General features: G+C 30.8%; 1 protein-coding gene and 2 long non-coding RNA genes across 3 annotated transcripts; all 3 read right to left on the bottom strand.

Moving 5' to 3' along the window:
- Positions 1-21,847: 21,847 nt before the first annotated feature.
- Positions 21,848-23,580, bottom strand: LOC141698488 (uncharacterized). The gene is made up of 3 exons (XR_012565134.1): positions 23,256-23,580; positions 22,885-23,050; positions 21,848-22,292 (listed from the first exon to the last, which is right to left on the bottom strand). It is a non-coding gene; the product is annotated as an uncharacterized LOC141698488 (long non-coding RNA).
- A 15,860-nt stretch (positions 23,581-39,440) lies between these two features.
- On the bottom strand, positions 39,441-46,145 carry LOC141696326 (zinc finger BED domain-containing protein RICESLEEPER 2-like). The gene is made up of 5 exons (XM_074500481.1): positions 46,090-46,145; positions 45,921-45,978; positions 45,683-45,819; positions 39,572-41,687; positions 39,441-39,473 (listed from the first exon to the last, which is right to left on the bottom strand). The coding sequence occupies exons 1-5, from the start codon at positions 46,143-46,145 to the stop codon at positions 39,441-39,443; spliced, it is 2,400 nt and encodes a 799-aa protein (XP_074356582.1).
- Positions 46,146-52,935: 6,790 nt separating this feature from the next.
- On the bottom strand, positions 52,936-54,367 carry LOC141695104 (uncharacterized). The gene is made up of 3 exons (XR_012564283.1): positions 54,047-54,367; positions 53,676-53,841; positions 52,936-53,083 (listed from the first exon to the last, which is right to left on the bottom strand). It is a non-coding gene; the product is annotated as an uncharacterized LOC141695104 (long non-coding RNA).
- Positions 54,368-72,089: the final 17,722 nt, after the last annotated feature.

Genomic DNA, 72,089 nt, shown 5'->3' with positions numbered 1-72,089 from the left:
GCAAAACAATATATTTTTGGAACTCCCAACTGCCGATACGATCAAGTTGTAAAACAAATAACATACTAAAAATAAATAGATGATTTGTTTACTGATCATTTAACACACATAATTTAAAAAATATTGAAGTTAAAAATGATATTAAAGACATTCTATGCGATTCAAACTACACAAATATCTCTGAAACAACAACATCACAATTGACCAAATTTCATAAAAACTATTTTTAGCCCAGTGTTCAGAAACACTAATCGCATGCTATGAAACTTCAATATTCTCTATGAAAGTTGAATTTTTCGTGTAATATAACTTTGATATTCTTATTATCGATATACCATTTCGTTAAAATAATTTTTGATTATTTATATTTTAATAAATTATGTAATTTATTCGTCTGTAACGATTTAGTCAAATACATAAAATCTAAATTATTGTGGTCCTATAAAATGAATGAAATAATATTATTCAAAATATTTTAATTTATCAGCCACATAATTCTTATATAACAATTTAACTGAAACTTACAAATATTATTAATTATGTTATTTTAGACAAATCGTAAGTTGTAATGACAATTCTGTCTAAATAAGAACATATTTATTGACTTGTTAGTTAGGACGTTCATCCATGTCTCTCGTACATGCTCTCAAATCCGTTAACTCAAATCTATGCTCTAATTCGTGCTAATACTCTCAAATCAATGCTCATACTCTCAAGTCCTCAAATCTCAGTCACATAAAGAATTCAAGACATCAAGAATTGAAAAAACTCAGGTTTTAAATTTCTTTTCATACTTGAACATGTTATTACAGTCTTTTAAGAATTAGGGTTATATTTGTACTCTGTTTTGAATTCATTTTGATGAATTCATTTTTTTATGATTCCGAACTTCAGTTAGGGTTCATATTGATTTGGGGGAAATATAAAGACTTCACAATTCATTTTTAAGAAGCTATAAGGAGTGAAATTGAATATTATACTTGGACAGGTAAGTACAGTCTTTTAAGAATTCGGGTTATATATGTCCTATGTTTTGAATTCATTTTGACGATTTTATGATTTTTAACTTCAATTAGGGTTCATTTATAAAGATTTGAGGGAAATATAAATATTTCATAATTTAGCTATAAATAGTGGAATTTGAGGTTTTATTCTGACTTTTAAAAGATGGATATATCATGGTTAAAAGCGAATAGAAGAACAAAAGAGTTCAAACATGGAGTGGAAGATTTGTTAATGTTTGCATTTGAGAATGGGTTTAATGCAGAAAAAATCAGTTGTCCATGTGTAAACTGCGCACATAGTAAATCATAGAGAGCGCATATAGTTAAAAACCATTTTTTTCAAAATGGTATTGATAAAACTTATACATATTTGATATGGAAAGGGGAGAATAATTCCGTAGAAAGTTCTGATGAAATCGACACTTCGGAATCTATCAATTAAGTCGCCTCAAGAATGGGTGAACGTGATGATGACGATAATGATGATATGTCTTCGCATTCTTCTGATTTCATCAACCATGTTAAAGGTGAACATCAACCTCTTTATCCTAGATGTGAGAGGTACACTAAGATGAAAGCTTTGGTTCAGTTATATAACCTGAAAGTGAAGCATGCTACATCTGATTCATGCATCAGTATTATTCTATAATTACTTGGGTCTTTACTTCCGGAAGGCAACAACAGCCCTTCTTCCTTCAATGAAGCAAAGAAAACCTTATGTGCATTAGGAATGGGGTATGAAAAGATACACACGTATTTGAATAATTATCTCTTATACCATGGTGATTTAGATGAAGATGAGACTACTTAAGGTGTATGTAAGACCTCTAGATGGAAATTGAATAACAAAGGAGATGAACTTGAAGGGGTCCCTACTAAGGTTCTATGGTATTTCACGCTGATACCAAGATTACAAAATTTGTTCAATACACCTTAAATTGCAAAGGATATGATATGGCATGACACCGAGCGACAAAAGAATGGTAAAATGAGGCATCTGGTTGATTAAAAAACATGGAAGAATGTCGACCAAAAATGGCCTAATTTTATATCAGAGACTAGGAACCTTCGATTAGCTTTATCATCCGACGGTTTCAATCATTTTCATGGAAACCATACTGATTACTCAAGTTGGCCAGTTTTGCTATCAATTTACAACCTTCCTCCATGGCTTTGTATGAAGAGAAATTATATTATCCTCTGCTTGTTAATATCAGGACCGACAGAGCCTGGAAATGATATCGACGTGTTCTTTCTACCACTAATAGAAGATCTGTAAGAGTTATGGCATTGGAAACAAATGTATGATGCTTATAAGAAAGATTCTTTCATGCTTACGGGCATTTTATTATGGATAATAAGTGATTATCCTGCCTTAAGGAACTTGTCAAGAAATGTAATTAAATGGTATAATGCTTGTACTATTTGTATTGATGAAATAAAAGCTACTAGGCTGGTTAATTACCGTCAAACGGTGATTATGAGGCATCGAAGATGGTTGCCTCGTCATCATCCTTATAGAAGGTAGAAATATATGTGAAGCTCTGCTTGGAACTTTACTAAATATTTCGGGGAAGATAAAAGATAGAGTCGGTCCGTCTTGATATGGCTGAAATGGGAATATGAACGGAGCTGAGACCAAAGACTCCCGGAAAGAAAGAAAAGGTGCCATTTGGCGGCATGGAACTTAATGCATGGAGAAAATAAATAGTTTGCTCATGATTTCATAAAATGAAGTTGTAGATGCATTTTGTTCAAATATCAAGAATCTGGTAAACATGGGAAATCTTCACCTTGTTGGAATGAAATCTCATGATTGTCACATGATATTGCATTATTTGCTTCAAATCTCCATTAGGTCAGTAGTACAAAAACGAGTCATATGCACAATTATTAGGTTTTGCCTTTTCTTCAAAGCAGTTTGTAGTAAAGTGATCGATGTAGACAAGTTGGAAAATGCAGAGTGAGTTAGTGGAAACATTGTTCTAGCTTGAAAAGCACTTTCCCCTTTCGTTCTTTGATGTGATGATCCATCTCTCAGTTCATCTCATGAGAGAGGTTAAACTTTGTGGGCCAATATTCCTTCGCTGGATGTAACCCTTCGAGAGATATATGAAGGCGTTTAAAGGATATGTACAAAACCCGGCTCATCCCGAATGTTGTATTGCTGAGGCATACGTCGCCGAAGAGGCGGTTGAGTGTTTGGTAAATTTTGAAAAAGCTATCGTAGGAGTGTCTGAAATGCAAAGCATGTATAGAATGCAAGACTTCTATCTGGTATGACATTGATAAAGTCGAGCGGCGAGGACTTTCATCTAGAACATTTGTATTTTCTCCAAAATACAAATGTCATTAGGCCATATTTTGAGTAAGTTACTGACATTTAAGTGTGTGTTATTTCATTATTTTCTGCACTTTGATTAATATACTAAAGAAATTGATTTTTCTCGCAGTGTGCATATGGCATCTTTGATGATAAGATACCAACAACATGAAAATGACGAAGTCTAGCTTAAAAACAAGCAAAATGCAGAATTTCACAAATGGTTCTGGAAAAATGTATGATTGTTATCTGATTAAAAATGTTATAAATAGGCCTAGTTTATATTTCACGGTATATGTATTTGTTATTTGTTTATTCAAGAAAACAAAGTTTTTTATATAGAAAATGACATTTTTTTTAAATTTGATTATGATGGTTAAAAAATGAAACAGAGGAACTTGAAAATATCTGGGAATACATTTAGTCTCAAAATTAATTTTAATATGAAAATATAATTATTTTAATCAATTTGTTTTAAATAGATTGAATCAGAATTGTTGGATGACCATAATAACGTACCTGAGGAGATAAGGTGGATTGCGAAAGGGCCCAACAAGAATGTCCCTGCATTTAGCATATATAAAATCAATGGTGTTACGTATAGCACCAAGGAGCGTGATGACACTCGACAAGTTCAGTGTAGTGGCGTCTGTCTCGTTGCAGATACTATGCTTGTGCAGGGAAGGAGAAGAATATTGAGCATACTTTACATACCTACTATGGAGTTATAAAAAGTATATGGAAGTTAGACTATTACAAATTTAAACTCCCAATATTTTGTTGTAATTGGGTAGATATGAGCCAGGTTAAGGTAGATGATTTGGGATATACAATTGTTAATTTGAACAATTAGGTTTCGTAAATGATCCTTTCGTGCTAGGGAAACATGTTAAGCAAGTTTTTTTACATTGATGATCCTCTTGAAAAATATTGGTATGTCATGTTGAAATTACCAGAAGAGAACTATTATGAACAATGTGATGATGAAAATGATGGATCAGTAGAAATAGAAATTGAGAATGAGCTGCACATGCCAACGTTTCCCATTGTTGACGAACTTGATCAGGAAAAAGCTAGTTATATGCGGGACGAAGATGAATGGATTCAACTCCCATGATGGTAATAATTACCTTCTTTTAAGTTAAATTATTTAGAAAATTTCCCCAACATGAGTGCACCTCTCTGCCTTTTATCAGTTATTTATTCGTAATATTTTTTTATTTCTCGAATTATTTTGTTTGTCAAAATTTGACATTTTAATTAATTCGTGTCAGTTACGATTTCTGTTTTAATATATATGAATTTAGCAGTTTTTTATAATTTTTATAAATGATTTATCACACCGGAATATGTCATTTTCTAATTTATCACTTAACATTTTCTTGATTGTTTGGACTGTTTGGCATTCATATGTTGGATTCAGTGTCATGTAATTATAGGATAGTAGTATTTATGGGCCATAAACCCTATTAATCTTAAATATTGGTATCCATGTTTAGTTTTTTTTTATTTTTCTTTCAGTGACCAATGTGATTATTTCGCCGGATTGCATTGTTGCTCATTTTTGCCCATCTACGTGGAAAAGCCTATTTGATTGCATTGTTAATTGTATGTACATGCTTAATTACAACAGTTGGTAGCTTGTCAAGGATTTGGAGGGAATTCTGGATGGGATAAGGTGTTCAATATATGATACACTACTTCTTCTCTGCCAATAGATCGTTACATTTGGTCACTTAGTTATGGAAGCTTTATATGGTATCATGAAAGCTCAATCAAATTTTATGTTTTTCGATTAATTATCTTGTCAAATTATAATAGAATTTGGTTTGTGAATTATCCAATTGTAATTAGTTGTTGACTTGAGGAAATATTCTAATTTGCCAACATAATTGAGGTTATTTTGCTGTTCTATATTGGTTGGATGATTTTTTGTTAGCTAGTCATTGGTTTGATTCTTTTGGATTAATTTTTCGGGGATTTGACATATACAAGTGAATTTTTCTTTTTAAAATTACTCAAAGACAACAATTACTATCATAATCTATAAAATTGTCTTCTACCTTGAGTTTAGACAACAGGCCAGGAGAACCAAACCATTGTGTATTTGAGTTTCCAACAAGTTTTTTTCATCTGAAAACGTTGTCTATTATTTGAGAGATGAAAAAACTAAACTTATGAGTTGTTAATATTTTGGGGAAGATAAAATTAAAATAGGAGGGAAAATGAAAAAAAAATCATTTCAAATCACAACCTCTAAAAGTATCTTTTTAACTGTGGTGTTTAGACAAAGCGTTACAAATCCGTTGTGTGAATCTTATAAATAATGCTCTGAAAGAGCATTGTCTGTGGCCTTTCCTTTTAACAATGGTATATATACATAGTTGTTTGTTATTTAACAATGATTTTAGGGTGTTGTCTTAGCAAGTCAATAGTGTAGTTTATAAACTGTTGTCTGATTCCGCCGGAGGACAAAATGAAGATAACAATTTTTTAAACTGTTAGGTAACTATTGTTTGTTCTGAAGCTCACACAACAGTTTTTCTTGCAAAACCAATTCACCGTTGTTTTTAGGACAACAAGTAGTTTTTTAACCATTTCTGTCAACCGTTGTGTGATTGAAAATATGTTTTAGTAATAGTAACAAGAAAATAAGGACCAAATCCATATATGTACTAATTATATTTGAAAAAACAAAAACATTAAAGAAAGAAAGGTTTTTCTTGCACATTAAATACTAACTTTCATACCTTTTATGAATTTGGAGTGTTTCCATTGGTGAAATTGATGTAAATGTAGGGGGATCCATCAACATTAATGATTGAAAGACCGATCAAAATTTGACACATAACTTGCCCATCGCACACCACAGAAAATCAGAAAAAAGAATATATGAAGATGATTTCTCGTTACAAATATATAGTATAAATTATATAAAATTATAATAATTCAAAAGTACATAAATATAATGACGTCCTTACAATAATTATCTTCTATGTATACATCATTTGAAAACATTTATTTTATGGATAATGTAAAATAACTCATAAAAAAGAGTAGATAAATTTACAAATTAGTTGTGCTATAATGTAGTTATACATAATCTCAAAATGTAACCATTACAACCATTCTCATACATGGAAAACAATATACGTTACATTATATTTATATTTTTTTAATGATGTCTATACGAGAGAATAAGCATCATTATATAGTAGAAAAGATAATATGTGTAATCCAAAAATAATATTTAATTTATGTAAAATATGCAACATTCCTTTAAAATAAAACCTTGGAAGACTCCAAGATTGTTATATAAACCCCTCTTTACACAACTATATCAAGTTTGTTACATGATAATCTATAATCTAGGCCGAAATGTTGATGAATCTATCCATGTCGTGGCCTTTCTTATTTGGCTAGAAAAAAATTAGGTATAGCCGCCCTGCTGTCTTCAAGGTGATTTCTTGGCCACTGCATCTGGTTTTCATATTGCTGATGAAGTTGCTGTCCTTTTTATGTGCTTAAACAACAATCTTTAGTCCCCATTCTTATGATAGAAGCATATTACTTTTTGGTGCAGGTTTAAGCTTCATGTTTCGTTATTATTGAGCATTTTTATGCGCACATCTGACATCTCTTGTACATATAGATTTTATTTTTCAGTCACCCACCACAAGAAATTTGCATTCAGACAACGGTTGACCGACAACGGTTAAAAAAAACCGTCGTCCTAAAAAATCATACAACGGTGAATTGATTTTGCAGAAAAAATAGTTGTGTGAGCTCCAGAACAAACAACGGATATCCATCTTTTTTAAACTGTTATACAAGTTGTATCCTCTCATCGAGTCGGACAACGGTTTTTTAAATATAGTGTTGTAGTAGATCTTTCACACAACGATTACAAACCGTTGTTACTATGTTAACGTATAGGGATATAAGACAACGGTTTTGACATTAAATTGTGTAATTCAGACAATGGTTTTTCAGAAAGGTTGTCCTCTACACCATCAAACAACAGAATGAAAACAGTTGTCTAAGTAATTTCAATGGGTACCACTACCAACAACGAGACTCGTTCCCGATTTACCAGATTAATTTTAAAATGATTTTTTCGACAATCCAACCAAACGGATGTTAAGATATATAAATTTTAGTCATATGAAAAAATATTAACAAATTTGAAATTCATCTTGCATGTCAGCATTAGAAAAATTCAGTAAAAGTACCACTCCCGGCAACGAGACGCGTTTCTGATTTAGCAGATTAATTTTTAAAAAGATTTTTTCGATCATCCAAACATACGGATGTTAAGATATATCAATTTTAGTCATATGAAAAAATTATTAAAAAATTTGAAATTCATCTTGCATGTCAAGATTAGAAAAATCCAGTAAAAGTACCTCTCCCGACAATTAGACTCGTTCCCGATTTAGAAGATTAATTTTTAAAATGATTTTTTCGATGATCGAACCCTACGGATGTTAAGATATATCAATTTTAGTCATATGAAAAAATTATTAAAAATTTGAAATTCATCTTGCATGTCAGGATTAGAAAAATCCAATAAAAGTACCACTACCGACAACGAGACTCGTACCCGATTTACAAGATTAATTTTGAAATGATTTTTTCTACGATCCAACCGTACGGATGTTAAGATATATCAATTTTAGTGATATGAAAAAAATATTAATAAATTTGAAATTCATCTTGCATGTTAGGATTAGAAAAATACAATAAAAGTACCACTACTGACAACGAGACTCGTTCCCGATTTACAAGATTAATTTTAAAATAATTTTTTGACGATTCAACCATACGGATGTTAAGATATATCAATTTTAGTCATATAAAAAAATATTAATAAATTTGAAATTCATCTTGCATGCCAGGATTAGAAAAATCCAGTAAAAGTATTACTCCCGATAATTAGACTCGTTCCCGATTTACAAGATTAATTTTTAAAATGATTTTATGGACGATCCAACCGTACGGATGTTAAGATATATCAATTTTAGTGATATGAAAAAAATATTAATAAATTTGAAATTCATCTTGCATATCAGGATTAGAAAAATCCAGTAAAAGTTTTACTCCCGACAATTAGACTCGTTCCCGATTTACAAGATTAATTTTTAAAATAATTTTTTGGACGATCCAACCATATGGATGTTAAGATATATCAATTTTAGTCATATGGAAAAATTATTAAAAATTTGAAATCTACCTTGCATGTCAGGATTAGAAAAATCCAGTAAAAGTACCAGTTTTGACAACGAAACGCGTTCCTCATTTAGAAGATTAATTTTTAAACTTTTTTTTCGACGATCCAACCGTACGGATGGTAAGATATATCAATTTTAGTCATATGAAAAAAATATTAACAAATTTGAAATTCATCTTGCATGTGAGGATTAGAAAAATCCAGTAAAAGTACCCCTCCCGACAACGAGACGCGTTCCTGATTTAGAAGATTAATTTTGAAAATTATTTTTTCAACGATCCAACCGTACGGATGTTCAAATATATCAATTTTAGTCATATGAAAAAATTATTAAAAAATTTGAAATTTATCTTGCACGTCAGGATTAGAAAAATCTAGTAAAAGTACCACTCCCGATAACGAGACTCGTTCCCGATTTACAAGATTAATTTTTAAAATGATTTTTTTGACGAGCCAACTGTACGGATGTTAAGATATATCAATTTTAGTCATATGAAAAAAATATTAATAAATTTGAAATTCATCTTGCATGTCAGGATTAGAAAAATTAAGTAAAAGTACCACTACCGACAACGAGACTCGTTCCCGATTTACAAGATTAATTTTAAAATGATTTTTTCTACGATCCAACCTTACGGATGTTAAGATATATCAATTTTAGCCATATGAAAATATATTAACAAATTTCAAATTCATCTTGCATGTGAGGATTAGAAAAATTCAGTAAAAGTATCACTTCCAACAACGAGACGCGTTTCTGATTTAGAAGATAAATTTTTAAAATGATATTTTCGATCATCCAACCATACGGATGTTAAGATATATCAATTTTAGTCATATAAAAAAATTATTAAAAAATTTGAAATTCATCTTGCATGTCAGGATTAGAAAAATCCAATAAAAGTACCCCTCCCGACAACGAGACTTGTTCCCGATTTACAAGATTAAGTTTTAAAATGATTTTTTCGACGATCCAACCATACGGATGTTAAGATATATCAATTTTAGTTATATGAAAAAATTATTAAAAATTTGAAATTTATCTTGCATGTCAGGATTAGAAAAATCCAGTAAAAGTACCACTTTCGACAACGAGACGCGTTCCTGATTTAGAAGATTAATTTTTTAAATAATTTTTTCGACGATCCAACCGTACGGATGGTAAGATATATCAATTTTAGTCATATGAAAAAAATATTAACAAATTTGAAATTCATCTTGTATGTCAGGATTAGAAAAATCCAGTAAAAGTACCACTACCGGCAACGAGACTCGTTCCCGATTTACAAGATTAATTTTAAAATGATTTTTTCGATGATCTAATCCTACGGATATTAAGATATATCAGTTTTAGTCATATGAAAAAAATATTAATAAATTTGAAATTTATCTTGCATGTTAGGATTAGAAAAATCTAGTAAAAGTACCACTACCGACAACGAGACTCGTTCCCGATTTACAAGATTTATTTTAAAATGATTTTTTCGACGATCTAACCGTACAGATGTTAAGATATATCAATTTTAGTCATATGAAAAAATATTAAAAAATTTTAAATTCATCTTGCATTTCAGGATTAGAAAAATTTAGTAAAAATATAACTCCCGACAACGAGACTCGTTTCTAATTTAGAAGATTAATTTTTAAAATGATTTTTTCGATCATCCGACCATACGAATGTTAAGATATATCAATTTTAGTAATATTAAAAAATTATTAAAAAAATTTGAAATTAATCTTACATGTTAGGATTAGAAAAATCCAGTAAAAGTACCTCATTCCCGATTTAAAAGATTAATTTTTAAAATAATTTTTTCGACGATCCGACCATACGGATGTTAAGATATATCAATTTTAGTCATATGAAAAAATTATTAAAAATTTGAAATTTATCTTGCATGTGAGGATTAGAAAAAACGAGTAAAAGTACCACTTTCGACAACGAGACGCGTTCATGATTTAGAAGATTAAATTTTAAAATTATTTTTTCGACGATCCAACCGTACGGATGTTAAGATATATCAATTTTAGGCATATGAAAAAATTATTAAAAAATTTGAAATTCATCTTGCACGTCAGGATTAGAAAAATCTAGTAAAAGTACCACTCCCGATAACGAGAATCGTTCCCGATTTACAAGATTAATTTTAAAATAATTTTTTTGACGATCCAACCGAACGGATGTTAAGATATATCAATTTTAGTCATATGAAAAAAATATTGATAAATTTGAAATTCATCTTGCATCTCAGGATTAGAAAAATTCAGTAAAAGTACCACTACCGACAACGAGACTCCTTCACGATTTACAAGATTAATTTTAAAATGATTTTTTCGATGATCCAACCATACGGATGTTAAGATATATGAATTTTAGCCATATGAAAAAATATTAACAAATTTCAAATTCATCTTCCATGTCATGATTAGAAAAATTCAGTAAAAGTACAACTTCCAACAACGAGACGCGTTTCTGATTTAGAAGATTAATTTTTAAAATGATTTTTTCGATCATCCAACCATACGGATGTTAAGATATATCAATTTTAGTTATATGAAAAAATTATTAAAAAATTTGAAATCCATCTTGCACATCAGGATTAGAAAAATCCAGTAAAAGTACCACTCCCAACAATGAGACTCGTTCCTGATTTACAAGATTAATTTTAAAATGATTTTTTAGACGATCCAACCGTACGGATGTTAAGATATATCAATTTTAGTCATATGAAAAAATTATTAAAAATTTGAAATCTACCTTGCATGTCAGGATTAGAAAAATCCAGTAAAAGTACCACTTTCGACAATGTAACGCGTTCCTGATTTAGAAGATTAATTTTTAAACTATTTTTTTCGACGATCCAACCATAAGGATGGTAAGATATATCAATTTTAGTCATATGAAAAAAATATTAACAAATTTGAAATTCATCTTGCATGTGAGGATTAGAAAAATCCAGTAAAAGTACCCCTCCCGACAACGAGACGCGTTCCTGATTTAGAAGATTAATTTTGAAAATTATTTTTTTGACGATCCAACCGTACTGATGTTAAGATATATCAATTTTAGTCATATGAAAAAATTATTAAAAAAATTGAAATTCATCTTGCACGCCAGGATTAGAAAAATCTAGTAAAAGTACCACTCCCGATAACGAGACTCGTTCCCGATTTACAGGATTAATTTTTAAAATGATTTTTTTAACGATCCAACTGTACGGATGTTAAGATATATCAATTTTAGTCATATAAAAAAATATTAATAAATTTGAAATTCATCTTGCATGTCAGGATTAGAAAAATTAAGTAAAAGTACCACTACCGACAACGAGACTCGTTCCCGATTTACAAGATTAATTTTAAAATGATTTTTTCTATGATCCAACCTTACGTATGTTAAGATTTATCAATTTTAGTCATATGAAAATATATTAACAAATTTCAAATTCATCTTGCATGTGAGGATTAGAAAAATTCAGTAAAAGTATCACTTCTAACAACGAGACGCGTTTCTGATTTAGAAGATAAATTTTTAAAATGATATTTTTGATCATCCAACCATACAGATGTTAAGATATATCAATTTTAGTCATATAAAAAAATTATTAAAAAATTTGAAATTCATCTTGCATGTCAGGATTAGAAAAATCCAGTAAAAGTACCCCTCCCGACAACGAGACTTGTTCCCGATTTACAAGATTAAGTTTTAAAATGATTTTTTCGACGATCCAACCATACGGATGTTAAGATATATCAATTTTAGTTATATGAAAAAAATATTAAAAATTTGAAATTTATCTTGCATGTCAGGATTAGAAAAATCCAGTAAAAGTACCACTTTCGACAACGTGACGCGTTCCTGATTTAGAAGATTAATTTTTTAAATAATTTTTTCGACGATCCAACCGTACGGATGGTAAGATATATCAATTTTAGTCATATGAAAAAAATATTAACAAATTTGAAATTCATCTTGCATGTCAGGATTAGAAAAATCCAGTAAAAGTACCACTACCGACAACGAGACTCGTTCCCGATTTACAAGATTAATTTTAAAATGATTTTTTCGACGATCTAATCTTACGGATATTAAGATATATCAGTTTTAGTCATATGAAAAAATATTAATAAATTTGAAATTTATCTTGCATGTTAGGATTAGAAAAATCTAGTAAAAGTACCACTACCGACAACGAGACTCGTTCCCGATTTACAAGATTTATTTTAAAATGATTTTTTCGACGATCTAACCGTACAGATGTTAAGATATATTAATTTTAGTCATATGAAAAAATATTAAAAAATTTGAAATTCATCTTGCATTTCAGGATTAGAAAAATTTAGTAAAAATACAACTCCCGACAACGAGACTCGTTTCTAATTTAGAAGATTAATTTTTAAAATGATTTTTTCGATCATCCGACCATACGAATGTTAAGATATATCAATTTTAGTAATATGAAAAACTTATTAAAAAAATTTGAAATTAATCTTACATGTTAGGATTAGAAAAATCCAGTAAAAGTACCTCATTCCCGATTTAAAAGATTAATTTTTAAAATAATTTTTTCGACAATCCGACCATACGGATGTTAAGATATATCAATTTTAGTCATATGAAAAAATTATTAAAAATTTGAAATTTATCTTGCATGTCAGGATTAGAAAAAACGAGTAAAAGTACCACTTTCGACAACGAGACGCGTTCATGATTTAGAAGATTAAATTTTAAAATTATTTTTTTGACGATCCAACCGTACGGATGTTAAGATATATCAATTTTAGGCATATGAAAAAATTATTAAAAAATTTGAAATTCATCTTGCACGTCAGGATTAGAAAAATCTAGTAAAAGTACCACTCCCGATAACGAGAATCGTTCCCGATTTACAAGATTAATTTTAAAATAATTTTTTTGACGATCCAACCGTACGGATGTTAAGATATATCAATTTTAGTCATATGAAAAAAATATTGATAAATTTGAAATTCATCTTGCATCTCAGGATTAGAAAAATTCAGTAAAAGTACCACTACCGACAACGAGACTCCTTCACGATTTACAAGATTAATTTTAAAATGATTTTTTCGATGATCCAACCTTACGGATGTTAAGATATATGTATTTTAGCCATATGAAAAAATATTAACAAATTTCAAATTCATCTTCCATGTCATGATTAGAAAAATTCAGTAAAAGTATAACTTCCAACAACGAGACGCGTTTCTGATTTAGAAGATTAATTTTTAAAATGATTTTTTCGATCATCCAACCATACGGATGTTAAGATATATCAATTTTAGTTATATGAAAAAATTATTAAAAAATTTGAAATCCATCTTGCACATCAGGATTAGAAAAATCCAGTAAAAGTACCTGTCCCAACAATGAGACTCGTTCCTGATTTACAAGATTAATTTTAAAATTATTTTTTAGACGATCCAACCGTACGGATGTTAAGATATATCAATTTTAGTCATATGAAAAAATTATTAAAAATTTGAAATCTACCTTGCATGTCAGGATTAGAAAAATCCAGTAAAAGTACCACTTTCGACAATGTAACGCGTTCCTGATTTAGAAGATTAATTTTTAAACTATTTTTTTCGACGATCCAACCGTACGGATGGTAAGATATATCAATTTTAGTCATATGAAAAAAATATTAACAAATTTGAAATTCATCTTGCATGTGAGGATTAGAAAAATCCAGTAAAAGTACCCCTCCCGACAACGAGACGTGTTCCTGATTTAGAAAATTAATTTTGAAAATTATTTTTTTGACGATCCAACCGTACGGATGTTAAGATATATCAATTTTAGTCATATGAAAAAATTATTAAAAAAATTGAAATTCATCTTGCACGCCAGGATTAGAAAAATCTAGTAAAAGTACCACTCCCGATAACGAGACTCGTTCCCGATTTACAGGATTAATTTTTAAAATGATTTTTTTGACGATCCAACTGTACGGATGTTAAGATATATCAATTTTAGTCATATAAAAAAAATATTAATAAATTTGAAATTCATCTTGCATGTCAGGATTAGAAAAATTAAGTAAAAGTACCACTACCGACAACGAGACTCGTTCCCGATTTACAAAATTAATTTTAAAATGATTTTTTCTACGATCCAACCTTACGGATGTTAAGATTTATCAATTTTAGTCATATGAAAATATATTAACAAATTTCAAATTCATCTTGCATGTGAGGATTAGAAAAATTCAGTAAAAGTAGCACTTCAAACAACGAGACGCGTTTCTGATTTAGAAGATAAATTTTTAAAATGATATTTTTGATCATCCAACCATACAGATGTTAAGATATATCAATTTTAGTCATATAAAAAATTATTAAAAAATTTGAAATTCATCTTGCATGTCAGGATTAGAAAAATCCAGTAAAAGTACCCCTCCCGACAACGAGACTTGTCCCCGATTTACAAGATTAAGTTTTAAAATGATTTTTTCGACGATCCAACCATACGGATGTTAAGATATATCAATTTTAGTTATATGAAAAAATTATTAAAAATTTGAAATTTATCTTGCATGTCAGGATTAGAAAAATCCAGTAAAAGTACCACTTTCGACAACGAGACTCGTTCCTGATTTAGAAGATTAATTTTTTAAATAATTTTTTCGACGATCCAACCGTATGGATGGTAAGATATATCAATTTTAGTCATATGAAAAAAATATTAACAAATTTGAAATTCATCTTGCATGTGAGGATTAGAAAAATCCAGTAAAAGTACCCCTCCCGACAACGAGACGCGTTCCTGATTTAGAAGATTAATTTTGAAAATTATTTTTTTGACGATCCAACCGTACGGATGTTAAGATATATCAATTTTAGTCATATGAAAAAATTATTAAAAAAATTGAAATTCATCTTGCACGCCAGGATTAGAAAAATCTAGTAAAAGTACCACTCCCGATAACGAGACTCGTTCCCGATTTACATGATTAATTTTTAAAATGATTTTTTTGACGATCCAACTGTACGGATGTTAAGATATATCAATTTTAGTGATATGAAAAAATTGAAGGCTCGTATTGAACAACTTTAAAATTGAACCGATACAATTATCATCAAATTTGAACATTAAAAATTATCAGGTTTAACTATATAATTGCCCCTGTATTAGAAACAAACCTAACATCTAGTAACAAAATCAATTAAAAAATGTCAAGCCATTAATTTACGTTTATACTGAACTAATACAATTAATATAAATTTTAACATCAAATATTATTGAGTTTAACTATACAATTGAACCCATTTCTTAATAATAAAATCTAAATTCTTGATTAAATATAATGAAAAACTGGCAAGGCTTAATACCTTAATAGCTTGGGATAGTATAAATACTCACACATCATTGTATGACACGAGAAAATGTTGCCCTTTCCTTGAATCTTTAAATCATGTAGACAATGCACACGACCTTGCATTGCACTGCCACATCTAATGGCACCAATTGTTCCCGAATCTACAAAGCTAATCATGTTGACCATCTTATGTTTCTTCACATATTCATTCAAGAAGATACAAATAAAATTAAGCAGTCTTGAGTAAAGATTCTCATATTTATTCTTAAATCCTCACAAGGATTATCTAAAGATCAATAATATTAATTATTATTTATTTTTTTTTAAAACTTAAAAATTAAAAGTTAAAAAAAAAATCTAATTCATCCATATATTTGTAAATATTTTTACTAAACAAACTGACAATGTTTAATTTACCAACCGTTGTAAGATCTACTCGCACACAACGGTTTCTACATGAAACTGTTACTGTAGGTAATGTTATTTAATTATTAGTTGGGTAACCATTTCTTAGCAAAACTGTTGTGTAATAAGTTTCCTAACAACGGTTTTTATCCTAAACTGTTGTCTAGAATCCAAAACAAAAATAAGTAATACTCTATAGTTAAACTTTTAATTTTAAAAAGTTTGATATTCGTGAGTACATATGTTGATATAACATTCGACGTTATTCATAAAAATTAAATTTTTCGTACCTTAAAAGTTTGATAATCTGATTCGAACACGTCAATCATATCACTATAATCAATAAATAACTATGTACATTATGCTAACAAAGACGTTTGTGGACAAACATTTATTGAACACATAATAATTAAGGACATTAAGTGCCCGTTTGAAAAATTATAAAATAATTAACTTATGACTTAAAAAAATTATCTAAATTCATTAATTTTAGATTAGATTAACATTTAAACTCATATTTTTAAAAAATAAAGTTACTAAAAAAATCAAAATAAGTTCAGAAAAAGTACGTCGTTACTAACACTCAACTTATTCAACTTATAAGTTGGGTCGACAAACATTTGTCTGTAAGTTATTACGGATTTATAAGTATTAAGGCGACTTATAAGTCAAAAACAAACAAGCCCTAATTATGAAAATTTTAAATTCTATCATTCATATGCAATAATTTGATATATTTTACAAGTATATGTACAATAAAGAATATCAAGACGTACACTGACATATACACATGATACTTAGGTTTACGAAATATCATAGTAGTTATAGGGTTTAGGCGTTACAATTAGGATTTAATGATTAAGGGTTAACTATCAAAGTAGTTTAACAGTAATGATGATAATTTGGACTAATATAAAATCACACAAAAATAATAAAAAAAATTACATCCCTAAAATGGTTAGATTTTAACATCCGTACGGTTGGATCGTTAAAAGAGTTATTTTTTTAAATTATTCGCATTTAGGTTAGGGTTTAAAGTTTAGGGTTTAGGGGTAATTGATAATGCATAGTAAGAAAGTTTTGATTAATATAAAATCACATCGATACATCATTTTCTAGAATGGGTATCGATATTGTAAATTAATTTGAATATTGTAAATGGTAATCATATTCATATTCGAAGCACATCCGTACGTTTTGATCGTTGAAAGGTTGATTTAAACATCCGTACAATTGGATCGTCGAAAATGTTTACAAATTTTGAAAATATCGATAAACTGGATATCAACTCGAAAAAGTTGAACTTATCACCAGTCAGTTATAGTTTTTCAAAAACACCATTTTGTAAAATAATATATTTGGGAACTCCCAACTGCCGATACGATCAGGTTTTAAAATAAATAACATACTAAAAATAAATAGATGATTTGTTTACTGATCGTTTAACACACAGAATTTAAAAAATATTGAAGTTAAAAATGATAATAAAGACATTCTAAGCAATCCAAACTACACAGTTATCTCTGAAACAACAACATCACAATTGACCAAATATCATAAAAACTATTTTTAGCCCAGTGTTCAGAAACACTAATCGCATGCTATGAAACATCAATATTCTCTATGAAAGTTAAATTTTTCGTGTAATATAACTTTGATATTCTTATTATCAATATATTATTTCGTTAAAATAATTTTTGATTATTTATATTTTAATAAATTATGTAATTTATTCGTCTGTAACGATTTAGTCAAATACATAAAATCTAAATTATTGTGGTCTTAGAAAATAAATGAAAAAATATTATTCGAAATATTTTAATTTATCAGCCACATAATTCTTATATAACAATTTAACTGAAACTTACGAATATTATTAATTTTTTTATTTTAGACATATCGTTGTTAATACAATTCTGTCTGAATTAGAACACATTTATTGACTTTTTAGTTAGGCCGTTCATCCATGTCTCTGGTACGTGATCTCAAATCCATTAACTCAAATCTATGCTCAAATTCGTGCTATTACTCTCAAATACGTGGTCATACTCTCAAGTCCTCAAATCTCAGTCACATCAAGAATTCAAGACATCAAGGATTGAAGAACTCGAGTTTTAAATTTCTTTTCATAATTGAACAGGTAAGTACAATCTTTTTAAGAATTCGGGTTATATATGTACTATGTTTTGAATTCATTTCGATGAATTCGTTTTTTTATAATTCTGAACTTCAATTAGGGTTCATATTGATTTGGGGGGAATATAAAGACTTCATAATTCATTTTTAAGAAGCTATAACTAGTGAAATTGAATATTACGCTTGGACAGGTAATGAAAAACTGGAAAGGCTTAATAGCTTGATAGCTTGGGATAGTATAAATACTCACACATCATTGTATGGCATGAGTAAATGTTTCCCTTTTCTAGAATCTTTAAATCATGTAGATAATCCACGAGACCTATGCACTGCACTGCCACATCTAATGATACCCATTGTGCCAGGATCTACAAAACTATTCATGTTGACCATCTTATGTTTCTTCACATATTCATTCAAGAAGATACAAATAAAATTAAGCAGTCCTCAGTAAAGATTCTCATATTTATTCCTAGGTTGTATACTCCAAAAAAATAAAAAAATATTTGAATGAAAAGGCTTATAACTGAATAAAAAAGCAAATGACACAGCTTGTCATTTCACCTCCAGAGCACATTGCATGTATTTCTGATAAGAACATGATTTGCTTCTTTGTAAAAACAAATGTTTCTTTGCTTTGCTCAAAGAAATTGCTCGGCCACCACTCAAGGCTTTCTTTGCCCATGTCCACAAATGTTTCATTGCAGAAGGATAATTCGGATCAATTTCAACAAAAAGCTCTGGTTCAACATCTTTAGTTACTTTACGTCTTCTTTATTTTCTTAGTCGGGCCTTTCTTGGTTTTCTGAAAAAATCGCAAATCAAAATAGTAAAAAGAACAGATTAAAAGAAAACATACTAGATATAATAACCATACTAAAAAAGCATTCTGACCTTCGTGATCAAAATATGAGAAGTATTGCTATTCTTTCCTACAGCTATCATGTTCCTCGGCCATGCAATAAAAGTTTCCATGGCTTCTTGAACATTCAAAATTTCATCCCCGATAGGAAAGGGAATCTTAGCATCTCCTTGAATGACTTTAGTGATAGACACTCTTGTATTCTTTCTCCAAGACTTACTCCATGGATAGTCTGCTCATGTCCTTTGGGAACGCGTACTTCATCAATTGTTGCACAAACAATTTATGAACAATCCACGTTTATTTCCTCACATGTATTCTTTTCAAAAACATTCCTTCCATTATCATCCTCACCCGCCACCTTTTTATTATCCTCAAGCTCCACTGCTAAATCAACAAACAAATTATCTATCAATTTCACATTTTTATGAACACCTACATCCACATCCACATCAGCCTAACCCTTAGACTGACAGCTTGCTTGCTAGGAATTTGGTTTCGGACTACCATCATGTTGTATACCATTTTTTGATGAATGTGCATTTTATTTTTCAAATTCAGCAGCCCAAAATGAATTTCTCTCTTTAATAATCTTTAGTGTCTCCTCTTCCATGTACGTTTGAATTTCCTCACGTACCCTTTCTTCCAGTATCCTCACTTTCTTTTCCCTCGGAATATCAAAGTAAACTGACTGTTTCACATGAGTGCCCTAACCACGTACGCTTCCTCCGTGCTCAGGCTTACCGAGTGCCATTGCTAACCATCATTAGTACCTTGAACTTTGAGTTTTCCCTCCTTAACCTTCTCCTTCAACTTTTTCTACAAAATTAGGAGTAACATTTTTTTACGATATGTTTGAATCTTATATGTTCTTAGATAAAAGTCCATTTTAATGTACATAACATACTTCTATAGTTTTAATTATAAAAAAAAAATTAAAAGTTTGCTAGTAGTTTGGAAAAAATATTTAAAGCATGAGAAATTGATTATGTTGAATACAAATATCAATAAATAACATACAATTTCCTTAGATTTTTCTGCAACTTCATCATTTAAAAAATTACCATCTTCATCCATCCTTTCTAGGATCCTGGTGTCCGATCGATCTACTTCCTCTGCATCTGGATGAGATTCAGACTGCTTTTACATGTAGAGGATCACCTTAGTAATAATATAAACAAGCTTGAAAATTAGTATGAAGCCAAAAACGTGCATGTTGTTTCATTATCACTAACTCATTCATTCTCGAGATTAACATAACCTTTTCGAGACATTCAATGTAGATATTTACTCAGTTACCTTCTTTTTGTTGTTCTTTATGAATTTTCTTCATAAAAAGTAACAATAAGGTTAGAAGATTATAAGTAAGTAAATATTAAAATGAACAAAGCTAAGTAGAAATATACAAGAAACTCAGGCGACGTGCGATCAACAACAAATATGTCCCAGTGTTATTTTTCTATAAAAGTAAAATCTGTAAGAGGATGTGCCAAAATTTGAGGTTGATCCACATAAGGAAGAATGTAGTACTTGGTCAGCTGACATTTAAATTCTCTCCATTTTTTGCTGGCCGATCTGAATACCATCTTTCTTGCAGACTCAGGTACAACATAAGCCATCTACATACATATACCAATAAAATTAAAGTTAAAAGATGCTAGTTAATGAAGAACAAATAATAATAAAAAAAGTTAATAAGATGCAAGTTATTTATATTCATTTTACCTGCACACAGTCCCAAATTTTTGTCTTTGTGTCTTTAGGAACACATTTCCAAGAATCATGCCGGATCAGGGTTTTGATTCTTGCCAAAACTCTAATATATTATTGCATCTCTTTACCTTCATCACCATATGGCTCTCCTTTCGCATTAAAAGACATGGTAAGTTTGATTCCTCGAATCTTGCGTTTCATAATTCGGTGCATCGTTACACACCCTCCACTACGCCAATAATGGCTTTCTGCAACATTCCAAATAAGTTACCGGGGGCCCAATAAATGTTGCAAAAGATTAAAAAAATTAACGGCAATACTTTTCTGATGTTAGTATTTACGATGTTGCCTTAGGGTTCAAAGGCAACATTTTCTCATTTAGGGCAACACCAAAAATTATGTTGCTAAAAACTGTGATTTTGTAAAAAAATGGGCCCACATGACATGTGGATTGTCACATGGACGGCCACGTAGCTGGACACGTGGCTTGACACGTGGGTAGGTGGGTCCTGCTGACTGGGGACCGCATGACAACGTGGACTACCACGTCAAGATGTGGGACCCACATAGCCACATCATCATATGAGCATGGGTGTTACAAATGGCAAAAGATATAATTAGATATAGATATCTCAATCAGTGCTAAAAATCAGTAACAGCATTTCACAGATGGATTCTTCAGTACATGATAGAACTTTGCTTTACCAAACAATATATTCATTCACACAATTACAAGAAATATGTAGTACATAAAATGTGCACCATTTTTCACAAGAACTGTGCAGATATGATTACATAGCTTTCAAAACAGTTATATGAACAAAATTATGCACAAAGAACCCGAGCTTGAAATTCGAAACACCTACAACGTACAACTTTTAAATTATCGAAAGCATATTTCTTAACACCAACTGTTAATTCAGCATGCGACATCATCTCCTAGAAAAGGATTTCCTAAGAAACTTCTTTGATATAGAAACATCCTTACAATTATTTGCCTGACTAAGCTTGGGAGACCTGTCCTGTTCTTGGTGGCTAGGACCTGAACCACTTACTTCTAAGGAGTTAACTAGTCCACCAGTGACACTCTTGTTCCTTCCATGCTTTAGAGATTTAGCACGCGTTGGTGGCGTCTAAAAAGATTAATGGAAAGGCCATTGGTTGTTCACATACACACTACCAGGCACTTGTTGGTTCCTAGTAAAGAATTGTTAGTCACATGAATCAAAATGAATACATGTTCCCAAGGAGAGCTCTGTTTTCTGGCATTAACGGGTGCCTGGTACAGATAAAATCACATGGACAAAATAATTTTGCTTTAACATGAATCTGAAGTCAACTTTCAACCCAAGTTACAATAAAATATACATAAATCATTGCATAAAATCCACTATCTGAACAGTCCACAAGGATTTCAGGAAAACATATAGCGTACCCTAATGTTACCCAGGACTTAAACTCTACATATCTGAACTCCACAAGTCCCCCTCCCCAGCTCGAATTTTGTAAAAATGTAATCCCCACCTAGCTTGTACAATTAACCTCCTTCCTCACAATGAAAGATTAAGACCAAGTGTAATATTTGCTATGGCAGGGGAAGCAACTTAGAATTCCATAAAATTTGCTATGTGGACATGCACTCTAATCCTTTTCAATTCTGAAGGAAATACTTTCAAGAAAATTTGTAATCCATATACAAATTACTATGCCTTTTTGTGTTTAAAATGATGAGGGATGAGTTACTACCCAAAGACATCTTTTCATTCTCTTTATTCCTAGATCCACTCTGAGTTCATAATTAAAAATTTAACCTTCTAAGGCTAACAAATTCAGAATAATTAATATGTGGGTGTTCCCATAAAATTACGTACCACATCTTTATGCTCAGGTTCAAGGAGTTCCCTTTTGACTCTTCCATACAAAAATATATAGTGCCTTAGTTTCAAGTCTCCCAAAGAAAGGGAAGAAAACAAATTTTAAATAGGAGTAGACATGTACCGCTGCTCATCGACATCCATGTCAGTCTCTGCATCCCACCTTTCATTATCATTGCATAAATCATTATCAATAAAATATATATAAATCAAGTTTTACACTCTAAATATAACAAAGCTTATTAGAAATTTCACTACAAATAATAGGAATTTAGACAAATACTTATATGTACGAGACTTTCTTGCAGATTAAATAAACATCTAAAACATCGAATTCAAGTAAGCAGTACTAAGTAGAATTTTAATACCTTTCTGCGAGTCCTATTGTCCGTTGCAACCTCAATTAGTCCTGCTACAACTCTGACAAGCATATGAACCGCACACTTTCAAACAACTAGTGCTAGTAAATAGGCACTGGTTCATAATCATTCATCTCTTCCCCAAATAAACAGGCACCAAAGTTTTAAAAAGAAAGAAAAGATGACTAATTGTCCGCCGCCTCATCAATTGGCTTCTGTAAACCTCCCCAAATCGTCTGCCGCCTCTTCCTTCCCTCAAACCTTCATCTCTTCCCATCTTCCTCTGCCGCTTTTCTCCCTCTCCTTAACCCTACTAATCGCCGGCTTCTCTTTCTCGTCATCTGTTTCAGTTTATTATGAACCAACACTCAGGATTTACCCAAATTGGTTTTCTTTAAACTGATCTGATGGTCCAGATTAAAACTGAAGCTGGTGATCCACGTGATGCATTCATCAGCCAATACTTTTCTGCCACGTAGTGATCCAGTAGTTGATTTCTATTTTTATTTATTAAATTATAGACTAATTAAAAATCAACAGAAAATAACTAGAAAATTTTAAAAAATGCACAAAAAATACTATACACTCAAACAATTGTCTATATAATTACAAAAATAAAAAAAATCATATTTTAATTATTTTCCCCATTTTTTCAATATCTCTAAAAAATCTAATATATAATCATCGAAAATTTATTTTAAACAATCGATACTTCACTCGGGAAACTAGCCCAAACACGGGTCAGTCTGCTTTGATTGCTTAATTTTATTTAAATAATGTGGAATACAACACATTGTCTTCCTTGGTGTAGTGGTTTGCACTCAATTTTGTTTTGTAGGAGGTCTTGGGTTCAAATCCTGGATAGTGCAAAATTTCTGAAATTTTTTGATTTAATACTTCACCACTGCCACCTCGCCCCTGCCACGTCAATAAGGACCTCCTTCCACGTCAGCAAGGTGGGGCCCACATGGGGGACCCACCCGCCACGTCAGCAGGGCCCCCCCTGCCGCGTCAGCAGGGGTCCACCTGCCACGTCAGCAAGGTGGGACCCATATGGGGTGACTCACCTGCCACATCAGCTGTGTGGGGACCCAGCTCTGCCACATCAGCATTTATTTATTTAATTTTTAAAAAAAAATTGAATATTTTTATTAAAAATATGTATTGGAAACACTTTACGAGACCTATGCTAACATAATTAAAATATGTTGCAGTATGGTGCATTATCATGTAGCTACTGCAACATTATCTACGGCAACATCACGTAATTATGTGGTAGAAGGCCGTTTATGGCGTAGTGCTCGCTTCAATAGTTTTAGTCCTTGAGTATTGTCCATAGTTGTAACAGCCTTTTCTTGTTTTCTATTCTTTGAAATTTTCTTTTGTAAGTTTTCAAAAATGGCCTTCTTCACAGTTTTTGGGGGAGAAATCAATGGAGTGGAGGTCTCAGTGTTTGAGGACTTTGTCTTTTTTAAAGCCCTTAGCACACTCATTATGCTTGGATGGGGGTGAAGATCACGTCTTTTTGAACCCATTCCTATGAGACGCTTCCTTTTTCGAATTTCTCTTTTCTGCATTGGTCTTCTTCTTAGGAGTATCCATAATCTATAAAGCACACAAACAAAGAATAAGTACAACATTAACATGACAGTAAACTCAGTAAAACTCAGTAAAATTACATGATTAACAATAACATTAACATGATAATCTAATTGAAGAAATAAAAATTGGACAACAGAGAAACATGGTTTTGTTAATCACTTACAAGAAACACAAATTTTTGACATAACACTCAACACTCCACAATTGTATGTAAAGTGTCATCGAACATCAACTCAGTAAAACTCAATACAATTGTATGTAAAATGTAAACAACGCAAAGACACAATACATCAAGTAAAACTCACTAACAACACTCTAAAAAGCGAAGACATCAAGTAAAACTCAATAACAACACTCCACAATACAATTGAAATTGCATGCAAAATTTAAGGTGGTTTTAAATCCCATAAAAAATTAAGTTAAAAATCAAAAACCCCAAACATATCATCAGATCTACACTCCACAATCATCATCAAAGAGCTTAAATTAAAATTAATAATAAAAAATCAAAACCCCCAAATAAATTGAAGAGGGTTTTCGAAACTTATTAAAAACATGTAAAAATCAAACCCCCCAAATATAGATGAGGGATTTATGGTTTCTAACATGTATTAGGCATGTATTAGGCTTTAGTGGCTCGAATTAGGAACATACTAGTAGAATCGAATGGAAGTAGAGATCGTGTGAAGAAAATTACAGTGAATGGAGAAGAAAATCGTGTGAATGGAAGAAGAGATCGTGTGTTGGGGAGTTTAATAACTTATGTTGGGGAGTAACTGATGTCTAGGGAGTTGAAATTTTGGGATATAAAATTTTGGGGGATATTTTGGGGGGATACTAAAAAAATAAAGGGGGAGATGAAATTCAAAAGATAGGGCAATTGAAAAAATTTCAGTTCAAATCAACTGCCTAGACACAGATCTTCTTTAATCTAAAGATCAATAATATTAGTTATTATTTAATTTTTTTAAAAACTAAAAATTAAAAGTTAAAAAACATCTAATTATCCATATATTTGTAGATATTTGTACTAAACAGACTGACAACTATTTAATTACCAACCATTGTAAGATATACTCGCACACAATGGTTCCTACATGAAACAGTTATTGTAGGTAATGTTATTTATTATTATTTGGGTAACAGTTTCTTAGTGAAACCATTGTGTAATAAGTTTCCCAACAAAGGTTTTTATCCTAAACCGTTGTCTAGAATCCAAAACAAAAATAAGCAATACTTTATACTTAAACTTTTAATTTGAAAAAGTTCGATGTTCGTGAGTACATATGTTGAAATAATATTCGATGTTATCCATAAAAATTAAATTTTTGGTACCTTAAAAGTTTGATAATCTGATTCGAACACGTTGATCATATCACTATAATCAATAAATAACTATATACATTACGCTAACAGAGACGTTTGTGGCCCAACATTTATTGAAAACATAATAATTAAGGACATTAAGTGTCTGTTCGGAAAATCATAAAATATTAACCTATGATTAAAAATTATCTTAATTCCTTAATTTTAGATTAGATTAACATTTAAAAATATATTTTTAAATAATAAAGTTAATAAAAAAAAGAAAAATCAAAATAAGTTCAGAAAAAGTACGTCGTTACTAACACTCAACTTATCAACTTATAAGTCATAAATTCAACTTATAAGTTGGGTCGACAAACATTCGTTTGTAAGTTATTACGGAATTATAAGTAATAAGGCGACTTATAAGTCGGAAATAAACAAGCCTTAATTATGAAAAATTTAAATTCTATCATTCGTATGCAACAATTCGATATATTTTACAAGTATATGTACAATAAAGAATATCAAGACGTACACTGACATATACAAATGATACTTAGGTTTACGAAATATTAAAGTAGTTATAGGGTTTAGGCGTTACAAAATTATTCACGTTTAGGTTAGGGTTTAAAGTTTAGTTTTTAGGGTAACTGATAATGCTTAGTAAGAAAGTTTTGATTAATATAAAAGCATATCGGTACATCTTTTTCTAGAAAGGGTATCGATATTGTAAATTAACTTGAATATTGTAAATGGTAATCATATTCATATTCAAAGCACATCCGTATGTTTTGATCATTGAAAGGTTGATTTAAACATCCGTATAATTGGATCGTCGAAAATGTTTACAAATTTTGAAAATATTGATAAACTAGATATCAACTTGAAAAAGTCGAACCTATGACCAGTCAGTTATAGTTTTTCAAAAACACCATTATGCAAAACAATATATTTTTGGAACTCCCAACTGCCGATACGATCAAGTTGTAAAACAAATAACATACTAAAAATAAATAGATGATTTGTTTACTGATCATTTAACACACATAATTTAAAAAATATTGAAGTTAAAAATGATATTAAAGACATTCTATGCTGATTCAAACTACACAAATATCTCTGAAACAACAACATCACAATTGACCAAATTTCATAAAAACTATTTTTAGCCCAGTGTTCAGAAACACTAATCGCATGCTATGAAACTTCAATATTCTCTATGAAAGTTGAATTTTTCGTGTAATATAACTTTGATATTCTTATTATCGATATACCATTTCGTTAAAATAATTTTTGATTATTTATATTTTAATAAATTATGTAATTTATTCGTCTGTAACGATTTAGTCAAATACATAAAATCTAAATTATTGTGGTCCTATAAAATGAATGAAATAATATTATTCAAAATATTTTAATTTATCAGCCACATAATTCTTATATAACAATTTAACTGAAACTTACAAATATTATTAATTATGTTATTTTAGACAAATCGTAAGTTGTAATGACAATTCTGTCTAAATAAGAACATATTTATTGACTTGTTAGTTAGGACGTTCATCCATGTCTCTCGTACATGCTCTCAAATCCGTTAACTCAAATCTATGCTCTAATTCGTGCTAATACTCTCAAATCAATGCTCATACTCTCAAGTCCTCAAATCTCAGTCACATAAAGAATTCAAGACATCAAGAATTGAAAAAACTCAGGTTTTAAATTTCTTTTCATACTTGAACATGTTATTACAGTCTTTTAAGAATTAGGGTTATATTTGTACTCTGTTTGAATTCATTTGATGAATTCATTTTTTATGATTCCGAACTTCAGTTAGGGTTCATATTGATTTGGGGGAAATATAAAGACTTCACAATTCATTTTTAAGAAGCTATAAGGAGTGAAATTGAATATTATACTTGGACAGGTAAGTACAGTCTTTAAGAATTCGGGTTATATATGTCCTATGTTTTGAATTCATTTTGACGATTTTATGATTTTTAACTTCAATTAGGGTTCATTTATAAAGATTTGAGGGAAATATAAATATTTCATAATTTAGCTATAAATAGTGGAATTTGAGGTTTTATTCTGACTTTTTAAAAGATGGATATATCATGGTTAAAAGCGAATAGAAGAACAAAAGAGTTCAAACATGGAGTGGAAGATTGTTAATGTTTGCATTTGAGAATGGGTTTAATGCAGAAAAAATCAGTTGTCCATGTGTAAACTGCGCACATAGTAAATCATAGAGAGCGCATATAGTTAAAAACCATTTTTTTTCAAAATGGTATTGATAAAACTTATACATATTTGATATGGAAAGGGGAGAATAATTCCGTAGAAAGTTCTGATGAAATCGACCACTTCGGAATCTATCAATTAAGTCGCCTCAAGAATGGGTGAACGTGATGATGACGATAATGATGATATGTCTTCGCATTCTTCTGATTTCATCAACCATGTTAAAGGTGAACATCAACCTCTTTATCCTAGATGTGAGAGGTACACTAAGATGAAAGCTTTGGTTCAGTTATATAACTTGAAAGTGAAGCATGCTACATCTGATTCATGCATCAGTATTATTCTATAATTACTTGGGTCTTTACTTCCGGAAGGCAACAACAGCCCTTCTTCCTTCAATGAAGCAAAGAAAACCTTATGTGCATTAGGAATGGGGTATGAAAAGATACACACGTATTTGAATAATTATCTCTTATACCATGGTGATTTAGATGAAGATGAGACTACTTAAGGTGTATGTAAGACCTCTAGATGGAAATTGAATAACAAAGGAGATGAACTTGAAGGGGTCCCTACTAAGGTTCTATGGTATTTCACGCTGATACCAAGATTACAAAATTTGTTCAATACACCTTAAATTGCAAAGGATATGATATGGCATGACACCGAGCGACAAAAGAATGGTAAAATGAGGCATCTGGTTGATTAAAAAACATGGAAGAATGTCGACCAAAAATGGCCTAATTTTATATCAGAGACTAGGAACCTTCGATTAGCTTTATCATCCGACGGTTTCAATCATTTTCATGGAAACCATACTGATTACTCAAGTTGGCCAGTTTTGCTATCAATTTACAACCTTCCTCCATGGCTTTGTATGAAGAGAAATTATATTATCCTCTGCTTGTTAATATCAGGACCGACAGAGCCTGGAAATGATATCGACGTGTTCTTTCTACCACTAATAGAAGATCTGTAAGAGTTATGGCGTTGGAAACAAATGTATGATGCTTATAAGAAAGATTCTTCATGCTTACGGGCATTTTATTATGGATAATAAGTGATTATCCTGCCTTAAGGAACTTGTCAAGAAATGTAATTAAATGGTATAATGCTTGTACTATTTGTATTGATGAAATAAAAGCTACTAGGCTGGTTAATTACCGTCAAACGGTGATTATGAGGCATCGAAGATGGTTGCCTCGTCATCATCCTTATAGAAGGTAGAAATATATGTGAAGCTCTGCTTGGAACTTTACTAAATATTTCGGGGAAGATAAAAGATAGAGTCGGTCCGTCTTGATATGGCTGAAATGGGAATATGAACGGAGCTGAGACCAAAGACTCCCGGAAAGAAAGAAAAGGTGCCATTTGGCGGCATGGAACTTAATGCATGGAGAAAATAAATAGTTTGCTCATGATTTCATAAAATGAAGTTGTAGATGCATTTTGTTCAAATATCAAGAATCTGGTAAACATGGGAAATCTTCACCTTGTTGGAATGAAATCTCATGATTGTCACATGATATTGCATTATTTGCTTCAAATCTCCATTAGGTCAGTAGTACAAAAACGAGTCATATGCACAATTATTAGGTTTTGCCTTTTCTTCAAAGCAGTTTGTAGTAAAGTGATCGATGTAGACAAGTTGGAAAATGCAGAGTGAGTTAGTGGAAACATTGTTCTAGCTGAAAAGCACTTTCCCCTTTCGTTCTTTGATGTGATGATCCATCTCTCAGTTCATCTCATGAGAGAGGTTAAACTTTGTGGGCCAATATTCCTTCGCTGGATGTAACCCTTCGAGAGATATATGAAGGCGTTTAAAGGATATGTACAAAACCCGGCTCATCCCGAATGTTGTATTGCTGAGGCATACGTCGCCGAAGAGGCGGTTGAGTGTTTGGTAAATTTTGAAAAAGCTATCGTAGGAGTGTCTGAAATGCAAAGCATGTATAGAATGCAAGACTTCTATCTGGTATGACATTGATAAAGTCGAGCGGCGAGGACTTTCATCTAGAACATTTGTATTTTCTCCAAAATACAAATGTCATTAGGCCATATTTTGAGTAAGTTACTGACATTTAAGTGTGTGTTATTTCATTATTTTCTGCACTTTGATTAATATACTAAAGAAATTGATTTTTCTCGCAGTGTGCATATGGCATCTTTGATGATAAGATACCAACAACATGAAAATGACGAAGTCTAGCTTAAAAACAAGCAAAATGCAGAATTTCACAAATGGTTCTGGAAAAATGTATGATTGTTATCTGATTAAAAATGTTATAAATAGGCCTAGTTTATATTTCACGGTATATGTATTTGTTATTTGTTTATTCAAGAAAACAAAGTTTTTTATATAGAAAATGACATTTTTTTTAAATTTGATTATGATGGTTTAAAAAATGAAACAGAGGAACTTGAAAATATCTGGGAATACATTTAGTCTCAAAATTAATTTTAATATGAAAATATAATTATTTTAATCAATTTGTTTTAAATAGATTGAATCAGAATTGTTGGATGACCATAATAACGTACCTGAGGAGATAAGGTGGATTGCGAAAGGGCCCAACAAGAATGTCCCTGCATTTAGCATATATAAAATCAATGGTGTTACGTATAGCACCAAGGAGCGTGATGACACTCGACAAGTTCAGTGTAGTGGCGTCTGTCTCGTTGCAGATACTATGCTTGTGCAGGGAAGGAGAAGAATATTGAGCATACTTTACATACCTACTATGGAGTTATAAAAAAGTATATGGAAGTTAGACTATTACAAATTTAAACTCCCAATATTTTGTTGTAATTGGGTAGATATGAGCCAGGTTTAAGGTAGATGATTTGGGATATACAATTGTTAATTTGAACAATTAGGTTTCGTAAATGATCCTTTCGTGCTAGGGAAACATGTTAAGCAAGTTTTTTTACATTGATGATCCTCTTGAAAAATATTGGTATGTCATGTTGAAATTACCAGAAGAGAACTATTATGAACAATGTGATGATGAAAATGATGGATCAGTAGAAATAGAAATTGAGAATGAGCTGCACATGCCAACGTTTCCCATTGTTGACGAACTTGATCAGGAAAAAGCTAGTTATATGCGGGACGAAGATGAATGGATTCAACTCCCATGATGGTAATAATTACCTTCTTTTAAGTTAAATTATTTAGAAAATTTCCCCAACATGAGTGCACCTCTCTGCCTTTTATCAGTTATTTATTCGTAATATTTTTTATTTCTCGAATTATTTTGTTTGTCAAAATTTGACATTTTAATTAATTCGTGTCAGTTACGATTTCTGTTTTAATATATATGAATTTAGCAGTTTTTTATAATTTTTATAAATGATTTATCACACCGGAATATGTCATTTTCTAATTTATCACTTAACATTTTCTTGATTGTTTGGACTGTTTGGCATTCATATGTTGGATTCAGTGTCATGTAATTATAGGATAGTAGTATTTATGGGCCATAAACCCTATTAATCTTAAATATTGGTATCCATGTTTAGTTTTTTTTTATTTTTCTTTCAGTGACCAATGTGATTATTTCGCCGGATTGCATTGTTGCTCATTTTTGCCCATCTACGTGGAAAACGCCTATTTGATTGCATTGTTAATTGTATGTACATGCTTAATTACAACAGTTGGTAGCTTGTCAAGGATTTGGAGGGAATTCTGGATGGGATAAGGTGTTCAATATATGATACACTACTTCTTCTCTGCCAATAGATCGTTACATTTGGTCACTTAGTTATGGAAGCTTTATATGGTATCATGAAAGCTCAATCAAATTTTATGTTTTTCGATTAATTATCTTGTCAAATTATAATAGAATTTGGTTTGTGAATTATCCAATTGTAATTAGTTGTTGACTTGAGGAAATATTCTAATTTGCCAACATAATTGAGGTTATTTTGCTGTTCTATATTGGTTGGATGATTTTTTGTTAGCTAGTCATTGGTTTGATTCTTTTGGATTAATTTTTTCGGGGATTTGACATATACAAGTGAATTTTTCTTTTTAAAATTACTCAAAGACAACAATTACTATCATAATCTATAAAATTGTCTTCTACCTTGAGTTTAGACAACAGGCCAGGAGAACCAAACCATTGTGTATTTGAGTTTCCAACAAGTTTTTTCATCTGAAAACGTTGTCTATTATTTGAGAGATGAAAAAACTAAACTTATGAGTTGTTAATATTTTGGGGAAGATAAAATTAAAATAGGAGGGAAAATGAAAAAAAATCATTTCAAATCACAACCTCTAAAAGTATCTTTTAACTGTGGTGTTTAGACAAAGCGTTACAAATCCGTTGTGTGAATCTTATAAATAATGCTCTGAAAGAGCATTGTCTGTGGCCTTTCCTTTTAACAATGGTATATATACATAGTTGTTTGTTATTTAACAATGATTTTAGGGTGTTGTCTTAGCAAGTCAATAGTGTAGTTTATAAACTGTTGTCTGATTCCGCCGGAGGACAAAATGAAGATAACAATTTTTTAAACTGTTAGGTAACTATTGTTTGTTCTGAAGCTCACACAACAGTTTTTCTTGCAAAACCAATTCACCGTTGTTTTTAGGACAACAAGTAGTTTTTTAACCATTTCTGTCAACCGTTGTGTGATTGAAAATATGTTTTAGTAATAGTAACAAGAAAATAAGGACCAAATCCATATATGTACTAATTATATTTGAAAAAACAAAAACATTAAAGAAAGAAAGGTTTTTCTTGCACATTAAATACTAACTTTCATACCTTTTATGAATTTGGAGTGTTTCCATTGGTGAAATTGATGTAAATGTAGGGGGATCCATCAACATTAATGATTGAAAGACCGATCAAATTTGACACATAACTTGCCCATCGCACACCACAGAAAATCAGAAAAAAGAATATATGAAGATGATTTCTCGTTACAAATATATAGTATAAAATTATATAAAATTATAATAATTCAAAAGTACATAAATATAATGACGTCCTTACAATAATTATCTTCTATGTATACATCATTTGAAAACATTTATTTTATGGATAATGTAAAATAACTCATAAAAAAGAGTAGATAAATTTACAAATTAGTTGTGCTATAATGTAGTTATACATAATCTCAAAATGTAACCATTACAACCATTCTCATACATGGAAAACAATATACGTTACATTATATTTATATTTTTTAATGATGTCTATACGAGAGAATAAGCATCATTATATAGTAGAAAAGATAATATGTGTAATCCAAAAATAATATTTAATTTATGTAAAATATGCAACATTCCTTTAAAATAAAACCTTGGAAGACTCCAAGATTGTTATATAAACCCCTCTTTACACAACTATATCAAGTTTGTTACATGATAATCTATAATCTAGGCCGAAATGTTGATGAATCTATCCATGTCGTGGCCTTTCTTATTTGGCTAGAAAAAAATTAGGTATAGCCGCCCTGCTGTCTTCAAGGTGATTTCTTGGCCACTGCATCTGGTTTTCATATTGCTGATGAAGTTGCTGTCCTTTTTATGTGCTTAAACAACAATCTTTAGTCCCCATTCTTATGATAGAAGCATATTACTTTTTGGTGCAGGTTTAAGCTTCATGTTCGTTATTATTGAGCATTTTTATGCGCACATCTGACATCTCTTGTACATATAGATTTTATTTTTCAGTCACCCACCACAAGAAATTTGCATTCAGACAACGGTTGACCGACAACGGTTAAAAAAAACCGTCGTCCTAAAAAATCATACAACGGTGAATTGATTTTGCAGAAAAAATAGTTGTGTGAGCTCCAGAACAAACAACGGATATCCATCTTTTTAAACTGTTATACAAGTTGTATCCTCTCATCGAGTCGGACAACGGTTTTTTAAACATAGTGTTGTAGTAGATCTTTCACACAACGATTACAAACCGTTGTTACTATGTTAACGTATAGGGATATAAGACAACGGTTTGACATTAAATTGTGTAATTCAGACAATGGTTTTTCAGAAAGGTTGTCCTCTACACCATCAAACAACAGAATGAAAAACAGTTGTCTAAGTAATTTCAATGGGTACCACTACCAACAACGAGACTCGTTCCGATTTACCAGATTAATTTTAAAATGATTTTTTCGACAATCCAACCAAACGGATGTTAAGATATATAAATTTTAGTCATATGAAAAATATTAACAAATTTGAAATTCATCTTGCATGTCAGCATTAGAAAAATTCAGTAAAAGTACCACTCCCGGCAACGAGACGCGTTTCTGATTTAGCAGATTAATTTTTAAAAAGATTTTTTTCGATCATCCAAACATACGGATGTTAAGATATATCAATTTTAGTCATATGAAAAAATTATTAAAAAATTTGAAATTCATCTTGCATGTCAAGATTAGAAAAATCCAGTAAAAGTACCTCTCCCGACAATTAGACTCGTTCCCGATTTAGAAGATTAATTTTTAAAATGATTTTTTCGATGATCGAACCCTACGGATGTTAAGATATATCAATTTTAGTCATATGAAAAAATTATTAAAAATTTGAAATTCATCTTGCATGTCAGGATTAGAAAAATCCAATAAAAGTACCACTACCGACAACGAGACTCGTACCCGATTTACAAGATTAATTTTGAAATGATTTTTTCTACGATCCAACCGTACGGATGTTAAGATATATCAATTTTAGTGATATGAAAAAAATATTAATAAATTTGAAATTCATCTTGCATGTTAGGATTAGAAAAATACAGTAAAAGTACCACTACTGACAACGAGACTCGTTCCCGATTTACAAGATTAATTTTAAAATAATTTTTTGACGATTCAACCATACGGATGTTAAGATATATCAATTTTAGTCATATAAAAAAATATTAATAAATTTGAAATTCATCTTGCATGCCAGGATTAGAAAAATCCAGTAAAAGTATTACTCCCGATAATTAGACTCGTTCCCGATTTACAAGATTAATTTTTAAAATGATTTTATGGACGATCCAACCGTACGGATGTTAAGATATATCAATTTTAGTGATATGAAAAAAATATTAATAAATTTGAAATTCATCTTGCATATCAGGATTAGAAAAATCCAGTAAAAGTTTTACTCCCGACAATTAGACTCGTTCCCGATTTACAAGATTAATTTTTAAAATAATTTTTTGGACGATCCAACCATATGGATGTTAAGATATATCAATTTTAGTCATATGGAAAAATTATTAAAAATTTGAAATCTACCTTGCATGTCAGGATTAGAAAAATCCAGTAAAAGTACCAGTTTTGACAACGAAACGCGTTCCTCATTTAGAAGATTAATTTTTAAACTTTTTTTTTCGACGATCCAACCGTACGGATGGTAAGATATATCAATTTTAGTCATATGAAAAAAATATTAACAAATTTGAAATTCATCTTGCATGTGAGGATTAGAAAAATCCAGTAAAAGTACCCCTCCCGACAACGAGACGCGTTCCTGATTTAGAAGATTAATTTTGAAAATTATTTTTTCAACGATCCAACCGTACGGATGTTCAAATATATCAATTTTAGTCATATGAAAAAATTATTAAAAAATTTGAAATTTATCTTGCACGTCAGGATTAGAAAAATCTAGTAAAAGTACCACTCCCGATAACGAGACTCGTTCCCGATTTACAAGATTAATTTTTAAAATGATTTTTTTGACGAGCCAACTGTACGGATGTTAAGATATATCAATTTTAGTCATATGAAAAAAATATTAATAAATTTGAAATTCATCTTGCATGTCAGGATTAGAAAAATTAAGTAAAAGTACCACTACCGACAACGAGACTCGTTCCCGATTTACAAGATTAATTTTAAAATGATTTTTTCTACGATCCAACCTTACGGATGTTAAGATATATCAATTTTAGCCATATGAAAATATATTAACAAATTTCAAATTCATCTTGCATGTGAGGATTAGAAAAATTCAGTAAAAGTATCACTTCCAACAACGAGACGCGTTTCTGATTTAGAAGATAAATTTTTAAAATGATATTTTCGATCATCCAACCATACGGATGTTAAGATATATCAATTTTAGTCATATAAAAAAATTATTAAAAAATTTGAAATTCATCTTGCATGTCAGGATTAGAAAAATCCAATAAAAGTACCCCTCCCGACAACGAGACTTGTTCCCGATTTACAAGATTAAGTTTTAAAATGATTTTTTCGACGATCCAACCATACGGATGTTAAGATATATCAATTTTAGTTATATGAAAAAATTATTAAAAATTTGAAATTTATCTTGCATGTCAGGATTAGAAAAATCCAGTAAAAGTACCACTTTCGACAACGAGACGCGTTCCTGATTTAGAAGATTAATTTTTTAAATAATTTTTTCGACGATCCAACCGTACGGATGGTAAGATATATCAATTTTAGTCATATGAAAAAAATATTAACAAATTTGAAATTCATCTTGTATGTCAGGATTAGAAAAATCCAGTAAAAGTACCACTACCCGCAACGAGACTCGTTCCCGATTTACAAGATTAATTTTAAAATGATTTTTTCGATGATCTAATCCTACGGATATTAAGATATATCAGTTTTAGTCATATGAAAAAAATATTAATAAATTTGAAATTTATCTTGCATGTTAGGATTAGAAAAATCTAGTAAAAGTACCACTACCGACAACGAGACTCGTTCCCGATTTACAAGATTTATTTTAAAATGATTTTTTCGACGATCTAACCGTACAGATGTTAAGATATATCAATTTTAGTCATATGAAAAAATATTAAAAAATTTTAAATTCATCTTGCATTTCAGGATTAGAAAAATTTAGTAAAAATATAACTCCCGACAACGAGACTCGTTTCTAATTTAGAAGATTAATTTTTAAAATGATTTTTTCGATCATCCGACCATACGAATGTTAAGATATATCAATTTTAGTAATATGAAAAAATTATTAAAAAAATTTGAAATTAATCTTACATGTTAGGATTAGAAAAATCCAGTAAAAGTACCTCATTCCCGATTTAAAAGATTAATTTTTAAAATAATTTTTTCGACGATCCGACCATACGGATGTTAAGATATATCAATTTTAGTCATATGAAAAAATTATTAAAAATTTGAAATTTATCTTGCATGTCAGGATTAGAAAAAACGAGTAAAAGTACCACTTTCGACAACGAGACGCGTTCATGATTTAGAAGATTAAATTTTAAAATTATTTTTTCGACGATCCAACCGTACGGATGTTAAGATATATCAATTTTAGGCATATGAAAAAATTATTAAAAAATTTGAAATTCATCTTGCACGTCAGGATTAGAAAAATCTAGTAAAAGTACCACTCCCGATAACGAGAATCGTTCCCGATTTACAAGATTAATTTTAAAATAATTTTTTTGACGATCCAACCGAACGGATGTTAAGATATATCAATTTTAGTCATATGAAAAAAATATTGATAAATTTGAAATTCATCTTGCATCTCAGGATTAGAAAAATTCAGTAAAAGTACCACTACCGACAACGAGACTCCTTCACGATTTACAAGATTAATTTTAAAATGATTTTTTCGATGATCCAACCATACGGATGTTAAGATATATGAATTTTAGCCATATGAAAAAATATTAACAAATTTCAAATTCATCTTCCATGTCATGATTAGAAAAATTCAGTAAAAGTACAACTTCCAACAACGAGACGCGTTTCTGATTTAGAAGATTAATTTTTAAAATGATTTTTTCGATCATCCAACCATACGGATGTTAAGATATATCAATTTTAGTTATATGAAAAAATTATTAAAAAATTTGAAATCCATCTTGCACATCAGGATTAGAAAAATCCAGTAAAAGTACCACTCCCAACAATGAGACTCGTTCCTGATTTACAAGATTAATTTTAAAATGATTTTTTAGACGATCCAACCGTACGGATGTTAAGATATATCAATTTTAGTCATATGAAAAAATTATTAAAAATTGAAATCTACCTTGCATGTCAGGATTAGAAAAATCCAGTAAAAGTACCACTTTCGACAATGTAACGCGTTCCTGATTTAGAAGATTAATTTTTAAACTATTTTTTTCGACGATCCAACCGTAAGGATGGTAAGATATATCAATTTTAGTCATATGAAAAAAATATTAACAAATTTGAAATTCATCTTGCATGTGAGGATTAGAAAAATCCAGTAAAAGTACCCCTCCCGACAACGAGACGCGTTCCTGATTTAGAAGATTAATTTTGAAAATTATTTTTTTGACGATCCAACCGTACTGATGTTAAGATATATCAATTTTAGTCATATGAAAAAATTATTAAAAAAATTGAAATTCATCTTGCACGCCAGGATTAGAAAAATCTAGTAAAAGTACCACTCCCGATAACGAGACTCGTTCCCGATTTACAGGATTAATTTTTAAAATGATTTTTTTAACGATCCAACTGTACGGATGTTAAGATATATCAATTTTAGTCATATAAAAAAATATTAATAAATTTGAAATTCATCTTGCATGTCAGGATTTGAAATTCCAACTGTATGCATTCTGTCTCCTGCCAATCTTTCAACGAGTAAGTTCACAAGTTTTGTCCTTTCTAACTATATATACAAAAACCGAAGACATGAAATTATGTTTCTTCTTAGAAAAGCTAATATGTGGAGCTAATTAATATAGTTCTAATTGATAAAGTAGTGCTTTCTTTTCAATGCCGAAAGGAAGAAGCCGATGTTGATTATTGTCATTGTTGTGGCATTCTCCCTTACTATACTGCTTCTCTCCAGGGATAATTAAATCCAAAAGAAAAATACTGATAAGCTACTGAGCTTTTGTTCCTCAGCCATAATGCTAGAAAGCTCCTAATAAGCAATATACAAAAGATATGCCGCCTGTAGGAATAAATAAACAAATGTACATCCACCAAGTTAGTGCAGTGGCTGAGATAAGGAAGCAAAAAATAACAGACCTATTATAGGTGATCAGATATAGCACGAGCAAAAAATAAAATGCTACATACCCTTATCCTTTAATCCAAATTTATAATGATATCCTTTTCCTCCTGTGAACATTTGAAAAGGTCAAATGGAAGCATGTTAGACTAAAAACATGTTTATTCTTCATTCAAACTCATTTAAATTATAAGGAATACATGTTCACCTGTTTCAATTTTTTCAGTCCATACAATTCACGAACCCAGTCTGCTCCGCACAACAAAACTTCTACTGTTTCGGGTTTTAAACAAGAGTGATGTGGTTCAATCACTCTACCACTAGCGCTAAAGGTCGACTCTGAAGCCACCGTGCTAATAGGAATACTCAACACATCAGATGCCATTTTGGACAAAATTGGATATTTTGCTGAGTTTCCTTTCCACCAAGCAAGAACATCAAATTTTGAACTTGGAGCGATAATTTTCTCACTCAAATACTCCTCCAATTGTGACTTTGTAGGCTCAAGTATACCGCCACTCTCTCGAATAAAACTCTCGTAATCATTGATCCCTTGAGGTGTTTCACTTTGTTCAATAATAAAATTAGCATCAGAAGAAGACACCCCATATTCATTCCTTTCTTTATTAGCATCCTTTTCTTCCCTGCAATACTCAAAATACAAATCATTCAAGGCATTCAATAAATAAGACATATTTGTTTCAGCATCACTTGCAATCGGATAAAGAGTTGGAAAACAAAAAACTGGAAGTTTCATTTTAAACCGCGGATCCATGACGGCACCAATTGACATTACCAAGTTAGTTTCCCCCCAATATTTCTCAAATTTCAATTCCATTATTCGCGCCATCTCTCGAACATGCATATTTGGATCGATGGCCTTTCTGTCTATTATATGCTTGACCCTTCTTATCTCTGATAAAAACAAATTCGAAGTTGAATAACCTGTTCCGGAAACAACCTTCGTGACATCAGAAAATACCTTAAGGAAGGAGCACACTCCTTCAACTTGCTTCCAATCCTCCGCACCTGGTACATACTCTTTAAAGCCTGGATCAGATGTGCTATATATAAGAAAAAAATTCTTGAACTGAATAGCATATTCCAACATATTATATGTTGAATTCCAGCGTGTAGGAACATCCAGAATCAGCTTCTTACATTTCAAACCTAATGACTTAGAAATTTCAGCAAACTTAATTCTGCGACTTTCCGAGGCTGCTATATACTTAACCCCATCCCTAACTTTATCAACTATATCTTCAGTTGGGTTTAAACAATCTTGCACACATAAGTTCAATATGTGTGCGCAACAACGAGCGTGAAACATCTTTCCCTCAATAGACAATGACCTTCTAACACTAAAAGTTTGTTTTAAATACCGTAAAACGACATCATTCGTAGCTGCATTATCTACCGTCAATGTCCCAATTTTATCAATAATCCCCCATTCATCCAAACACTTAAACAAAGCTTCTGAAATTATAAATCCGCTATGTGGGGGAGGGACATTACAAAAATTAAGGACCCCCATGTTCAAATTCCAATTGGAATCAATCCAATGACCCGTGACAACCATATAACCAATTTTTTGATGTGAGGAAGTCCACATATCAGTCGTTATATTAATCTTTCTAATATATTTAAACATTTCTCTTAATTTATTTTTCTCAATTTCATAAGTACTGAAACAATCTTTCCTAACAGCATGCCTACTAATTTTCTCCCAAAACGGAGTAGCTGTTCGCATAACTTTATCAAACATAAAACTCTCGACATGTCTAAACGGTAATTCATTTACTAAAATATAATGAGAAATAATTTTTCTCATTTCAACATGATCATACTTGAAATTACCGACTGTTACCTCTGATGATTTCACATCGATTGGCTGAAACTGAAGTAATGCTTGACTTGTCTGTCCATTTTCTTTCCGACATTTGTTGACATGCCTGTTTAAAGTAGTTGTGCACCCTGTTGGGTCACATTTGATCCTTTCCTTGCAAAATTTACAAATGGCGATCGTCTGATTGTTTTCTTCGACCGTGTCCAAATATGGCCAGCAACGGGCTGTCTTTTTCCTCGACTTCTTTTGGTAAGGTTGAGACTGTTGAGTTTCAAGGCTGCCACTTTTTCTTTTTCTTGAAATTCCTTCTTGCTCAGTCATTTCAAGAAGTTGTTCGGATTGGTCGTTGTTATCACCATTTTCACCAGCATCTTCAGATTCTATATCATCGCCAAGACTTCTTACTTGTTCAAATTCTGCATTTTCCGATATAATTTCAATTTGATTCTTCTTTTTTCTGGAAGGAGCCATTACAAATCTGCAACACAGTGGAACAATGTTAGGATTATAATTCAGCAACAAATCTGTAAAAAAATTGTGTAACACTATTTCTATGTAACAGAGAAATTAACAATATTGTAGCAGTCAGCAACACAATAGCAGTTGAAAAGGAAGACTGAGAACCTTCATGCTTTCTAAATTCATCACAAACCAATATGATTGTAGATACATACAAGACTACACTTTTGCAGTGAAAAGGCAACAAAAGTGTAAGCTTTATAATGCCTGTAAATATATAATTTTCGTAACTATGCGTCTACAACTGACTAGTGCATATCATCAGTTTAGTTATATGAAGCACTCACCTCAACACAGAAAAATACTAATAAAAACCACCCCTATTTTTCCCAGAAAGAAAAACAATCTTACCAAGAGACGCACGCAACAAATACATTCGATAACTTCAATTACTACCTTTAAACATCATCAATGTCTCTGTTCCATATAGTTTTATTGAATATATAATAAAACTACTCTATCCCATCTTGACAATATCAGGATGGAACCTACTAATCTTTATCAAATAAAAATTAACTGACCTGTTTTACAGCCTGGTTGCATAAAGGTCCTATAATTTCAGGTTGAAGGTAATTTCTTCAGCCAGGAAAAAAAGAAATGGCCTAAGCCCTAAGGTTTATGTTAACAAGTATAAGATTTTTAGCTTCCCTATTGACCATAAACGTATAAAAGAAATGGACAGTATCATATATGTACACCACACACATCTCTATTAGTCATTTAGTAGTAATGTCTCCCATGACTTCTATCTTTGAATGTTTCATAGTCTTCTCCCAATATTCCAAAACTCAATTATAAAAACTACAAAAACCACACTATAATCCATCTAAAAATCATGGCACATTGGAATACTTTACCAGAAGAATTGCTACATACACCCAGAATAACCAAACCAACCCCCTTAACTTTAACTTAATTTGTGGGGTGTAAACTGAGCAAGAAAACACAATAAATTGATCCAGATAATGAAGAATCTAACACGTAATATAGGGTATGGTTACGTTTAAACAAAGAAGAAGAATAAATAGCTAAACATAAAGCTAAATACTTAAACAGTTAAAATAACAAAATGAAAAAGCATCTCAAACATAATCCAAAACTAAACAAAATGAGAACATGGAAGAGAAGTAGAGAACATTACCGGGGAATCTCAGATTTGGGAATTCAGGGAATTTAGGGATTTAAGTCGTATGTGAAATTTAGGGATTTGGTTTGGAGAATGAATGAAATTTAGGGGCTGAGTCGTCTGACTAGTATGTTTTAGGTTTTTAGGTGGGCTGGACTTGATTATTTGGACTGGGCTGAGATTTTAAGTTGTAATATCTGTATATTTAACGAGCTCTTAACGAGCTGTTCGATAACACATATATTCGGCTCGGCTCATATTTGTTCGCGAACAAGCTCGTGTTCGGCTCGAAAGTTACCGAGCTCGAGCTCGAACACGTTTTTCTGTTAGGTAATAAAGCTCAGCTCGGCTCGGTTTGTCAGAAAAAAATTAAAACTCGGCTCGTTTACTTCAAAACTCGGCTCGACTCAGTTCGTAAACAGCCCTAGAGGAAAGTATAAACAAGTAGAGCTATTTACATGAAGAGAAGAACTATATTTGGTAGCCAAGAATGACTTGCATGCATGCCTCATTCAAAGGATTTTCCCCATGCATTCGTAAATTTTTATTCTGGTCTATAGGCAGGCATTTTTGGCTAGCTTCACTGGTTGTTGCTTTTCATGCAAAACATTTTCTCCTCTCAAGAATTACTGTTGCTTACACTTCTTACTGCCTAGGTTAAGTTCAATCAACAGGGGACGATTCCAAAAATGAAGTCAATATTTTTTAACGAGTTCGTTCGATTCTTGTTCACCCCTAGATTTGTTAGAACAAAAAATCAGTTTTAGAACAAAAAATTTAAGCCTTATTCGTCAAAAAAAATACATATGTAGTAGTATTGATTTTTTTAGGTATGTCATTTCAATTAACATAGATGATAGTGTTCACCAAACTTCCCAACATTTTAATTAATATATATCTATCTATTACTTTATATATATAATAGTACACTGCTCATTGATCACACATGTAAATTATTTTTGCAGCTACCTATCCAACACATATACATTTGCATTTTCTGATTCATAGAATCTAGCCCGGACTCTGATATATAACTGAATAATAGAAGTTCATAGTTTAACAATTTTAATGATCCACGTTCAGTAATTGTAGAATTTTCATACTTTGGATAATTATATTTTACAAATATATTGGAACTTTAATTTCTTTAAACAATTATACATTATATTTGGATTGGCTAAGATATATCTCTAAAGCAGTAATTATTTTATAAGCTATCAAGGGATTGTCCAGTTGATGGAGTATTTACATGAGGTTGTATTCATGAACTCAAGATTAAAGATTGTACTAGAAAAATATGTTTAATTTGTTTGAATAAGATAGGTTTTTTTGGTATGATCTAGAGTTCAATCTTTTCCACACAATTATGTTAATGGTAAGATATTTTGTTGGTACACCATTTTCATTTACTCTTATACCCAGATGTATATATACGCTCATTCGGCTCATTCTCGTACTCACGCATATAAATAAATTAGTGGAAAGGTGAATGGGATTATTAAACAAACCCGAAACTTCATTTAATTCAAGCACCAACTATACAAACAGATTTTTTTTTGTCATTTTCATCCAAGAAACCAATCTACCAACAAAATAATGAAATGAATTCAAAAAACAAACATTAAGTTAAATTTGTACTCCTCCCATGTGATCAAAATATTCTTAACAAATTTATAAGTTATTTTGAAATTGTATTTCTTGTTGAATTAGCTAAAAAATATTAATGTGGTACTGAATTTTTTTATAAATAGCATCTGGAAAGAAGCCAATCCATCAAAACTGTTATCTTCATATATTCTAAAAGATGACTCAATAAGATGAATTGTATTAGTAAGCAAGATGATGATGTTGGTACACTAATTTAAACTCAGCTAAGTTACCATTCCATATACTACAAGAAACAAGCAATCATACAACAGTTTTGCACCGTTGTGTGACAGGAAGAGTTTCCGTTGTCTATCCAACACTAGTGTGATAGAACATTGGATAATGGTTATTTATACCCTTGTAATAAGAGAGATTGAACAACCATGCTAAACACTGGCTACAATCAGGATGACACAACTGTTCTTTTAAAGTAACCATTGTTGGAACGTTTTTAACATGATGGGAAAGTTCTAAAATTTCTTTCCAATTTTACATATCATTTTCAAACAACAGTTAATAACTAATTGGTGTTATTGAATTGTTGTTTAGACAATGGCTTTTATTTGACATAATTATATACTTGGGTAACTGTTGTCCGAATTATATTCATATAATGGTTACTTTTGGTTTAAAAACCCATTATCTTATTAGGTATTAGCATTTTGCATATCAATTTCATATTTAATTAAAACCTGCTGCATAAAACTAAATTAAACAATTTACAAATTAAAAATCCACATAATCTAGACCCCTAGAAAAATAAAACCAATTCCATACCATAAAATAAATACCCAACACAAAACACAAAAGTCCATAACATAATCCGTACCATACCATAATCCGTACCATACCATAATCCATCCATTCGTCAATCCAAAACAAAACACAAAACAACTAGATCTACATACCAAACTACGAACAATCTACCCAACACAAAATACATTATCGCAAGTCTACTTGTCACCAATTACATACATAAAACATCCATTTTACGATAAGTTCAGAAGAACAGAAACAGCGAGGACCCAGCTTACACAGTGTTCCATAAACTATTTTGCTAACTCAACCCTGGTCTCGTTGATGTCATCTTCAATGTAAACCAGGTTTGACCTACGCTTCCACTGAAAAATCATCAAAAATTTTGTATAAGTAATATGTTCTGCCATTATAAGCGTAAATACAAAGTCGATGAAAAGGCCCAAAGAGGGTGAATTGTCAACTTATTAGCAAAGTCCAGCTCTTTGTCATGAATAATTTCCATCATGTATCGCATCACGAACTGGCCACAATCCTTGTTCCCGGTCTTCTCTAGAACTCCCTAAAATATCAAAAAAAATATTAATAGAGTCTCCAGTCTCTTTTAATAACATAATTAATATATGATGCGAAAAATGAATAAATACTGCCATGTTCTCCTACCATACTTTCTTCTTCGGAACCTTTTTCAAATCCTCGATCCTTGTACATGTTAGTGGCACTACAACCAAAATAATATTTATCAAAACATAAAATAACCACTGCAAAATATGGTCGGACAAGGTTTACAAGTCAAGACTTAATATATAAATTTTACAAGGTGAACTCTTACTTGTCGATAACATCCATCCATTCTCCATCATCAATTCGACGTTTAAGAGGGTCCATTTAGTAGACTACCTTTCCGTCTGGATTGACAACTGTCAAGGTACAGAGGTTCCTACAAAAACATTAACAAAGGTGCTTGCTTAAAATTAAAGCTTAAATTTTTAGTTTTTTTGTCACCCTAAAAAAATCACATTTCTATTAAATTAAAATCAACCTAAAAAATATTTAAACTCACTAATTGTGAAAAATAATCCAAAATCTGATACTAGTAGAGTGTAATTTATTGCAATAAATATGATCAGGTATGGCATCAAAAATTGAAGGCTCGTATTGAACAACTTTAAAATTGAACCGATACAATTATCATCAAATTTGAACATTAAAAATTATCAGGTTTAACTATATAATTGCCCCTGTATTAGAAACAAACCTAACATCTAGTAACAAAATCAATTAAAAAATGTCAAGCCATTAATTTACGTTTATACTGAACTAATACAATTAATATAAATTTTAACATCAAATATTATTGAGTTTAACTATACAATTGAACCCATTTCTTAATAATAAAATCTAAATTCTTGATTAAATATAATGAAAAACTGGCAAGGCTTAATAGCTTAATAGCTTGGGATAGTATAAATACTCACACATCATTGTATGACACGAGAAAATGTTGCCGTTTCCTTGAATCTTTAAATCATGTAGACAATCCACACGACCTTGCATTGCACTGCCACATCTAATGGCACCAATTGTTCCCGAATCTACAAAGCTAATCATGTTGACCATCTTATGTTTCTTCACATATTCATTCAAGAAGATACAAATAAAATTAAGCAGTCTTGAGTAAAGATTCTCATATTTATTCTTAAATCCTCACAAGGATTATCTAAAGATCAATAATATTAATTATTATTTATTTTTTTTAAAACTTAAAAATTAAAAGTTAAAAAAAAATCTAATTCATCCATATATTTGTAAATATTTTTACTAAACAAACTGACAATGTTTAATTTACCAACCGTTGTAAGATCTACTTCGCACACAACGGTTTCTACATGAAACTATTACTGTAGGTAATGTTATTTAATTATTAGTTGGGTAACCATTTCATAGCAAAACTGTTGTGTAATAAGTTTCCTAACAACGGTTTTTATCCTAAACCGTTGTCTAGAATCCAAAACAAAAATAAGTAATACTCTATAGTTAAACTTTTAATTTTAAAAAGTTTGATATTCGTGAGTACATATGTTGATATAACATTCGACGTTATTCATAAAAATTAAATTTTTCGTACCTTAAAAGTTTGATAATCTGATTCGAACACGTCAATCATATCACTATAATCAATAAATAACTATGTACATTATGCTAACAAAGACGTTTGTGGACAAACATTTATTGAACACATAATAATTAAGGACATTAAGTGCCCGTTTGAAAAATTATAAAATAATTAACTTATGTCTTAAAAAAATTATCTAAATTCATTAATTTTAGATTAGATTAACATTTAAACTCATATTTTTAAAAAATAAAGTTACTAAAAAAATCAAAATAAGTTCAGAAAAAGTACGTCGTTACTAACACTCAACTTATTCAACTTATAAGTTGGGTCGACAAACATTTGTCTGTAAGTTATTACGGATTTATAAGTATTAAGGCGACTTATAAGTCAAAAACAAACAAGCCCTAATTATGAAAATTTTAAATTCTATCATTCATATGCAATAATTTGATATATTTTACAAGTATATGTACAATAAAGAATATCAAGACGTACACTGACATATACACATGATACTTAGGTTTACGAAATATCATAGTAGTTATAGGGTTTAGGCGTTACAATTAGGATTTAATGATTAAGGGTTAACTATCAAAGTAGTTTAACAGTAATGATGATAATTTGGACTAATATAAAATCACACAAAAATAATAAAAAAAATTACATCCCTAAAATGGTTAGATTTTAACATCCGTACGGTTGGATCGTTAAAAGAGTTATTTTTTTAAATTATTCGCATTTAGGTTAGGGTTTAAAGTTTAGGGTTTAGGGGTAATTGATAATGCATAGTAAGAAAGTTTTGATTAATATAAAATCACATCGATACATCATTTTCTAGAAAGGGTATCGATATTGTAAATTAATTTGAATATTGTAAATGGTAATCATATTCATATTCGAAGCACATCCGTACGTTTTGATCGTTGAAAGGTTGATTTAAACATCCGTACAATTGGATCGTCGAAAATGTTTACAAATTTTGAAAATATCAATAAACTGGATATCAACTCGAAAAAGTTGAACTTATCACCAGTCAGTTATAGTTTTTCAAAAACACCATTTTGTAAAATAATATATTTGGGAACTCCCAACTGCCGATACGATCAGGTTTTAAAATAAATAACATACTAAAAATAAATAGATGATTTGTTTACTGATCGTTTAACACACATAATTTAAAAAATATTGAAGTTAAAAATGATAATAAAGACATTCTAAGCAATCCAAACTACACAGTTATCTCTGAAACAACAACATCACAATTGACCAAATATCATAAAAACTATTTTTAGCCCAGTGTTCAGAAACACTAATCGCATGCTATGAAACATCAATATTCTCTATGAAAGCTAAATTTTTCGTGTAATATAACTTTGATATTCTTATTATCAATATATTATTTCGTTAAAATAATTTTTGATTATTTATATTTTAATAAATTATGTAATTTATTCGTCTGTAACGATTTAGTCAAATACATAAAATCTAAATTATTGTGGTCTTAGAAAATAAATGAAAAAATATTATTCGAAATATTTTAATTTATCAGCCACATAATTCTTATATAACAATTTAACTGAAACTTACGAATATTATTAATTTTTTTATTTTAGACATATCGTTGTTAATACAATTCTGTCTGAATTAGAACACATTTATTGACTTTTTAGTTAGGCCGTTCATCCATGTCTCTGGTACGTGATCTCAAATCCATTAACTCAAATCTATGCTCAAATTCGTGCTATTACTCTCAAATACGTGGTCATACTCTCAAGTCCTCAAATCTCAGTCACATCAAGAATTCAAGACATCAAGAATTGAAGAACTCGAGTTTTAAATTTCTTTTCATAATTGAACAGGTAAGTACAATCTTTTTAAGAATTCGGGTTATATATGTACTATGTTTTGAATTCATTTCGATGAATTCGTTTTTTTATAATTCTGAACTTCAATTAGGGTTCATATTGATTTGGGGGGAATATAAAGACTTCATAATTCATTTTTAAGAAGCTATAACTAGTGAAATTGAATATTACGCTTGGACAGGTAATGAAAAACTGGAAAGGCTTAATAGCTTGATAGCTTGGGATAGTATAAATACTCACACATCATTGTATGGCATGAGTAAATGTTTCCCTTTTCTAGAATCTTTAAATCATGTAGATCCACGAGACCTATGCACTGCACTGCCACATCTAATGATACCCATTGTGCCAGGATCTACAAAACTATTCATGTTGACCATCTTATGTTTCTTCACATATTCATTCAAGAAGATACAAATAAAATTAAGCAGTCCTCAGTAAAGATTCTCATATTTATTCCTAGGTTGTATACTCCGAAAAAATAAAAAAATATTTGAATGAAAAGGCTTATAACTGAATAAAAAAGCAAATGACACAGCTTGTCATTTCACCTCCAGAGCACATTGCATGTATTTCTGATAAGAACATGATTTGCTTCTTTGTAAAAACAAATGTTTCTTTGCTTTGCTCAAAGAAATTGCTCGGCCACCACTCAAGGCTTTCTTTGCCCATGTCCACGAATGTTTCATTGCAGAAGGATAATTCGGATCAATTTCAACAAAAAGCTCTGGTTCAACATCTTTAGTTACTTTACGTCTTCTTTATTTTCTTAGTAGGGCCTTTCTTGGTTTTCTGAAAAAATCGCAAATCAAAATAGTAAAAAGAACAGATTAAAAGAAAACATACTAGATATAATAACCATACTAAAAAAGCATTCTGACCTTCGCGATCAAAATATGAGAAGTATTGCTATTCTTTCCTACAGCTATCATGTTCCTCGGCCATGCAATAAAAGTTTCCATGGCTTCTTGAACATTCAAAATTTCATCCCCGATAGGAAAGGGAATCTTAGCATCTCCTTGAATGACTTTAGTGATAGACACTCTTGTATTCTTTCTCCAAGACTTACTCCATGGATAGTCTGCTCATGTCCTTTGGGAACGCGTACTTCATCAATTGTTGCACAAACAATTTATGAACAATCCACGTTTATTTCCTCACATGTATTCTTTTCAAAAACATTCCTTCCATTATCATCCTCACCCGCCACCTTTTTATTATCCTCAAGCTCCACTGCTAAATCAACAAACAAATTATCTATCAATTTCACATTTTTATGAACACCTACATCCACATCCACATCAGCCTAACCCTTAGACTGACAGCTTGCTTGCTAGGAATTTGGTTTCGGACTACCATCATGTTGTATACCATTTTTTGATGAATGTGTATTTTATTTTTCAAATTCAGCAGCCCAAAATGAATTTCTCTCTTTAATAATCTTTAGTGTCTCCTCTTCCATGTACGTTTGAATTTCCTCACGTACCCTTTCTTCCAGTGTCCTCACTTTCTTTTCCCTCGGAATATCAAAGTAAACTGACTGTTTCACATGAGTGCCCTAACCACGTACGCTTCCTCCGTGCTCAGGCTTACCGAGTGCCATTGCTAACCATCATTAGTACCTTGAACTTTGAGTTTTCCCTCCTTAACCTTCTCCTTCAACTTTTTCTACAAAATTAGGAGTAACATTTTTTTACGATATGTTTGAATCTTATATGTTCTTAGATAAAAGTCCATTTTAATGTACATAACATACTTCTATAGTTTTAATTATAAAAAAAAAATTAAAAGTTTGCTAGTAGTTTGGAAAAAATATTTAAAGCATGAGAAATTGATTATGTTGAATACAAATATCAATAAATAACATACAATTTCCTTAGATTTTTCTGCAACTTCATCATTTAAAAAATTACCATCTTCATCCATCCTTTCTAGGATCCTGGTGTCCGATCGATCTACTTCCTCTGCATCTGGATGAGATTCAGACTGCTTTTACATGTAGAGGATCACCTTAGTAATAATATAAACAAGCTTGAAAATTAGTATGAAGCCAAAAACGTGCATGTTGTTTCATTATCACTAACTCATTCATTCTCGAGATTAACATAACCTTTTCGAGACATTCAATGTAGATATTTACTCAGTTACCTTCTTTCTTGTTGTTCTTTATGAATTTTCTTCATAAAAAGTAACAATAAGGTTAGAAGATTATAAGTAAGTAAATATTAAAATGAACAAAGCTAAGTAGAAATATACAAGAAACTCAGGCGACGTGCGATCAACAACAAATATGTCCCAGTGTTATTTTTCTATAAAAGTAAAATCTGTAAGAGGATGTGCCAAAATTTGAGGTTGATCCACATAAGGAAGAATGTAGTACTTGGTCAGCTGACATTTAAATTCTCTCCATTTTTTGCTGGCCGATCTGAATACCATCTTTCTTGCAGACTCAGGTACAACATAAGCCATCTACATACATATACCAATAAAATTAAAGTTAAAAGATGCTAGTTAATGAAGAACAAATAATAATAAAAAAAGTTAATAAGATGCAAGTTATTTATATTCATTTTACCTGCACACAGTCCCAAATTTTTGTCTTTGTGTCTTTAGGAACACATTTCCAAGAATCATGCCGGATCAGGGTTTTGATTCTTGCCAAAACTCTAATATATTATTGCATCTCTTTACCTTCATCACCATATGGCTCTCCTTTCGCATTAAAAGACATGGTAAGTTTGATTCCTCGGATCTTGTGTTTCATAATTCGGTGCATCGTTACACACCCTCCACTACGCCAATAATGGCTTTCTGCAACATTCCAAATAAGTTACCGGGGGCCCAATAAATGTTGCAAAAGATTAAAAAAATTAACGGCAATACTTTTCTGATGTTAGTATTTACGATGTTGCCTTAGGGTTCAAAGGCAACATTTTCTCATTTAGGGCAACACCAAAAATTATGTTGCTAAAAACTGTGATTTTGTAAAAAAATGGGCCCACATGACATGTGGATTGTCACATGGACGGCCACGTAGCTGGACACGTGGCTTGACACGTGGGTAGGTGGGTCCTGCTGACTGGGGACCGCATGACAACGTGGACTACCACGTCAAGATGTGGGACCCACATAGCCACATCATCATATGAGCATGGGTGTTACAAATGGCAAAAGATATAATTAGATATAGATATCTCAATCAGTGCTAAAAATCAGTAACAGCATTTCACAGATGGATTCTTCAGTACATGATAGAACTTTGCTTTACCAAACAATATATTCATTCACACAATTACAAGAAATATGTAGTACATAAAATGTGCACCATTTTTCACAAGAACTGTGCAGATATGATTACATAGCTTTCAAAACAGTTATATGAACAAAATTATGCACAAAGAACCCAAGCTTGAAATTCGAAACACCTACAACGTACAACTTTTAAATTATCGAAAGCATATTTCTTAACACCAACTGTTAATTCATCATGCGACATCATCTCCTAGAAAAGGATTTCCTAAGAAACTTCTTTGATATAGAAACATCCTTACAATTATTTGCCTGACTAAGCTTGGGAGACCTGTCCTGTTCTTGGTGGCTAGGACCTGAACCACTTACTTCTAAGGAGTTAACTAGTCCACCAGTGACACTCTTGTTCCTTCTATGCTTTAGAGATTTAGCACGCGTTGGTGGCGTCTAAAAAGATTAATGGAAAGGCCATTGGTTGTTCACATACACACTACCAGGCACTTGTTGGTTCCTAGTAAAGAATTGTTAGTCACATGAATCAAAATGAATACATGTTCCCAAGGAGAGCTCTGTTTTCTGGCATTAACGGGTGCCTGGTACAGATAAAATCACATGGACAAAATAATTTTGCTTTAACATGAATCTGAAGTCAACTTTCAACCCAAGTTACAATAAAATATACATAAATCATTGCATAAAATCCACTATCTGAACAGTCCACAAGGATTTCAGGAAAACATATAGCGTACCCTAATGTTACCCAGGACTTAAACTCTACATATCTGAACTCCACAAGTCCCCCTCCCCAGCTCGAATTTTGTAAAAATGTAATCCCCACCTAGCTTGTACAATTAACCTCCTTCCTCACAATGAAAGATTAAGACCAAGTGTAATATTTGCTATGGCAGGGGAAGCAACTTAGAATTCCATAAAATTTGCTATGTGGACATGCACTCTAATCCTTTTCAATTCTGAAGGAAATACTTTCAAGAAAATTTGTAATCCATATACAAATTACTATGCCTTTTTGTGTTTAAAATGATGAGGGATGAGTTACTACCCAAAGACATCTTTTCATTCTCTTTATTCCTAGATCCACTCTGAGTTCATAATTAAAAATTTAACCTTCTAAGGCTAACAAATTCAGAATAATTAATATGTGGGTGTTCCCATAAAATTACGTACCACATCTTTATGCTCAGGTTCAAGGAGTTCCCTTTTGACTCTTCCATACAAAAATATATAGTGCCTTAGTTTCAAGTCTCCCAAAGAAAGGGAAGAAAACAAATTTTAAATAGGAGTAGACATGTACCGCTGCTCATCGACATCCATGTCAGTCTCTGCATCCCACCTTTCATTATCATTGCATAAATCATTATCAATAAAATATATATAAATCAAGTTTTACACTCTAAATATAACAAAGCTTATTAGAAATTTCACTACAAATAATAGGAATTTAGACAAATACTTATATGTACGAGACTTTCTTGCAGATTAAATAAACATCTAAAACATCGAATTCAAGTAAGCAGTACTAAGTAGAATTTTAATACCTTTCTGCGAGTCCTATTGTCCGTTGCAACCTCAATTAGTCCTGCTACAACTCTGACAAGCATATGAACCGCACACTTTCAAACAACTAGTGCTAGTAAATAGGCACTGGTTCATAATCATTCATCTCTTCCCCAAATAAACAGGCACCAAAGTTTTAAAAAGAAAGAAAAGATGTCTGATTGTCCGCCGCCTCATCAACTGGCTTCTGTAAACCTCCCCAAATCGTCTGCCGCCTCTTCCTTCCCTCAAACCTTCATCTCTTCCCATCTTCCTCTGCCGCTTTTCTCCCTCTCCTTAACCCTACTAATCGCCGGCTTCTCTTTCTCGTCATCTGTTTCAGTTTATTATGAACCAACACTCAGGATTTACCCAAATTGGTTTTCTTTAAACTGATCTGATGGTCCAGATTAAAACTGAAGCTGGTGATCCACGTGATGCATTCATCAGCCAATACTTTTCTGCCACGTAGTGATCCAGTAGTTGATTTCTATTTTTATTTATTAAATTATAGACTAATTAAAAATCAACAGAAAATAACTAGAAAATTTTAAAAAATGCACAAAAAATACTATACACTCAAACAATTGTCTATATAATTACAAAAATAAAAAAATCATATTTTAATTATTTTCCCCATTTTTTCAATATCTCTAAAAAATCTAATATATAATCATCGAAAATTTATTTTAAACAATCGATACTTCACTCGGGAAACTAGCCCAAACACGGGTCAGTCTGCTTTGATTGCTTAATTTTATTTAAATAATGTGGAATACAACACATTGTCTTCCTTGGTGTAGTGGTTTGCACTCAATTTTGTTTTGTAGGAGGTCTTGGGTTCAAATCCTGGATAGTGCAAAATTTCTGAAATTTTTTGATTTAATACTTCACCACTGCCACCTCGCCCCTGCCACGTCAATAAGGACCTCCTTCCACGTCAGCAAGGTGGGGCCCACATGGGGGACCCACTCGCCACGTCAGCAGGGCCCCCCTGCCGCGTCAGCAGGGGTCCACCTGCCACGTCAGCAAGGTGGGACCCATATGGGGTGACTCACCTGCCACATCAGCTGTGTGGGGACCCAGCTCTGCCACATCAGCATTTATTTATTTAATTTTTAATAAAAAATTGAATATTTTTATTAAAAATATGTATTGGCAACACTTTACGAGACCTATGCTAACATAATTAAAATATGTTGCAGTATGGTGCATTATCATGTAGCTACTGCAACATTATCTACGGCAACATCACGTAATTATGTGGTAGAAGGCCGTTTATGGCGTAGTGCTCGCTTCAATAGTTTTAGTCCTTGAGTATTGTCCATAGTTGTAACAGCCTTTTCTTGTTTTCTATTCTTTGAAATTTTCTTTTGTAAGTTTTCAAAAATGGCCTTCTTCACAGTTTTTGGGGGAGAAATCAATGGAGTGGAGGTCTCAGTATTTGAGGACTTTGTCTTTTTTAAAGCCCTTAGCACACTCATTATGCTTGGATGGGGGTGAAGATCACGTCTTTTTGAACCCATTCCTATGAGACGCTTCCTTTTTCGAATTTCTCTTTTCTGCATTGGTCTTCTTCTTAGGAGTATCCATAATCTATAAAGCACACAAACAAAGAATAAGTACAACATTAACATGACAGTAAACTCAGTAAAACTCAGTAAAATTACATGATTAACAATAATATTAACATGATAATCTAATTGAAGAAATAAAAATTGGACAACAGAGAAACATGGTTTTGTTAATCACTTACAAGAAACACAAATTTTTGACATAACACTCAACACTCCACAATTGTATGTAAAGTGTCATCGAAAACTCAGTAAAACTCAATACAATTGTATGTAAAATGTAAACAACGCAAATACACAATACATCAAGTAAAACTCACTAACAACACTCTAAAAAGCGAAGACATCAAGTAAAACTCAATAACAACACTCCACAATACAATTGAAATTGCATGCAAAATTTAAGGTGGTTTTAAATCCCATAAAAAATTAAGTTAAAAATCAAAAACCCCAAACATATCATCAGATCTACACTCCACAATCATCATCAAAGAGCTTAAATTAAAATTAATAATAAAAAATCAAAACCCCCAAATAAATTGAAGAGGGTTTTCGAAACTTATTAAAAACATGTAAAAATCAAAACCCCCCAAATATAGATGAGGGATTTATGGTTTCTAACATGTATTAGGCATGTATTAGGCTTTAGTGGCTCGAATTAGGAACATACTAGTAGAATCGAATGGAAGTAGAGATCGTGTGAAGAAAATTGCAGTGAATGGAGAAGAAAATCGTGTGAATGGAAGAAGAGATCGTGTGTTGGGGAGTTTAATAACTTATGTTGGGGAGTAACTGATGTCTAGGGAGTTGAAATTTTGGGATATAAAATTTTGGGGGATATTTTGGGGGGATACTAAAAAAATAAAGGGGGAGATGAAATTCAAAAGATAGGGCAATTGAAAAAATTTCAGTTCAAATCAACTGCCTAGACACAGATCTTCTTTAATCTAAAGATCAATAATATTAGTTATTATTTAATTTTTTTAAAAACTAAAAATTAAAAGTTAAAAAACATCTAATTATCCATATATTTGTAGATATTTGTACTAAACAGACTGACAACTATTTAATTTACCAACCATTGTAAGATATACTCGCACACAATGGTTCCTACATGAAACAGTTATTGTAGGTAATGTTATTTATTATTATTTGGGTAACAGTTTCTTAGTGAAACCATTGTGTAATAAGTTTCCCAACAAAGGTTTTTATCCTAAACCGTTGTCTAGAATCCAAAACAAAAATAAGCAATACTTTATACTTAAACTTTTAATTTGAAAAAGTTCGATGTTCGTGAGTACATATGTTGAAATAATATTCGATGTTATCCATAAAAATTAAATTTTTGGTACCTTAAAAGTTTGATAATCTGATTCGAACACGTTGATCATATCACTATAATCAATAAATAACTATATACATTATGCTAACAGAGACGTTTGTGGCCCAACATTTATTGAAAACATAATAATTAAGGACATTAAGTGTCTGTTCGGAAAATCATAAAATATTAACCTATGATTAAAAATTATCTTAATTCCTTAATTTTAGATTAGATTAACATTTAAAAATATATTTTTAAATAATAAAGTTAATAAAAAAAAGAAAAATCAAAATAAGTTCAGAAAAAGTACGTCGTTACTAACACTCAACTTATCAACTTATAAGTCATAAATTCAACTTATAAGTTGGGTCGACAAACATTCGTTTGTAAGTTATTACGGAATTATAAGTAATAAGGCGACTTATAAGTCGGAAATAAACAAGCCTTAATTATGAAAAATTTAAATTCTATCATTCGTATGCAACAATTCGATATATTTTACAAGTATATGTACAATAAAGAATATCAAGACGTACACTGACATATACAAATGATACTTAGGTTTACGAAATATTAAAGTAGTTATAGGGTTTAGGCGTTACAAAATTATTCACGTTTAGGTTAGCGTTTAAAGTTTAGTTTTTAGGGTAACTGATAATGCTTAGTAAGAAAGTTTTGATTAATATAAAAGCATATCGGTACATCTTTTTCTAGAAAGGGTATCGATATTGTAAATTAACTTGAATATTGTAAATGGTAATCATATTCATATTCAAAGCACATCCGTATGTTTTGATCATTGAAAGGTTGATTTAAACATCCGTACAATTGGATCGTCGAAAATGTTTACAAATTTTGAAAATATTGATAAACTAGATATCAACTCGAAAAAGTCGAACCTATGACCAGTCAGTTATAGTTTTTCAAAAACACCATTATGCAAAACAATATATTTTTGGAACTCCCAACTGCCGATACGATCAAGTTGTAAAACAAATAACATACTAAAAATAAATAGATGATTTGTTTACTGATCATTTAACACACATAATTTAAAAAATATTGAAGTTAAAAATGATATTAAAGACATTCTATGCGATTCAAACTACACAAATATCTCTGAAACAACAACATCACAATTGACCAAATTTCATAAAAACTATTTTTAGCCCAGTGTTCAGAAACACTAATCGCATGCTATGAAACTTCAATATTCTCTATGAAAGTTGAATTTTTCGTGTAATATAACTTTGATATTCTTATTATCGATATACCATTTCGTTAAAATAATTTTTGATTATTTATATTTTAATAAATTATGTAATTTATTCGTCTGTAACGATTTAGTCAAATACATAAAATCTAAATTATTGTGGTCCTATAAAATGAATGAAATAATATTATTCAAAATATTTTAATTTATCAGCCACATAATTCTTATATAACAATTTAACTGAAACTTACAAATATTATTAATTATGTTATTTTAGACAAATCGTAAGTTGTAATGACAATTCTGTCTAAATAAGAACATATTTATTGACTTGTTAGTTAGGACGTTCATCCATGTCTCTCGTACATGCTCTCAAATCCGTTAACTCAAATCTATGCTCTAATTCGTGCTAATACTCTCAAATCAATGCTCATACTCTCAAGTCCTCAAATCTCAGTCACATAAAGAATTCAAGACATCAAGAATTGAAAAAACTCAGGTTTTAAATTTCTTTTCATACTTGAACATGTTATTACAGTCTTTTAAGAATTAGGGTTATATTTGTACTCTGTTTTGAATTCATTTTGATGAATTCATTTTTTTATGATTCCGAACTTCAGTTAGGGTTCATATTGATTTGGGGGAAATATAAAGACTTCACAATTCATTTTTAAGAAGCTATAAGGAGTGAAATTGAATATTATACTTGGACAGGTAAGTACAGTCTTTTAAGAATTCGGGTTATATATGTCCTATGTTTTGAATTCATTTTGACGATTTTATGATTTTTAACTTCAATTAGGGTTCATTTATAAAGATTTGAGGGAAATATAAATATTTCATAATTTAGCTATAAATAGTGGAATTTGAGGTTTTATTCTGACTTTTAAAAGATGGATATATCATGGTTAAAAGCGAATAGAAGAACAAAAGAGTTCAAACATGGAGTGGAAGATTTGTTAATGTTTGCATTTGAGAATGGGTTTAATGCAGAAAAAATCAGTTGTCCATGTGTAAACTGCGCACATAGTAAATCATAGAGAGCGCATATAGTTAAAAACCATTTTTTTCAAAATGGTATTGATAAAACTTATACATATTTGATATGGAAAGGGGAGAATAATTCCGTAGAAAGTTCTGATGAAATCGACACTTCGGAATCTATCAATTAAGTCGCCTCAAGAATGGGTGAACGTGATGATGACGATAATGATGATATGTCTTCGCATTCTTCTGATTTCATCAACCATGTTAAAGGTGAACATCAACCTCTTTATCCTAGATGTGAGAGGTACACTAAGATGAAAGCTTTGGTTCAGTTATATAACCTGAAAGTGAAGCATGCTACATCTGATTCATGCATCAGTATTATTCTATAATTACTTGGGTCTTTACTTCCGGAAGGCAACAACAGCCCTTCTTCCTTCAATGAAGCAAAGAAAACCTTATGTGCATTAGGAATGGGGTATGAAAAGATACACACGTATTTGAATAATTATCTCTTATACCATGGTGATTTAGATGAAGATGAGACTACTTAAGGTGTATGTAAGACCTCTAGATGGAAATTGAATAACAAAGGAGATGAACTTGAAGGGGTCCCTACTAAGGTTCTATGGTATTTCACGCTGATACCAAGATTACAAAATTTGTTCAATACACCTTAAATTGCAAAGGATATGATATGGCATGACACCGAGCGACAAAAGAATGGTAAAATGAGGCATCTGGTTGATTAAAAAACATGGAAGAATGTCGACCAAAAATGGCCTAATTTTATATCAGAGACTAGGAACCTTCGATTAGCTTTATCATCCGACGGTTTCAATCATTTTCATGGAAACCATACTGATTACTCAAGTTGGCCAGTTTTGCTATCAATTTACAACCTTCCTCCATGGCTTTGTATGAAGAGAAATTATATTATCCTCTGCTTGTTAATATCAGGACCGACAGAGCCTGGAAATGATATCGACGTGTTCTTTCTACCACTAATAGAAGATCTGTAAGAGTTATGGCGTTGGAAACAAATGTATGATGCTTATAAGAAAGATTCTTTCATGCTTACGGGCATTTTATTATGGATAATAAGTGATTATCCTGCCTTAAGGAACTTGTCAAGAAATGTAATTAAATGGTATAATGCTTGTACTATTTGTATTGATGAAATAAAAGCTACTAGGCTGGTTAATTACCGTCAAACGGTGATTATGAGGCATCGAAGATGGTTGCCTCGTCATCATCCTTATAGAAGGTAGAAATATATGTGAAGCTCTGCTTGGAACTTTACTAAATATTTCGGGGAAGATAAAAGATAGAGTCGGTCCGTCTTGATATGGCTGAAATGGGAATATGAACGGAGCTGAGACCAAAGACTCCCGGAAAGAAAGAAAAAGGTGCCATTTGGCGGCATGGAACTTAATGCATGGAGAAAATAAATAGTTTGCTCATGATTTCATAAAATGAAGTTGTAGATGCATTTTGTTCAAATATCAAGAATCTGGTAAACATGGGAAATCTTCACCTTGTTGGAATGAAATCTCATGATTGTCACATGATATTGCATTATTTGCTTCAAATCTCCATTAGGTCAGTAGTACAAAAACGAGTCATATGCACAATTATTAGGTTTTGCCTTTTCTTCAAAGCAGTTTGTAGTAAAGTGATCGATGTAGACAAGTTGGAAAATGCAGAGTGAGTTAGTGGAAACATTGTTCTAGCTTGAAAAGCACTTTCCCCTTTCGTTCTTTGATGTGATGATCCATCTCTCAGTTCATCTCATGAGAGAGGTTAAACTTTGTGGGCCAATATTCCTTCGCTGGATGTAACCCTTCGAGAGATATATGAAGGCGTTTAAAGGATATGTACAAAACCCGGCTCATCCCGAATGTTGTATTGCTGAGGCATACGTCGCCGAAGAGGCGGTTGAGTGTTTGGTAAATTTTGAAAAAGCTATCGTAGGAGTGTCTGAAATGCAAAGCATGTATAGAATGCAAGACTTCTATCTGGTATGACATTGATAAAGTCGAGCGGCGAGGACTTTCATCTAGAACATTTGTATTTTCTCCAAAATACAAATGTCATTAGGCCATATTTTGAGTAAGTTACTGACATTTAAGTGTGTGTTATTTCATTATTTTCTGCACTTTGATTAATATACTAAAGAAATTGATTTTTCTCGCAGTGTGCATATGGCATCTTTGATGATAAGATACCAACAACATGAAAATGACGAAGTCTAGCTTAAAAACAAGCAAAATGCAGAATTTCACAAATGGTTCTGGAAAAATGTATGATTGTTATCTGATTAAAAATGTTATAAATAGGCCTAGTTTATATTTCACGGTATATGTATTTGTTATTTGTTTATTCAAGAAAACAAAGTTTTTTATATAGAAAATGACATTTTTTTTAAATTTGATTATGATGGTTAAAAAATGAAACAGAGGAACTTGAAAATATCTGGGAATACATTTAGTCTCAAAATTAATTTTAATATGAAAATATAATTATTTTAATCAATTTGTTTTAAATAGATTGAATCAGAATTGTTGGATGACCATAATAACGTACCTGAGGAGATAAGGTGGATTGCGAAAGGGCCCAACAAGAATGTCCCTGCATTTAGCATATATAAAATCAATGGTGTTACGTATAGCACCAAGGAGCGTGATGACACTCGACAAGTTCAGTGTAGTGGCGTCTGTCTCGTTGCAGATACTATGCTTGTGCAGGGAAGGAGAAGAATATTGAGCATACTTTACATACCTACTATGGAGTTATAAAAAGTATATGGAAGTTAGACTATTACAAATTTAAACTCCCAATATTTTGTTGTAATTGGGTAGATATGAGCCAGGTTAAGGTAGATGATTTGGGATATACAATTGTTAATTTGAACAATTAGGTTTCGTAAATGATCCTTTCGTGCTAGGGAAACATGTTAAGCAAGTTTTTTTACATTGATGATCCTCTTGAAAAATATTGGTATGTCATGTTGAAATTACCAGAAGAGAACTATTATGAACAATGTGATGATGAAAATGATGGATCAGTAGAAATAGAAATTGAGAATGAGCTGCACATGCCAACGTTTCCCATTGTTGACGAACTTGATCAGGAAAAAGCTAGTTATATGCGGGACGAAGATGAATGGATTCAACTCCCATGATGGTAATAATTACCTTCTTTTAAGTTAAATTATTTAGAAAATTTCCCCAACATGAGTGCACCTCTCTGCCTTTTATCAGTTATTTATTCGTAATATTTTTTTATTTCTCGAATTATTTTGTTTGTCAAAATTTGACATTTTAATTAATTCGTGTCAGTTACGATTTCTGTTTTAATATATATGAATTTAGCAGTTTTTTATAATTTTTATAAATGATTTATCACACCGGAATATGTCATTTTCTAATTTATCACTTAACATTTTCTTGATTGTTTGGACTGTTTGGCATTCATATGTTGGATTCAGTGTCATGTAATTATAGGATAGTAGTATTTATGGGCCATAAACCCTATTAATCTTAAATATTGGTATCCATGTTTAGTTTTTTTTTATTTTTCTTTCAGTGACCAATGTGATTATTTCGCCGGATTGCATTGTTGCTCATTTTTGCCCATCTACGTGGAAAAGCCTATTTGATTGCATTGTTAATTGTATGTACATGCTTAATTACAACAGTTGGTAGCTTGTCAAGGATTTGGAGGGAATTCTGGATGGGATAAGGTGTTCAATATATGATACACTACTTCTTCTCTGCCAATAGATCGTTACATTTGGTCACTTAGTTATGGAAGCTTTATATGGTATCATGAAAGCTCAATCAAATTTTATGTTTTTCGATTAATTATCTTGTCAAATTATAATAGAATTTGGTTTGTGAATTATCCAATTGTAATTAGTTGTTGACTTGAGGAAATATTCTAATTTGCCAACATAATTGAGGTTATTTTGCTGTTCTATATTGGTTGGATGATTTTTTGTTAGCTAGTCATTGGTTTGATTCTTTTGGATTAATTTTTCGGGGATTTGACATATACAAGTGAATTTTTCTTTTTAAAATTACTCAAAGACAACAATTACTATCATAATCTATAAAATTGTCTTCTACCTTGAGTTTAGACAACAGGCCAGGAGAACCAAACCATTGTGTATTTGAGTTTCCAACAAGTTTTTTTCATCTGAAAACGTTGTCTATTATTTGAGAGATGAAAAAACTAAACTTATGAGTTGTTAATATTTTGGGGAAGATAAAATTAAAATAGGAGGGAAAATGAAAAAAAATCATTTCAAATCACAACCTCTAAAAGTATCTTTTTAACTGTGGTGTTTAGACAAAGCGTTACAAATCCGTTGTGTGAATCTTATAAATAATGCTCTGAAAGAGCATTGTCTGTGGCCTTTCCTTTAACAATGGTATATATACATAGTTGTTTGTTATTTAACAATGATTTTAGGGTGTTGTCTTAGCAAGTCAATAGTGTAGTTTATAAACTGTTGTCTGATTCCGCCGGAGGACAAAATGAAGATAACAATTTTTTAAACTGTTAGGTAACTATTGTTTGTTCTGAAGCTCACACAACAGTTTTTCTTGCAAAACCAATTCACCGTTGTTTTTAGGACAACAAGTAGTTTTTTAACCATTTCTGTCAACCGTTGTGTGATTGAAAATATGTTTTAGTAATAGTAACAAGAAAATAAGGACCAAATCCATATATGTACTAATTATATTTGAAAAAACAAAAACATTAAAGAAAGAAAGGTTTTTCTTGCACATTAAATACTAACTTTCATACCTTTTATGAATTTGGAGTGTTTTCCATTGGTGAAATTGATGTAAATGTAGGGGGATCCATCAACATTAATGATTGAAAGACCGATCAAAATTTGACACATAACTTGCCCATCGCACACCACAGAAAATCAGAAAAAAGAATATATGAAGATGATTTCTCGTTACAAATATATAGTATAAATTATATAAAATTATAATAATTCAAAAGTACATAAATATAATGACGTCCTTACAATAATTATCTTCTATGTATACATCATTTGAAAACATTTATTTTATGGATAATGTAAAATAACTCATAAAAAAGAGTAGATAAATTTACAAATTAGTTGTGCTATAATGTAGTTATACATAATCTCAAAATGTAACCATTACAACCATTCTCATACATGGAAAACAATATACGTTACATTATATTTATATTTTTTTAATGATGTCTATACGAGAGAATAAGCATCATTATATAGTAGAAAAGATAATATGTGTAATCCAAAAATAATATTTAATTTATGTAAAATATGCAACATTCCTTTAAAATAAAACCTTGGAAGACTCCAAGATTGTTATATAAACCCCTCTTTACACAACTATATCAAGTTTGTTACATGATAATCTATAATCTAGGCCGAAATGTTGATGAATCTATCCATGTCGTGGCCTTTCTTATTTGGCTAGAAAAAATTAGGTATAGCCGCCCTGCTGTCTTCAAGGTGATTTCTTGGCCACTGCATCTGGTTTTCATATTGCTGATGAAGTTGCTGTCCTTTTTATGTGCTTAAACAACAATCTTTAGTCCCCATTCTTATGATAGAAGCATATTACTTTTTGGTGCAGGTTTAAGCTTCATGTTTCGTTATTATTGAGCATTTTTATGCGCACATCTGACATCTCTTGTACATATAGATTTTATTTTTCAGTCACCCACCACAAGAAATTTGCATTCAGACAACGGTTTGACCGACAACGGTTAAAAAAAACCGTCGTCCTAAAAAATCATACAACGGTGAATTGATTTTGCAGAAAAAATAGTTGTGTGAGCTCCAGAACAAACAACGGATATCCATCTTTTTTAAACTGTTATACAAGTTGTATCCTCTCATCGAGTCGGACAACGGTTTTTTAAACATAGTGTTGTAGTAGATCTTTCACACAACGATTACAAACCGTTGTTACTATGTTAACGTATAGGGATATAAGACAACGGTTTTGACATTAAATTGTGTAATTCAGACAATGGTTTTTCAGAAAGGTTGTCCTCTACACCATCAAACAACAGAATGAAAACAGTTGTCTAAGTAATTTCAATGGGTACCACTACCAACAACGAGACTCGTTCCCGATTTACCAGATTAATTTTAAAATGATTTTTTCGACAATCCAACCAAACGGATGTTAAGATATATAAATTTTAGTCATATGAAAAAATATTAACAAATTTGAAATTCATCTTGCATGTCAGCATTAGAAAAATTCAGTAAAAGTACCACTCCCGGCAACGAGACGCGTTTCTGATTTAGCAGATTAATTTTTAAAAAGATTTTTTCGATCATCCAAACATACGGATGTTAAGATATATCAATTTTAGTCATATGAAAAAATTATTAAAAAATTTGAAATTCATCTTGCATGTCAAGATTAGAAAAATCCAGTAAAAGTACCTCTCCCGACAATTAGACTCGTTCCCGATTTAGAAGATTAATTTTTAAAATGATTTTTTCGATGATCGAACCCTACGGATGTTAAGATATATCAATTTTAGTCATATGAAAAAATTATTAAAAATTTGAAATTCATCTTGCATGTCAGGATTAGAAAAATCCAATAAAAGTACCACTACCGACAACGAGACTCGTACCCGATTTACAAGATTAATTTTGAAATGATTTTTTCTACGATCCAACCGTACGGATGTTAAGATATATCAATTTTAGTGATATGAAAAAAAATATTAATAAATTTGAAATTCATCTTGCATGTTAGGATTAGAAAAATACATAAAAGTACCACTACTGACAACGAGACTCGTTCCCGATTTACAAGATTAATTTTAAAATAATTTTTTGACGATTCAACCATACGGATGTTAAGATATATCAATTTTAGTCATATAAAAAAATATTAATAAATTTGAAATTCATCTTGCATGCCAGGATTAGAAAAATCCAGTAAAAGTATTACTCCCGATAATTAGACTCGTTCCCGATTTACAAGATTAATTTTTAAAATGATTTTATGGACGATCCAACCGTACGGATGTTAAGATATATCAATTTTAGTGATATGAAAAAATATTAATAAATTTGAAATTCATCTTGCATATCAGGATTAGAAAAATCCAGTAAAAGTTTACTCCCGACAATTAGACTCGTTCCCGATTTACAAGATTAATTTTTAAAATAATTTTTTGGACGATCCAACCATATGGATGTTAAGATATATCAATTTTAGTCATATGGAAAAATTATTAAAATTTGAAATCTACCTTGCATGTCAGGATTAGAAAAATCCAGTAAAAGTACCAGTTTTGACAACGAAACGCGTTCCTCATTTAGAAGATTAATTTTTAAACTTTTTTTTCGACGATCCAACCGTACGGATGGTAAGATATATCAATTTTAGTCATATGAAAAAAATATTAACAAATTTGAAATTCATCTTGCATGTGAGGATTAGAAAAATCCAGTAAAAGTACCCCTCCCGACAACGAGACGCGTTCCTGATTTAGAAGATTAATTTTGAAAATTATTTTTTCAACGATCCAACCGTACGGATGTTCAAATATATCAATTTTAGTCATATGAAAAAATTATTAAAAAATTTGAAATTTATCTTGCACGTCAGGATTAGAAAAATCTAGTAAAAGTACCACTCCCGATAACGAGACTCGTTCCCGATTTACAAGATTAATTTTTAAAATGATTTTTTTGACGAGCCAACTGTACGGATGTTAAGATATATCAATTTTAGTCATATGAAAAAAATATTAATAAATTTGAAATTCATCTTGCATGTCAGGATTAGAAAAATTAAGTAAAAGTACCACTACCGACAACGAGACTCGTTCCCGATTTACAAGATTAATTTAAAATGATTTTTTCTACGATCCAACCTTACGGATGTTAAGATATATCAATTTTAGCCATATGAAAATATATTAACAAATTTCAAATTCATCTTGCATGTGAGGATTAGAAAAATTCAGTAAAAGTATCACTTCCAACAACGAGACGCGTTTCTGATTTAGAAGATAAATTTTTAAAATGATATTTTCGATCATCCAACCATACGGATGTTAAGATATATCAATTTTAGTCATATAAAAAAATTATTAAAAAATTTGAAATTCATCTTGCATGTCAGGATTAGAAAATCCAATAAAAGTACCCCTCCCGACAACGAGACTTGTTCCCGATTTACAAGATTAAGTTTTAAAATGATTTTTTCGACGATCCAACCATACGGATGTTAAGATATATCAATTTTAGTTATATGAAAAAATTATTAAAAATTTGAAATTTATCTTGCATGTCAGGATTAGAAAAATCCAGTAAAAGTACCACTTTCGACAACGAGACGCGTTCCTGATTTAGAAGATTAATTTTTTAAATAATTTTTTCGACGATCCAACCGTACGGATGGTAAGATATATCAATTTTAGTCATATGAAAAAAATATTAACAAATTTGAAATTCATCTTGTATGTCAGGATTAGAAAAATCCAGTAAAAGTACCACTACCGCAACGAGACTCGTTCCCGATTTACAAGATTAATTTTAAAATGATTTTTTCGATGATCTAATCCTACGGATATTAAGATATATCAGTTTTAGTCATATGAAAAAAATATTAATAAATTTGAAATTTATCTTGCATGTTAGGATTAGAAAAATCTAGTAAAAGTACCACTACCGACAACGAGACTCGTTCCCGATTTACAAGATTTATTTTAAAATGATTTTTTCGACGATCTAACCGTACAGATGTTAAGATATATCAATTTTAGTCATATGAAAAAATATTAAAAATTTTAAATTCATCTTGCATTTCAGGATTAGAAAAATTAGTAAAAATATAACTCCCGACAACGAGACTCGTTTCTAATTTAGAAGATTAATTTTTAAAATGATTTTTTCGATCATCCGACCATACGAATGTTAAGATATATCAATTTTAGTAATATGAAAAAATTATTAAAAAAATTTTGAAATTATCTTACATGTTAGGATTAGAAAAATCCAGTAAAAGTACCTCATTCCCGATTTAAAAGATTAATTTTTAAAATAATTTTTTCGACGATCCGACCATACGGATGTTAAGATATATCAATTTTAGTCATATGAAAAAATTATTAAAAATTTGAAATTTATCTTGCATGTGAGGATTAGAAAAAACGAGTAAAAGTACCACTTTCGACAACGAGACGCGTTCATGATTTAGAAGATTAAATTTTAAAATTATTTTTTCGACGATCCAACCGTACGGATGTTAAGATATATCAATTTTAGGCATATGAAAAAATTATTAAAAAATTTGAAATTCATCTTGCACGTCAGGATTAGAAAAATCTAGTAAAAGTACCACTCCCGATAACGAGAATCGTTCCCGATTTACAAGATTAATTTTAAAATAATTTTTTTGACGATCCAACCGAACGGATGTTAAGATATATCAATTTAGTCATATGAAAAAAATATTGATAAATTTGAAATTCATCTTGCATCTCAGGATTAGAAAAATTCAGTAAAAGTACCACTACCGACAACGAGACTCCTTCACGATTTTACAAGATTAATTTTAAAATGATTTTTTCGATGATCCAACCATACGGATGTTAAGATATATGAATTTTAGCCATATGAAAAAATATTAACAAATTTCAAATTCATCTTCCATGTCATGATTAGAAAAATTCAGTAAAAGTACAACTTCCAACAACGAGACGCGTTTCTGATTTAGAAGATTAATTTTTAAAATGATTTTTTCGATCATCCAACCATACGGATGTTAAGATATATCAATTTTAGTTATATGAAAAAATTATTAAAAAATTTGAAATCCATCTTGCACATCAGGATTAGAAAAAATCCAGTAAAAGTACCACTCCCAACAATGAGACTCGTTCCTGATTTACAAGATTAATTTTAAAATGATTTTTTAGACGATCCAACCGTACGGATGTTAAGATATATCAATTTTAGTCATATGAAAAAATTATTAAAAATTTGAAATCTACCTTGCATGTCAGGATTAGAAAAATCCAGTAAAAGTACCACTTTCGACAATGTAACGCGTTCCTGATTTAGAAGATTAATTTTTAAACTATTTTTTTCGACGATCCAACCATAAGGATGGTAAGATATATCAATTTTAGTCATATGAAAAAAATATTAACAAATTTGAAATTCATCTTGCATGTGAGGATTAGAAAAATCCAGTAAAAGTACCCCTCCCGACAACGAGACGCGTTCCTGATTTAGAAGATTAATTTTGAAATTATTTTTTTGACGATCCAACCGTACTGATGTTAAGATATATCAATTTTAGTCATATGAAAAAATTATTAAAAAAATTGAAATTCATCTTGCACGCCAGGATTAGAAAAATCTAGTAAAAGTACCACTCCCGATAACGAGACTCGTTCCCGATTTACAGGATTAATTTTTAAATGATTTTTTTAACGATCCAACTGTACGGATGTTAAGATATATCAATTTTAGTCATATAAAAAAATATTAATAAATTTGAAATTCATCTTGCATGTCAGGATTAGAAAAATTAAGTAAAAGTACCACTACCGACAACGAGACTCGTTCCCGATTTACAAGATTAATTTTAAAATGATTTTTTCTATGATCCAACCTTACGTATGTTAAGATTTATCAATTTTAGTCATATGAAAATATATTAACAAATTTCAAATTCATCTTGCATGTGAGGATTAGAAAAATTCAGTAAAAGTATCACTTCTAACAACGAGACGCGTTTCTGATTTAGAAGATAAATTTTTAAAATGATATTTTTGATCATCCAACCATACAGATGTTAAGATATATCAATTTTAGTCATATAAAAAAATTATTAAAAAATTTGAAATTCATCTTGCATGTCAGGATTAGAAAAATCCAGTAAAAGTACCCCTCCCGACAACGAGACTTGTTCCCGATTTACAAGATTAAGTTTTAAAATGATTTTTTTCGACGATCAACCATACGGATGTTAAGATATATCAATTTTAGTTATATGAAAAAAATATTAAAAATTTGAAATTTATCTTGCATGTCAGGATTAGAAAAATCCAGTAAAAGTACCACTTTCGACAACGTGACGCGTTCCTGATTTAGAAGATTAATTTTTTAAATAATTTTTTCGACGATCCAACCGTACGGATGGTAAGATATATCAATTTTAGTCATATGAAAAAAATATTAACAAATTTGAAATTCATCTTGCATGTCAGGATTAGAAAAATCCAGTAAAAGTACCACTACCGACAACGAGACTCGTTCCCGATTTACAAGATTAATTTTAAAATGATTTTTTTCGACGATCTAATCTTACGGATATTAAGATATATCAGTTTTAGTCATATGAAAAAAATATTAATAAATTTGAAATTTATCTTGCATGTTAGGATTAGAAAAATCTAGTAAAAGTACCACTACCGACAACGAGACTCGTTCCCGATTTACAAGATTTATTTTAAAATGATTTTTTCGACGATCTAACCGTACAGATGTTAAGATATATTAATTTTAGTCATATGAAAAAATATTAAAAAATTTGAAATTCATCTTGCATTTCAGGATTAGAAAAATTTAGTAAAAATACAACTCCCGACAACGAGACTCGTTTCTAATTTAGAAGATTAATTTTTAAAATGATTTTTTTCGATCATCCGACCATACGAATGTTAAGATATATCAATTTTAGTAATATGAAAAACTTATTAAAAAAATTTGAAATTAATCTTACATGTTAGGATTAGAAAAATCCAGTAAAAGTACCTCATTCCCGATTTAAAAGATTAATTTTTAAAATAATTTTTTCGACAATCCGACCATACGGATGTTAAGATATATCAATTTTAGTCATATGAAAAAATTATTAAAAATTTGAAATTTATCTTGCATGTCAGGATTAGAAAAAACGAGTAAAAGTACCACTTTCGACAACGAGACGCGTTCATGATTTAGAAGATTAAATTTTAAAATTATTTTTTTGACGATCCAACCGTACGGATGTTAAGATATATCAATTTTAGGCATATGAAAAAATTATTAAAAAATTTGAAATTCATCTTGCACGTCAGGATTAGAAAAATCTAGTAAAAGTACCACTCCCGATAACGAGAATCGTTCCCGATTTACAAGATTAATTTTAAAATAATTTTTTTGACGATCCAACCGTACGGATGTTAAGATATATCAATTTTAGTCATATGAAAAAAATATTGATAAATTTGAAATTCATCTTGCATCTCAGGATTAGAAAAATTCAGTAAAAGTACCACTACCGACAACGAGACTCCTTCACGATTTACAAGATTAATTTTTAAAATGATTTTTTCGATGATCCAACCTTACGGATGTTAAGATATATGTATTTTAGCCATATGAAAAAATATTAACAAATTTCAAATTCATCTTCCATGTCATGATTAGAAAAATTCAGTAAAAGTATAACTTCCAACAACGAGACGCGTTTCTGATTAGAAGATTAATTTTTAAAATGATTTTTTCGATCATCCAACCATACGGATGTTAAGATATATCAATTTTAGTTATATGAAAAAATTATTAAAAAATTTGAAATCCATCTTGCACATCAGGATTAGAAAAATCCAGTAAAAGTACCTGTCCCAACAATGAGACTCGTTCCTGATTTACAAGATTAATTTTAAAATTATTTTTTAGACGATCCAACCGTACGGATGTTAAGATATATCAATTTTAGTCATATGAAAAAATTATTAAAAATTTGAAATCTACCTTGCATGTCAGGATTAGAAAAATCCAGTAAAAGTACCACTTTCGACAATGTAACGCGTTCCTGATTTAGAAGATTAATTTTTAAACTATTTTTTTCGACGATCCAACCGTACGGATGGTAAGATATATCAATTTTAGTCATATG

This window comes from Apium graveolens, chromosome 11, assembly GCF_009905375.1.
Source record: "Apium graveolens cultivar Ventura chromosome 11, ASM990537v1, whole genome shotgun sequence".
Classification (NCBI taxonomy): Eukaryota; Viridiplantae; Streptophyta; class Magnoliopsida; order Apiales; family Apiaceae; genus Apium; species Apium graveolens.
This window is presented reverse-complemented; position numbering and strand designations above follow the sequence as displayed.

Bases quoted from the DNA above. Each gene is read 5' to 3' on its own strand.
- LOC141696326 (XM_074500481.1), bottom strand. From the start codon at position 46,145: ATGGACCCTCTTAAACGTCGAATTGATGATGGAGAATGGATGGATGTT. The intron at 45,979-46,089 runs GTAAGAGTTCAC...TTTTGGTTGTAG, and splicing joins TGGATGGATGTTATCGACAA to TGCCACTAACATGTACAAGG. The intron at 45,820-45,920 runs GTAGGAGAACAT...TTGATATTTTAG, and splicing joins GTTCCGAAGAAGAAAGTATG to GGAGTTCTAGAGAAGACCGG.